At 39.0% G+C, this 69,207-nt stretch overlaps 1 protein-coding gene, 1 long non-coding RNA gene and 5 pseudogenes across 3 annotated transcripts; 1 reads left to right on the top strand and 6 right to left on the bottom strand.

The window, feature by feature from the left end:
• Positions 1-41: 41 nt before the first annotated feature.
• On the top strand, positions 42-568 carry LOC120104392. The gene is made up of 2 exons (XR_005506802.1): positions 42-155; positions 239-568. It is a non-coding gene; the product is annotated as an uncharacterized LOC120104392 (long non-coding RNA).
• A 1,672-nt stretch (positions 569-2,240) lies between these two features.
• On the bottom strand, positions 2,241-5,538 carry LOC120104389 (annotated as a pseudogene).
• Positions 5,539-9,444: 3,906 nt separating this feature from the next.
• LOC120104390 lies at positions 9,445-11,720 on the bottom strand (annotated as a pseudogene).
• A 3,336-nt stretch (positions 11,721-15,056) lies between these two features.
• On the bottom strand, positions 15,057-33,300 carry LOC120104391 (annotated as a pseudogene).
• Positions 33,301-36,994: 3,694 nt separating this feature from the next.
• Positions 36,995-45,178, bottom strand: LOC120104019 (annotated as a pseudogene).
• A 2,365-nt stretch (positions 45,179-47,543) lies between these two features.
• LOC103698606 (U-box domain-containing protein 33-like) lies at positions 47,544-55,696 on the bottom strand. 2 transcript variants are annotated; one of them, XM_008780636.4, is made up of 9 exons: positions 55,249-55,696; positions 54,436-54,557; positions 54,015-54,136; positions 53,402-53,506; positions 51,098-51,551; positions 50,582-50,722; positions 49,772-50,302; positions 48,827-49,594; positions 47,544-48,064 (listed from the first exon to the last, which is right to left on the bottom strand). In XM_008780636.4, the coding sequence occupies exons 1-9, from the start codon at positions 55,496-55,498 to the stop codon at positions 47,885-47,887; spliced, it is 2,673 nt and encodes an 890-aa protein (XP_008778858.2). In that variant the 5' UTR covers positions 55,499-55,696; the 3' UTR covers positions 47,544-47,884. The 2 variants fall into 2 exon arrangements, with proteins under 2 accessions (XP_008778858.2, XP_008778865.2); XM_008780643.4 differs by having other exon boundaries at positions 47,546-48,064; positions 54,436-54,531; positions 55,249-55,319.
• Positions 55,697-62,700: 7,004 nt separating this feature from the next.
• On the bottom strand, positions 62,701-67,933 carry LOC103699952 (annotated as a pseudogene).
• Between the last annotated feature and the right edge of the window lie 1,274 nt (positions 67,934-69,207).

Below are 69,207 nucleotides of genomic sequence, written 5' to 3' on the forward strand. Positions count from 1 at the left end.
TTAACCATCTAGCGCTTAGAAGTCAACGTCGCACTCTCTTGTTCTTTCCAGGGGTGAGCGAAGGAATTATCTCAGGATGGATCCAAATGGAGCCAAGTGAGGAAAGGGACTTGTTGTGTCTGCTGCGACAGTCCTATTGATTCCCTTCTGTACAGGTGTATTTCCTTGCTTGAGATGCATAACTAGGTTCACGTGTATTTTTGCTGGGATACTCATATATGCTCTTTTGCTGCCTCAGATGTGGGCACATGTGTACCTGTTCAAAATGTGCTAATGAGTTAGTTCGAGGTGGAGGCAAGTGCCCACTATGCCGCGCACCCATTGCCGAGGTGATCCGAGCCTATTCTATACTGTAAAATAATGCCAGACCCTCAAGTTTTCGGGGGAACTACCTAATGGGTTCTTGCATCTTGCCTATATAATTGTTCTTTTTTTTTTCATTGCCTCTGTTGTTCTTTAACGTTTTTGGAACGTTGACATGTTTCGAGTGGAGTAACAAATGGCACCTTATGTATGTCACAAACAAATATCTAATGAAATTCTTTCGTTTTATGTATTTGGAGGATGATATGCTGAAAGCCACCCTGTGATTCTGATTGATTATTTGACATCATTAATGTTTAAGCCAACTGCAGAGGTACAACCTACCATGCATGATCTATTGTTGCTCTAAGATGCATTTATCATTATTGGATTTCTGCTGATCCTTAATTCATTTATAATGCTACAGTTTAGTTGAGGCCTCATTTTGGGTGCGAGTGGTTCGGGTTGGTGCAGGTTCGACTCATCCCTAATCCAAGCTGATCCGTCTGTTTAACAGGTTTGTAGTCATGTTAGGTCCAGCTTTGTTCGAGTTGGTTGGTTTCCTTCACGATACCCATTTCGTCCGTGTATGGGAACTAAATAGATTTAGGACAAGACCATGGTATAGATTTCAAATCCAGGTAAATGTCGTTTAGATTGGGCTTTGTTCAGACCTGGTTTTACACACCCAGACGATCTGATGAGCGACCGCTGTTGTCATCATGGTAACAACCCGTCTTCCAAAGCTTGGCTAGGCTTCTTCCATTTGACTATTATATTGTGACAGCTAAGCCTGGTGAAGTAGAGACCCATTTGGTAGTCCTAAGTTAGCTGAAGCCAGATTCATCCTGGGAATCATGTGGTCTGTTGTTGCAGTCTCTATTACGGTAAAGATATCTGGCTGCTGGCTACCAGCTGGTTAAGGGCAGGTTATCAGTTTAACTAGTCAAAAAGTGAGGATTGATTATTCGGTCGAAGTCTCAGAGTCCCTTAATATGGTTAACTTTATTTCATGGCGAAGGATGGAATAAAGTAGTTACCGTCTAAAGCTCTCTGTTCTCTCTCTTTACCCTTTTTTTTTTAATATATAATCCATGGATGTCCCTGGCTGGTTGGCCTGGGTTGGTTGTAAGTAGTGTGGACCATCTGTTTATTAATGCGAGTACACAATGTGCATCTGGGAAGAATCTTGAGGAAACTACCGCTAGTGGCAGGCACATTATGACCTGTGGATCCTACTGGAGGAAATCTACTAATTAAAAAAAAACAAAGCTGGCATGGGATTGCTTCCATCCAGCTTCCCCGTCGTAACCGCTGATTTAGATTAAAATGCATCGAAGAATCCGGATTCGTAACCTGTGGGATCCACGTAGATAACTTTTCAGTCGTTTGGATTAGCATTTTCTTGGCTAACAAGATAGGTCACTCTGCTAAAGCCAATTGGCTAACGAAAGAATATATTACAAGGCCATGGAACCGCAAATATATTTTTGGCACGAACTTGTCAAGGCATGGGAAGGAATAAGGACGACAGGTTACGGAATTCCAAAAGCAGTACTATAGTGATAACCATTGGGACAATTAAAATATCCTCAGGACCTTTTGAAAGTAGAGTAAAATTCGAACGCAGGTAAAGTGAAACCCAGGGGAGCCGGTGGGTTTTTAGAAGGGAGAAATCTTGGTAAGGAGGACTGTTTGCCAGAACATTAACGCGTTGTTGCTTGAATAGGTGGACTCCATACATGGTAGGATGTGCTGGCATCCCTCTCTGCTACCAGGTAGCGTCTAATGCTCCTACTTCTGATAAGGTGGAGTAGTATAGGGCTCTATTAGGCCTTCTGATATAGGCACTTTTACCTGCAATTTGACTCCAGCAGTCGAGCTCAGCAAGTATGTACTTAAAATCCTGACAAAATCAGAGAACGACAGCAACAAGAAAATTGCATGCCCCCTCCGTCTCTCCTTTATTGAAAAAGGAAAAACAAAGGTCAAGCGATAGACAGCAAATATTTCTCCATTATTATCGAACCTTCAAGATATCGTACGTCCTATTTCATATACAAGAACATTAATATTGTCCAATACTTGGAAACTATCTAAGCACTAGAACAATCTGATTTCGTAAACACACAGAAATTAAGAAGCCATGCACCAAGTGGTAGAGTCCTCGAAAGAAACCACCATGCATCTCAACTACCTACCCAGACCCTTCTCTCTCCAACCTTGTATCTAACCATCAAGGTCCAACCTATCTCTCAAGATTCCTTGTTCAAGGACTTCATGGACTCCAGCTTGCCGTCATTGCCTCCAAGTTTTATGTACTTGTCCTTCCTCCGTGAGCGTGGTGCGCTCGAACCCTAGCGCTCCGGCAATCACTCCTGCACGTAGTTCGCCACCTCAATCGCGGTCTTGCCGCCCTTTGCAGGTCTGCTCCTCCCTCAGCGGCTCCAAGAACGTCACCTCGTATGCAGGCCTCGGATTCATGAAGAAGAAGTAGGCATCAAAGAACTTCCACCCCCCTCACCGTCGAGCCGTAGAAACACGTTCTGCTTGGTGTTGATCGCCACCGGCACGATGCGGTCGCTGAGCTCGGCGAAGAGCGCGGAGAAAGCGGAGGAGGGAAGGGCTCGCGGCAGGTGGTGCCCTCGGGGCAGATGACGAGGTCGCCGTGCTTGAGCAGCAGCGATGCGGGCGGCCGTCGGCGTCGCGGTCGCGGGAGAGGGCGATGGCCGGGGATGGGGAGATGGAGCAGACAGGCGGCTGACGCTGTAGGTGACGCAGGAAAGGGAGCGGCCCAGGGCGATGCTGACGAGATGGGTCGAGGGCTGTGCGGTGGTTGCAGACGAAGAGGACCCAGGAGAGCCGGCGAGGGTGGTGGAGGCGGGGAGCCGCGGATGGAGAGGCGGATGCCGGTGAGGGCGTAGGTGTAGCGGACGTAGGGGGCGGGACGGGGGAGGTTTGAAGAAGACACGGAAGACGGAGAGGGCGAAGCCCAACGGAGCCATAGAAGGGTGAGCAGGGCGGTGCCTGGTCCGGCCGCTTGGACCAGCGGCCGTCGTGGAAGATGGTCCGGCGTCCAGCTTCTCGGCGGGACCCGGGCGGCCTTCGGTTCTGGATGGACCATGTACGATTCCTTGCATGTATGACGCGATGATACATAGCACTTTCTGCGACATTTGCACATGGTTTTTGGGGCATTGCGTTGCCCGAAAGGAAAAACAAAAGAGAAAGAGACAGAAATTGTCGATCCAGTTCAATCACATATATTGCCGTACATTGCACCTGATTAAATTTTTTTTTGCTTGTTCTTGTTCTACTAATTATTGTTGAAGTATTAAGTAAACTTATTTACATAGTAAAATAGGCTGGTGTGCAGTTACAACCAACTTATTAAGCCAACGATCATGCTATATAAAGTGCAAGGCGCGTCGGTTGCATGCGATCTATTAAGTCAAAAGGAGTAATGTTGTGGCCCCATCTATCTATCACGATCTTTTGAAATAAAATTCAAAAGATACGCCACCGAATAAGTAGGTTAGTTTAACAACTTCCCTCTCACGTTGCATGGATGGATTTATTTCCAATAATAGTATGCCTCCAAATTAGAGGCCGCTCACCAGAAGGTCCAATCAATTAAAATATGCCACGATGCCAATATGTGGTGGATCAAGAGCGGCACTAGGCTGGCCCAACGCCATATCGCCCAGCTTGTATACCAAGAGTTTCCCACAGTTGGCTGTATCTTAACTAGAAGGCACAGTGATCATAGGAGATTCCACTGACATGACAGACAGAATATCACCGTGTGTGAAGTATTCACGTCCGATGTCTAGGCCGTACTCAAACTAGTCATTTTTGTCGACCCACAAAACTCAATTCTTTGATGGTAGGTACGCTCCTCCATCGGACATACATATACAAAAAAAGAAGTAAAGGAGGTAAGCAAAGAAGAACACCCTAACAACTAAAAGACAACCTTCTCCTCTTCTCTGATTACCGCACTTACTTAGGTATCGGAGAGTAATCCGTCGGATACATTCCGGCTAGAGAACTTCTTTGTTTTGTGGTGTTTCAGATCGAAGTGTTATCATTTGATGAGAATCTTAGCTATAACGATCGAGTACTGCTCGCTTTCTTCTATTTCGACCAGAGCAGCCGACCACCTGAGCTCACTAACAACGTCGCGCTTTTCATCACGATGCCTAGACTAGACACCAAATAATCCATTTGGACTCTACAAGAGTTTCATGGATGCCAAACACCATCTTGCCTTCACACGCATCCATTATGATAAATTTTGAGAACAACAAGATTATAGATTGGCATCAGACAGTGAGATATCCACGTTTGCTCTTGACGTTTAGTGCAAGAACAAGAAACTCCACTGGCTAGGCGTCGCATATCATGCTGTTTTTTTTTTTTAATAGTTCCTAATTAATAATTGGATTTAAGAATTAAAAAATAAATAAAGAAGCAATTCCGTCCACATAAATTAATATCAAGAAAAGCCAGAGGAGTACGGACCTTGCAGAGCGCCAAAAAGTCGTGATCGGACTCTCGATCCCCGAGCCCCAGCTCCGGCAGCGCCGCCCCGAATTCCCTCTCCACAGCCTCCCGCTTCCGCCGACCCACCAGCACCCCGGCGGCGCCACCTTTCCCGTCGCCCGCCCTGTCCTCCCGTCCACCTCCAGCTCCGTCCCCAGCACCGCGCTCGCCCCCAAATACTCCTTCGCAAACGCCTCCACCATCACCGTCGGGTTCGCCGTCACCACCACCCGTCGCCGCCCGCACGCGCGGAACGCTGCCCAGCTGTCCGCCCGCACGTCCGCCGCATAGAACCGCGGCAGCACCGCCCGCGCCGCCAGCTCCACGTCCCGCATCCGGAGTCCCGCCACCGCCACGTAGATCAAGATCTGGATCCCCGCCGCCTCCGAGACCAATTTATAGACGACAAGGATGAGCGGCGAGAGCACGAGGAGGGCGACGCCGCGGAGGAGGCTTCCAGCCTCGACAGCGAGGAGGAAGAAGTAAGGGAAGGAGCTCCGGGAGACGAGGAGGGTGCCGTCGAGGTCGGCGGCGGCTGAGTGGGACTCCCGGCCTGAAGGGTCGCACTCAGCGACGGACGGGAAGCTACGGTGCTCCGCCGGCGTGCCGGGAGCCATTTTTCTCTCCATTTGTCGATTCCCCTTTTGCCTCAGCCTTCTTGCGCTTTACCTTTCTTGAAGAGACTGGGACTTCTGTGCGCCGATGGAGAGGTTCGGCGACTTATAAATGAGGCACGAGTGTTTAGTCGTGAATAAACAAAATTACTTAATTGCCCTTGTACTAATTAATACTCTGCTATTCTATTCTCTGTTTTTAATTTAGTTTTTCATCCGATATTATGCATGCAGCCAATTATTGTGGGCCACGTAATAATGTGGCTACCAATATTAAATATAAGATTAAAAAGTTATTATATATATAGATATTATGTTGTTGGTTTTGGTTGGGATAATTGAATGCTTGGGAGGGTGAGTGAACATCACAAGTTTTTATTTGATGACTGCGCGAGCAGGAGAGATGGCGTGATGCGTGATATTATTTAATAAAGAGGTGGATATTCCAAGGAAATTAGTTGGAGTAGTTGAGTGGGTTTAATACCATTAGGTCCTGTTGGAAAGTGGTAGATGTGAAGGATCAACCGACGCTTGCTTCAGCTTATGCTTATCCTGCTTGCCGATCTCTAGTCCTTGCAGCCCCTTTTTTTTTTTTTTTTTTTGGTAAATAATCCTTGCAGCCCTTCAACTTGGTCTTTCTGTTCACCAACCTCCTTTGGGTCCCAAAGTACCTTATCTAAGGTTACTTGCTTCAATCACTCATATATATCTTATATCTAGTATGAATATATCCAAAAAAATCAAAAAATACTAAATTTCAAAATGCTTTAGACAGCTTTTTTTTTTCAACCTAAATCTCCAGCATGATCAGTCATGTACGAAGCCACCCAATCCACGGCTTTGTTGGTTTTTTTAAGACATACTTGACCTATGTTCTAACTCTTTAATTCTACTGGCACGCTTGATTTCATATTGTTATTTGGAATTTTGTATGCTACTAATATCCCCGCAAGGGGCCTTCCACTTCTTATTGATCCTTATTGAAATGTTGGGCTTGTTAGAGATAGTTGGTTGACCTAACTAGGTTTAAGACCAACAACCCAAGCCTCGGAATTTGATATCAGAAGAGGAATACGACATGCTGACTGGATTTTGGTTATAATCCATGCTTGTCGAGATCTCCACATCCTTGGTTATATCAGAAGAGGAATGCGACAGCCAATTAAGCCACTGTGGCACTCAAAAGAATAGAATTCGCACCTATCCTCTCTCTCTCTTTTTTTCCCTTGACCAACTCAATTTTCACATTGTAAGTCAAAATTAACCAAAATAATTAATCATGAAAAGCTACATGTTTCACCTATGTCAATATAAATCGCCTTTCATGATATGTTATAAGGATAGATATCTTGTATTTCAAGAAATAGGGCCTTGTCAATGTCTTATTGCCACTTGCATGGATTTCAAGAAAAATACTTTTCAGAGAAGAAATTGGTTTTGATAAGCACATATGTCCATGTTTTTAAGAAATTTCTTAAAAGGTATAATATGTCATGTTACAGTACTCCATGATTTATCAAATTTTTTCCAATGGAGCCAAAAAATCATTATTTATCTAACAAGAAATAAACATTTTGATATTCAGTGCTACCTGGGCATAACCAGTATGCGCCGAGGTCGGGCCGGCCCCTAAACCGGGAGAAATCTGTCGGGCAGGGCCCACTTCGGCCCAATTGCAGGCACCCACAGTTTGGGCGGGGCCCAGTTCTCCATGTGGACACGAACCGGCATCCAGCCCTTTACATGAGTTGAGTTGGGCCGTTACTCAATGGTGGCCGCCATCTAACAGCCCAGTTTGCGAGCAGACTGTTAGGTCACACGTGGAGGGCAATCCATAATTTGTTGGTTTGTTTCTGCCCATCTTCTCAAAAAACTATTTTTTTTGAAAGGAAAATGAATAATAAGAAAAATAAGCAACAATTAGTTATCGAATTCATTAATGACCTATCAATTTCATCCATGAATTAATAATTATATATAGCTCTTATCATCTACTGCATCGAATATTAGACATCTCTCTCATACATACAATTCCAATAAATGTTGGTTTTGATTGGAGACAGATTGGGAGGGTATGTTGCACACCATTATATATATGAAAGACTCCTAAGATCAATCAATTGCAGCTCTAGAATAAGAAGTATACTCGGGCAGTCATCTGAGGCATTGCCTCCACGCCATCATCTTGGCACCCTGGAACAATCTTTTCTTTAGCTTTCGAAGTTTTTTTAGCACCAAATATTGAAAGACACTCTTCTCCCTTAATGGCACCACTCCTCTCTTTTCTATTCCTAGAAAAATGAAAAACCCTCTTCTCAACCCGTAGGGCTTCGCCATGTAAGAGAAAGAGCTATAAAGAGGAGAACTAAGGCATCAGTCCCTAATGATTTAACTTGGAATATGAGTACAATTAGGTTTTACCGGGCGGATAAAAGTGTTAAAATATTTGCAGAAGGAAAGAAAAATAAAAGAAAAAGAGAGAAAAATAATTTTATTTCTCTATTCTATTATATTCAGTACATCTTAGGGGTTATATGACATTTAAGAAAAATAATATAGGTTGACATAGGATCACACTAACAATAGAAAATATTACTGATTGATACAAGTTGTTATGTGATCCCTAAAATCACTCTAAAAAAATTGTGCTAATAAAAAAATAATATATGTTGATATAGAACACGTTAGTAAAGAAAAATATTATGAGTGATATAAGTTGTCATGAGATTTTTAAAATTATGGTAATTAAAAAAAATCTTATGATTTTGTTCAAATATCTTTAGAAATAGATAACCTCATGGGACCAACCAATGGACCCATGTGTCCGTGTATTCCGCTTTGTGTTCCTTGAAGTCCTTAAATTCGGTTCCTTTAATCAAACATATATCCACTTTTATCTTTTTTTTTTTTTTTGATGAAAACAGTAATTCATATAGCTCTAACGTGAGTATATCCTGCCAAGTCAAGAGAAAGTAAAAAATACAAGGGTTGGGGTATACCCCCCGCCCTTTTCGTAGAAAAAATCATAATATATTATCTTTCACATAATATTCGTACCCGTAAGTGTTGATCCTGAGATACAAAACCAGAGAAATATGAAGCTATTCCAAATCCAGCAGGACCTGAAAGGCATGCAACAGTGATTTTCCCTCCTAGTTTGGCTCTCAGAGCTCAACCAAAGCTTCCGAGCGATCCTGGAATTAATGGCGGATTGCACAATATTGGAAGCGATGGATGAAATGTTTTCCAAGGTGAACTCATGCTAGAGAACTATGTATCGGCGGACGGAAATATTCCACTGGAGGAGCAATGATGCTGATGAAGTGTCATTTTCATTTCGTCGAGGCGACTTAACAAAATAAAACTTTTCTCAAGGAGATAACCATCCATCATCCAACAATCAGAAGCGATATCGTTCTCTGAAGTCATCCTCTTCAGAAGAACAGTAGAAAACTGGAATTATCTACAGGTGCCTTTGATGTGAAACTAAGCTCCACCTTCTCTTTTAACCAACCAAATTCACATTTGGCCGTATCTTAAGCCAAGTCGGCAAATTCTACCTTTCTCCTACTACCAACCTGCTCGTATCACCATCAGCCTTCTTAATTTACGTCCCTTTAGGCGAGAAGAACAGAAAAAAGGACGGCTAAATTCATGCACACATAGCTTGGAATAGAACCCATCGTACACAGAAGAGCTACAAAACAAGAACCAAACTTTCAAAGCACAACATAAGAAGTGCAAAGCCAGCCTGCCATGCATCAGTCTCCTCCATGGGTTCCCACCGCCAACCACCCCACCCGAAAGCTCTGCCATCATTGTCCTCCCACTGCACCACCAGCTGCCTCCATCATCACCTTAATTATAAATAATCTTGATCATTGTAGTTTATTATCTTTCTTCAAGCTTACTTCTAGTTTAGTTTATCTCTATTATAGGATGATGATGTAAGAGGTGGATATGTTAATATATTGGAAGAAGATAGACGTGAGACTGAGGCATATACTAGTCCAGAAGCCGCACAATAGTTGACCATATGATGGCAACGTAGCATTTACTTAATTTACACACTTAACAAACAGCCAAAGTGATGGAAAACATAAGACAGGAGGGGGAATTGGCCAGAGACAAGATGGAGAGGCAGAAACTGCAAGCCACACGAAGAGAACTGAAGGTTGTTGATGAAGGCTCAAGGCCTGCTCTTGAATGGAATTGCCCTGATGACTATCTGGTGGTAAAACGCAGCAAGTGCAGCTCCAATGAATGGTCCCACCCAGAAAATCCACTGAGAAGAGAGAAAAAGCTATGTTAGATACTGTTATTATTGGTCGTCAAAGCTACCACGAGAAGTATACGTTGACTTATCATCGCCACTTAAAAGAGGCTTTACCTGGTCATCCCAAGCATGGTCCTTGTTGTAGATGATGGCAGCCCCAAGGCTCCTGGCGGGGTTGATACCAGTTCCAGTGATGGGGATGGTGGCCAGGTGAACAAGGAAAACAGCAAACCCAATAGGCAAGGGAGCAAGGAGCTGCACAAATTTCACCAGAGTTTATTAGCTTAAATTCAAGATTATATATAATCGATTCGAAAGTGAGCAGGGTCAGAAGCTATTGATTTACTCAGGATTACTCCAGATGTATAATTCTAGAGTTTAACAAAATCAGCGAGCTATAAAATTAGAGGACAGAAAAAAAAAAACTTTTTGGAAGTTGAGGTAGAAATCCAACTATAAATCATTTATATTTATCAGAAACAGTCCCAAGGCTACAGAATCCCAGGAAACAAACAAGGAATACCACTTTTTAGCACTGTTCTGAGAAAGAATCAAAGTTTAAACACTGGATGGGGAAATACATATAAGCAAAATTTGTCTATAAAAGCATGAAGAATCCTACAAATTAAGCTGAAGCTAATGCATGGATAAATTGATAACACTTCAAAAAAAAAAAAAGGAAGGCCAATTCCATGTCTAGAGAAAGAATTACTTACAGGCACATGAGAGTCCCTGGCACTCCTCTTGGCATCGGTGGCAGAGAAGACAGTGTAGACAAGGACAAAGGTGCCAATGATCTCTGCACCCAAGCCATCACCCTTGGTGTAGCCAGGAGCCACAACATTGGCTCCTCCACCATTGCTCTCATAGATCCCCTTCTGAAACCCTTGACCACACCAGCACCGCAGATGGCTCCCAGGCACTGCATCACCATGTATAACAGAGCCCTGGTCAGGGAAAGCTTCCTCGCCAACAGCAGCCCAAAGGTGACAGCCGGGTTGATGTGGCCGCCTGCCCATTTAGAAAAAAAGGAAATAATTAGATCGAAACCAGCGTTCCAACAATGGTGGGAAAGAATAATTTAAAAAAAAAAAATCTTTGACAGAATAATAAATAATAGGAGTGAAAAGAAAAAAATAACTTAAAAATTAAGAAGCAGCTAGCGAGATGATTTTAGAGAAAAATTATCAAAGCCAAATATTTGCATTTTACATTTTATAAAAAATATTTTGCATTTGTTGCTTGTAAAATGAAAATAAGAACCAAGTAAGGTACAAAATTGATTTCATCCATCCGATACCTGCACCAACTGTAGTAAAACTAGATAAAACAACAGAACGGAAAGAAGCACACCAAAGAAAATATAACTAGGAACATGTGTAAGCTATAATGACGATACCAACTTAAAAATAGGCAGCAAGACATGAAGAGGCCAAGATGAGAGCAAGAAAGTAGAGAAATTGTTAGAAAAACAGAAGAAAAAAAAAAAACTAGTTTCTTCACCAGAGATCCCAGCAGTACAGTAGACCAGGGCAAAGATCATGCCACCAAAGGCCCAAGCAATCCCTTGGATGCCCACAGTGGAGCACTTGCTTTTGGCCTGGACCACACCCATGACAGTAAGGATGGTGATGTAGAGGAAGAGGAAGGTGGCCATGAACTCTGCTATCCCAGCCCTGTAGAAGGACCACGACCAGAGCTCCTCCAGCTCAAACAAGGGAGCTGGTGGGGGCTCCTTGTAGTCCTTGTCCTGGGTCTGGGCGGCCGTCCCTATTGGCTGCCTCTCTGCGAACTTGTTGGCTCCCACCCTAACATCCTCCTCTTTCCCTTCCATCTCCCTCTCTCTCTCCCTCTAAGAACTCTGTTATCTTGAGATGTGAACAATGAAGGATGGAAGCAGAAGGCTGTGACTTGAGTGGAGGCATTCAAGGATAGGTGGGAGCTTTTATAAAGGTGGAGATGGAAAAAGAAAATGGGCACAAACTTTGTGATGTAATATTATTCATATTTTTTCTTTATAAGGACTTTAATAGATAGGATTTTATGTTAATATAAAATGCATGCTAGTTTCTGCCGGTGGTTTAGAGAGGGTTCTGGAAAGCGGGTATAGACTATAACGTTGGTAAAGATGCGGACAGGGAGGTGGGTTGGCCTTATCTTTTCTCAGACCAGCTTGGGGTCCAGACTCCAGAGTTGCTTCCGATTCTTTCTTTCTTTCTTTCTTTCTTTCTTTTTATATATTTTTTTTTCTAAAACAGATATCTCATATAATACAACTACGGATACATCCAATAAAATCAGCAAACAGCAAACCACACAATACTCTAGATAAGCCTCCCTTTCTTACTCACAGGATGTCTTCTGAGCAGCTCGCCGCATACGCTGCCATTCAATTTACTGCTTCATTGGCTTATCGGTATATATGTTCGATCTGAAAAGTTACTCTATTATTCATCATCGTTCAGATATCTCAAAACAAGGAGTATACCTATCCATCTCTGTCCGTGCCCTGTTGGACCCAACTGCTTCCAATACTCTTTTTTAGGTATCTCATGTCTGCTAGCTTTCTTCCCTTTTTGTTTGTGTTTTTTTATTATAAACTCCTGATAACACTGTATTTACTGCATAAACTAAAAAGAGAGTAAGATAAAAAAAAAAACTTTTTTTGTTTCACTTGATGGCTCTCAGTTTTTGGATACGCATGCACATAGCACTTTCCATAGTGTACTTTCTTAGTGTACTAAACCCTTCCAACCCTAACGAAGAATTAATAAAAGACTTTACTCAGAAACTAGCTGTAACCTCAAACTTGTGCTTTTCAAATATGATCCGAATGATGCCGATTCGAAGGATAATGTATTACACAGGACCTCTATCGAATTTTATCCAGCTCCATGCTTTCATATGAAAATTAGTAAGCATGATGCCAGCCTTGTAAACCGGCTTCAGGGTTGTTGTGGACCAAATAACATGGATCCATAACCAAACCTTGCAGTCTGAGGGTTTTATTTTTCGTTCGCCTTCTTTTGTGTAAATTCACCTTAGATCGCACAATGATCACTTCAAGATACTGTGCAAGCGGATGAATGGAGAAGTTTGAAGTACTCCAATGGTCAACACTACATAAGAATAGCAATCATTCCTTCGTAACAATAAACCCCCTCTTTAACAAATATATGTCAAATAAATGGATTTACTTTGTGCTAAGAATGGTTAGTGAAAAAGTATTGTTTTGGACATCATGAAGTTTGATACGGTCTTATCTTGGCATACATTTTATCTAAATCTATAAAACATGCATATTGAATCACAATAATTAGAACATTTGTTCATCAAAGTCCTAATAAGCTGGATCAAAGTGACTTAATCGAGTGATAGCATCCAAGCAATCCTATCCTTAACATTAGTTGGATTAGATTGATCAATAATTGGATCTCTAGCTCAAGAAATCCAGATCATTTGCGGGTCCAATCAGACAATATTTTTAGCAAGTTAGGTCGGCTACCGCACATTAATTGCAACCAGACAAACAATGCCAATTAGATGTAAATTAACATGCTAAAAATCTAATGTCACTATATAGATCCAACCTAATATCAATTCAAGCATATCCTATTAAAGTCATCGGCATATTGAACTTGTCCCAGTCCAAATCAAGTAGCTAAGTGCAGCCAATACATCTTAGGTGTTGGCGTAGTCCTCTTTTTATCTAATTAATTGTATGCCATTCTTGTGCATATTTTGATGGCCAATGGCAATGGTCCTGCATATATGACCATTTTTAATGGCTTAAAACTGATTGGAAGGTGGTGAAAGACGAAGCCACTCTCTATTTTTTCGGGCCGTCCGCCGATGCGCTACTCGCCACATGGCCAAGCCAACATCAGGTGACGAAGAAAGAGACCCCAAAAATTTCCACCGACCGGACCAAGACAGCTACGCTCCAACGCCTCATTCTTCGCCGCGTGTAACCACTACATGTCAATGTGGCCGATCGGCCAATCAGTAGCTGACGCGTATTGCATGCCACTTCTTCTTCCTTTTTTTTTTTTTTTTTTTAAGTACATGAGCTTATTCTGTCTGTGAATAATTCATGCACCCATTCTCGTGATACCCAAACGACACCCATCTCATTCGGACCGCGAGAATGCGAGGGAGTGCATGTTGTCGGTTTTACTATATGGGTTTAAGTATTTTGCTATATGTCATCTTTCGTGAGACATTGAAGATTTTTTTTATGCCGACAAGTTGCGTCTATGTTGTTTTTGATTTCTGCGAGAATAAATATTTGGAGACTACATCAAGATTAAATAGTGGCTTGTTTTGTTTCTTGGCACAGTATGCAATCGGCGCACTGTTCCACTTCCTTTCAACTAAACAATCATTTGAAGATTTTAATGAAATAGAGCACCTTTCAGAAAGATTAAATTAATATCTTAAAAATAATATATTAGAAATTCTTTAGTTTTTCTTCTTCTAGCTCATCCATCCCATTTATAAACTAGCTCCTATAGTCCTATAAAAAATTAAAATAATTTAACTCATTCTTCCCTCTCGAAATTACTTCATTTAATCCGACTTCTCTGAATACTTTACTCCTCTTCCGAATGCAACCCAACAAAGGTGCTATATAAAAGAATTCGCCTTTTTAAAAGAAAGGCTGATAGCTTTTTTTTTTAAACTAACATGAACGCCAGTTGGACAACAAATAAATTTAAGCATTGTGTACAAAATAGAAATATTCGGTGGCTTAAAAATGTACAGCTTAGATAGGACCATCTCCGATTTATCTTTAATTATCTAGTAACTACATTCCCTATATAAGAATATTTGCAGGTAACTTAGCTGAGGGTTCAGAATTGCGCCTCACACCACCTAAGCTACAATTATTGGGGCTATATAGTACTTATCGTCGCAGTGATGTTTTCAATTGCTTGTAGAATAAAAAAAGTTAAAGGATACAATACTCTCTCCACCTATCATTCAGATGTCATACAAACATGCATATCGATATTCCTTTCCTTTCATTTTGGGGAAGGGAGGCACTCACGCTATTAGCTACCAGGCAGAAATAATCAAATCCCCCAAAATGACCATCATGTCGAATTAAACCAATACAAATTTTCCAACTAAATTCTGGCACATCAAGTACCGGCCAACTTCGATTAACATCTGTTTTATATCTAAGCTATATTATGTGGCAATTGAAGCAACCAAATTCAGAGTCCAAAGAAAAACATGCTTTAAATATCAGCATGCATGCCAACAACTCCATTTTTCTTTTTCGTTTTCCTTTTCCTTTTTTCCTGGTCATAGAAAGTTAGAAACAACTCCACAACTTGTTAAATTTTGAAATTCGAGTCGTCGTAAAATACAACATTGAACAAAAGGTCAACACGAGAATCTTTGGAATACGAGAATCTTTTCCAAAGTCTCCACCAGTTCTGATCTATTACACATGTACCCTAATAGGTTGAACGCTATATATTCAGTGTTGCATATAAACAGAGAAATCTTTTTTTTTGCTGTCAAAATATAGATATCTATTGAACAGGTTGAATATGCGGACATATTCTCTTTGGTTCTCCTTTTGTCCATAAATTTCCGAGTTCACCTCTTTTTCGCCCCAGAGCCAAGAAGGTGCCTGCGAAGGATTAGGAAAGAAATCAACAGCCGATATCAGAAGCCAAAAGATGCATTCTGTAAGCAAAAGACTACTTCAACAAAATTTGCAAAGCTGCCATGGTTCAAATTCATGATAAACTCCGGTGCTAAATATGGGATAGGCTTATATGCTTGTGGACGATAAAAGCCATCTGCTCAGCCAAATTCTCTCCTTTTAAGGCAAGTTATTTACTCCTGTACAGTCTTTTTTTCTAATTTCCCCCCCATAGTCGTATATTCCTGTAAAGTCTTTCTCCCCTCCTCTTTTTGTGCATATGAGATCACCACTTACCCAGTGTGAAGGGGACGATGTAAAGAAGAGCTGGTTGGCCATGTCCATCCATTAGATTCAAAGCAACATATGTAATAAGAAGACCTGCAGAAACAAATTCAAGCACGATGCTAAGACATGATTGATAGCAGAAGAAAAATGTGAAGTTCTATTATCTATATATCCATCTTAGTGGTTGCATCATTCATGCTGGTGGATGAAAGTTGGGAAAGTTTTGATCATGGTAATCTGCACGAGATCTAGAAAGCATGTATGTTATGTCACTATAAAGTGTAGCTCTAGCTTTCAGAAGCCATACATTAAGTCATAATACTCTGTTAAAGTGAGCACTAACAACCATCCTTGCTGTTCTGTTGCACAAATGAATAATATGAAATTGTTATCTGCAAAGACCATCTCTCTTTATTCAAAGAGTTGAAGCAATAAAATCAGTTTATAAATGTGCAATGATTTTTATTATAGGTGCACATAGAAACAGAATGAATCAATAAATACCACTGCACAATTAAGCTACTGTTCCAACAATGAGATTCTTCTCTCGTTACTTCCATATTAGCTTTGACACTCCATGCTAATCTAAAGACCAGAATAAGATCTAATTTGTCTTACCAGAACCATAAGCCACCATGGCCCACAAGAAATAACCAGCTCGTAGAGTTTTCTTTGCAGCAAAGTCATATCTGCGAACATAGACAGTTTTATTAAACTATTTTGCACTTTTATGGAGCTTAACTTTCAACAAGAATCAAAAGGATATACTAAAATATGCATCAGCAGTAGCATAAATAGGGGAACAGATGGGATGACACCTAAATCCCACTTAAGCAGCAACCTGCTACTAGAGAACAACAGCATACAGGAACTGTTTGGATATGATTTTTACCAATGAGGTAGGAAAAGCCATGGAATCTCGATTATCATCCCATACAGTGAACCTGATACCTCATAGAGATGGTCCTATATAGTTGGACAACTAAACCAATAAATTAAAATATAATACTATAAAGGACTAATGAGAAGTTGCACTACATTTCGGAAGTCAAGATTAACATTAGAAACATATCTATCAGAATAGTACAAAAAAGAACTGAAGACCATGCAAGCCATGTTTGGATTAGAAGCTGATTATCCTTATAATGCCATATTAATAGAAATTGGCAGCATTACAAGGGAACAGCAACCCCGTATCCTTCTTTGCTATTTTAAAATGGGATAGAGGACCACTCATCCTATTTATACTGAGTGCTACCCTTGTACATATCAGCAGAAGAACCATCACCTATTCAATAGTAGAATAGCCCTTAAGAAGCAATATCCATTCTATATAACTTTTCTTTATTTAATATCCATCATCGGGGGTGGTTTGCCGGCACATGCACACGAGCATGACACCCCTTCCCCCCACCCCTCCCCAACCAAATACACACACACAGAGAGAGAGAGAGAGAGAGATGACGGGTCATAGGTGATGGAAGAGTCATTGAGAGGCAAAGCATGCACTAAAAGCCTGTTTGAACAAAGGCTTGGTTTCAATGGAATGAAAAAAACACTGCTGGAGACCACTTTTTAATTTCCTACAGATTTGCTGCATTTTATATTTTCATCCCAAGCAATACAAGCCCAAACAGCTATTACTATGTTATAAAATCCCACGGGTTTTTAGCTGATCCTATGGTTACCACACTGGTCCTTAATTGGCAAGAGACACCTTAAGACATATATAACACAGACTGATCCAGTTACATAAGCTGTAGCCTTTTGAATTAGATCACTAATGTCACACGATCACCCCTCTTCAAAGAACAGGTCTTCAAAGATAGGACAGCAAGCACGCCGAATCAGTGCTCTTTAAAAGAAAATTTTGTATCCTAGAAAACATGGTAATCTACACATGCACAAGCAGAAGTCTCAGAATCATTCCCAACAATCTGTGAAAACTATTTTGCTATGACAAGAAGACCTTTCAAATTGATATATGCAACAAAGCTGCTGGACTACCAGAGGTAAAACACTACATACTCTGTTGGAAAAAGAGGGATAAAATGCTGTCCTACGAATATGGCCTGATTGTGACATACCTATGACAAAAATCTCCAAGCAACATTGTTTTAACATATGCATCAGAATATCAGGAAACAATTACAGTCTAGGCACATAAGATCAATTTAATATAGTTGAGAATGTTAAGGTCAACATATGGTAAAACCAAGGTGGATAGGGAAAGAAATGAGCATTAATGGGAGGCTTGCGAATCAAATGTATTGCGACAGAGAAACAGCACCATGAGGGATGGTGTAGGCATTGTAATGCGAAAATAGGATGGAATTCCAATAAAGAAGAGCACTTTGGTTTGTACCAGAGAATCAGGAAAGAGGATGAATACCCAGAATTAGTGGGAAATTGCATCGAGGAATTTTTAAACACTTAGTTTGCAACAGGATTTAGCAATGAATGCCAATAAGAATTCAAAAGGCTAACATCAACACACTTGTGGTTATAATTCATCCAGAAATCAATTGTGATATTATCAATATTTCCAATTGACTCACGCCTCTTATATCTTTATCCAACTGCATCATTTTCATATTTTAATCAAAAGATTATGCTTAATGAAGATCTTTATCGTTGGTTAAAAATATTAGAGTTTTGATGATGCTATGCACTCACAACAGAAAAGTATACCTACCAAAAACCTGAATAGAAAGTATAAAAGATAACCAAAGTCAGAATATAGAGGTTCTGACCTTAATGAAAATACAATTAGCAGCCCAGGCAGGATAATGTCACCAAAACCAATAATGCTGTAACCCCCCCATGGATCAAACATGCGTGGGATCTTAAGTAACATGGGTACACCATCATCACCAGTCCTATCACCACGTGCAACCTACGAAATAGAGCATGTGCAGTATGTTACCCTTCAAGTTGTTGTCACTATCCAACAAATATAAGGCCTCTTAATAATAATACTTACCACAATCATCACACTCTCATGAAACCACCTCTTTGAAGCAAAAACCCAAAAGATGTCATACAGGAACGCACAGCTGAGAAGCACAGTACCCACCTGATGCATCCAAGAAGTTAAAAATGTGAATGTAATTCTTGGAGCATTGGGACACGAAAATCTTACCTTAAGATTGGGTATTCGAACGATTTGGAGAACTGTAATAATCAAAGCAATACCCTGATTGAAAAGGCATGAAACAAGAAGAAAAAAATTAATGGTTAGCAAAACAAATTATAATAGGTAAAACTTAATCTATAGAAAAACCAGGATACAAGAATTGCATGTGCGGTTGACAATACCAAGACCAACAGAAAGAATGGAGTAATATCCACTCCAGCATGCTAGTTTATTTATGATGTTAACTGAATCATACTCCAGCTTTTTCTAATTTTGTCAAAGCAAAAGGGTGAAACAGATAAGCCAACATTTAGCTCAACTGAATCACGCAGAATAATCCATAATGCTCAAATTGTCTGATAGAAAGAAGTGATTTATAAGGCAGATAACAATGTCTTGCTTTAAGGAGAACATGATGCTAACTCAAGGCTCTTCAAAGGATACAATAATTGCTTAATTGAAACTACTTCTTTTACAATGAGGGATTTATTGCGGTCATTATCGGACATGGGTATCTCAACCGGGTTCTGAATTTTCAGACAGTGTTCCCAATTTCAAGGGGGCTCACATGGATAAGTCATCATTTTATTGCTAACAAGTATCCAGTACGTTGCAGATTTTAAGATTTGACACTTATAGATTATTATTCACAAGCCACATAAGTTGTCACTTCACAATTGATAGCATTTATCTTAACTGTGCAATTGAAGACTGTTGTGACACCTCATCTTGTTTTAGTGGAAAGATAACTCTTACATTTCCTGGCATAGTACACAAACATTAGTTTGCTTGTTTGCATTTTAGATGCATTTCCCTAAACACCACATTCCAATTGTTTTTTTAGAAAAAGGTTGTGTTTTTGCACATGGATACCACATCCATCATATCCAATTTAAACATCACTTAAAATTGTCTTGGGGTGTCAAGACAAACTAATTTCTTATGTCTTACCAATAATAATTGGGAGAACTAAAGTATAGGCGCACGATAATTTTTGATTGAAAAAGTAAGATGTAATATATTCCAAGTTGAAGTGGACAATGATTTTTGATCAAGAAAGTAATACATAACTCCATGCTGCTTATCGAACCAAATTTTCAAAGATTTTTACTCAATTTAGTGGACTAAAATAACTCAAATATTGTCATTTACGTGCATAATTTTGGGGCTGAAAATTAGTTTCAAGTTTTCCTCTGCAAAAGTGATAGAGGACAATAGGTAGCATCTTCGCAACGCAGTTCAAGCACAATTTAGTTACAGCCCAAAAATATTTGTGCAAATTCTAAAAGGACATACCTAAAACATATGACGATTCTTGAATAGTATATAAAACAAAGAATATTATTTTTTCAGGACATATCCAGAACAAATAATGCTTCTTGAATAGTAGATAAAACATAAGAATATTATTTTTCTTACCAGGATATCTTGGCCAATCCAGGCATAGGACAAGGAGTGATAAACAGCCCATACAACAGCAAAAGCAATGCAGAATGGTGAGACTGCCAGTGTAAGGTATGAAACAGCTCCAAAGAAGGGAACTTTAATGAAAGATTCCCCAGCACGTTTAAACCATCTGCCAAAATTCATACATCAATAATTAGTAACAATCCAAAAGTATTATGCACCCTCAAGCTTTGTCAGATCAACTTTTTTCGGAGAGGAATGCATATAACAAGGAGGAAATTCATACACAATATAAATTGGAACATATTGAACTAACAGTTGTAATGATCTATTCAGTTTCAGCATGGATTGTCCATGAAAGGCAGCAAACAAGAAGCAAGCTCCAAAAAATAGAACCAGAGTTAAAGGGGTAACAGATATTTAGTGGTAGTTTAAACTATCGCCGAACTCAACAGAACAACCAGGGATCATGAAGTGAAAATATCAGAGCATAGAAGAAGGCCCTGGCTGCCCAAGAGTTTGCCTCCCAAGTTGGAATAAGCGGCAGGAAGCAAGTAAACATAACTAACATCCATTGTTGCAAAGGCTCAAAATCAAGCTGAAAAGTCATGGATTACAAAAATCACCAAGCAGGGTAGAAGAGCAGGGATGCACTAATTGAACACATGGAAATTAGTAGAAGAGCACAGAAGCAGTGATAGAAGACATGGAAATTAGCAGGACATGGATAACAGTATCGATGCTAATCCATAATGCATATGACCAAGATGAACATTATTTGAGAGCCTCCAAATTTTAGCAGAAATAACATACTCAAATAAATGGACAAAGGAAGCTTTTGCTGGGTTGTGTATTATCATAGTTATCAGTGTGTTATCATTGTTATTAGCATCTGAACCCAGTTCACCTTCATGTTAAGCAATATATCTTGAACTAGAGGTCAAAGATGGGATCAAACATTTAGCCAATGCTCCCATACATCTTAAAAAAGTCTTTTATGTTTGTCAAAATGTACATCTCATAAATGTGGAATATTTTTTATTTTTAACTTGAAAAGGAAGCAGGCACAGGAGTGAATAATCAGAGATTCAAAACTATGAATTCGAACACCAACAAAGCATCTAAATATGAACATTCAAAAAAACAATGGGAAAAAGTTGACATTGTATATCTTATTTATATCCCCTGACTGCACATAAAATTAAAAGAAGGGCTTCATTCAACAGATGACTGCAACTGTTTATCAAAGCAGGTGCAGATGTGGGTGAGGGGGATTTAGAGTTACTACCACTCACAGATTGTTGGATCAACAAGTTTGTAACTGATGCAATAACGATCGGATCTTACATGATGGTCTCAAACAGTGCGAACAATTATCTAGTTACTTCCATTTTCTAAATTAAATAATGCAATCAATAATATGCATAACAGTGGAAAAATGAAACACTCGCCATACCGTGATAACAAAGCTACCAAGCATGTTTGTAGGCCCTGAAGGACAAGAAGAATGCACAATTAATAAAATTACTGAAAGAATAACTGTAGTATGAGTAGTCTAAACATTTGCTGAATTATTCAATAGTTAAGCATCAAAGAAACGCATCGCTGCAAAATCTTTTATACCACAAGCTATGGTTTATTTAAGTATCACTTAATAGACTTTTTCCATGAAAAAAGTAATAAATTCTTGTAGAAGCAAAATGGTTCCAAAGATGAGATTTATGCAAAGACTTTGAGCCTCAGCAACCCAATAGAATTTTAAGAACATGTGACTTAGACTTGTATTTTAAGAATATAGCAATAGAAACAATAATACACCAAACTGACATCATTTGACCAAGTTTTATGCGATCATTAAAACAAGTAAACAAATTTTACATATATATACATAAAGATGTATATATTGATTTAAAGAAAAATTATCAATATCATGCAACTAAGGAGTAATCTTACCACCATCAGAAGTCATAATAATATGGAAACATTGTCCATGCTAAGAAAAAGATAAAGACACAAGATTTTAGACATCAGCTTTTTTACTTCCACTTTAAGAATATATATTGCTAAAACTATTGCTTGCTAATTCGTCTAGCAAACCATATCAGCAAAATAGCTTATATCAAGTTCTTAACCGCTAGTAGAATGACATGCTTCAGCACCACTGTAACATGAGCATGTAACAAGACTTCCTAAGCTTCTCCTTGGTCAAAATTATAGCTCATCGCAACACTTGTAGATCTGTTGATACAATTTATAATTCACATATAATTTGAAATTAAGTAGTGCAATGTCAAGTGCAGTCATCATGAGAAATAAAGGTTAAAACTAATGAATTTGCACCTCTACTCCACCAATGCAAAATAGAACCACCAAAAGCTCCACAAACCAGTGGGACATAAATTTGTAAAGTAGGATCAAGAAGCATGATGCAAGCACAACAAACAAAACAGCTGATGTTGTGTTTATGTCCACCACACCACCGGCGCCTGTGGTTTCCATGTTGAGTATCTCATCCGGGGCATCCTATGAGCATCAATCCATGTGTCAGTTACAATAAAAAAGTTTGGTAATATTCCAATACTGCAAAGACGATGAAATCCCTTTTGTGCAAACTGATAATAAGGACCTTTAGTAACTTTTCATATTCAATGGATGCTTCTCTAGCACTCCATGCTGACCAATAAGATGCACATAAGATGGTACCAACTGCCATAAGCCATAGAAACACCTCTGCAGTATCAACAAGAGGACGATCTGGAGAGTACAACTGCACCGCAACTGAAGTTGCGAACTATTAGAAAATTATTAAAATGAGCAATCAAATCATCTTATTCACCATTAAATAAACCATGAGACAAGCCTAAGCACAGAATGACATTTTGGCTAGAAGAGAAGGGGATAAGCAGGCAGGTGGGCAGGCTTGCGGCCATGCATGCAGGCATGTGTGTGTGCCTGCGTTCGCGTGCTCACATGTGTCTGTGTGTGTGAGAGAGAGAGAGGGAGAGGTCCTTCTTGTGGATTGAGTTAGGAGGTTAGTGGATGGATGCAGGTCTAAGAAATGCTATTGGTATGATTCTCCAGTTCTAAACTCCCCCTTTCTGTCTCAATAAGTCAGACAAAAAGGCAGCCCATCTACAAAGGAAGAAGAAACAGAGGGAGGCATCACTTGGGGAGATATCATGTCAGGTCTTGGGACCTCACCCATCCAAGAACCGAGTCGAGTCTAGGTCCAGGGAGATGAGATTTCAAAAGACCCATCAGTTTACAGGTTAGGTCTGGTATGTTGAGGATTAAGACTCATAATGTACCCACCATTTATTGGGTTTGGTCTGGAAAGACCAAATTCCTTCATGCCCTCAAACAATTAAGTATAACATATCTTCAAAACAAATTAATAAACATTATATGAATTGCGAACAAAATAAAGCTAAGCTTTACAAATATATTACAGTTATTGTTGTACATTTTGAGTAAACCATCAGGTCCTGGTTAGGCTCACAAAAGTCAGTCAAGTAACCTAATGTATGATATGATCAAGTGGGGTCGGTCCACGTCAAGTACACCTACAGTAAACTAGTGTGGGACCTAAAAATTTTACGGGTCTACCTTTTGTACCCATGCCCAATCCATAGGTCATGGGGTCCGCATAGAATCTAGGTCATGTCCATATCTGCATGTAAGTGTGATAGAGAAGCATTTTAAAGTCAAATTTCAACCCCCCTTGCCTAGGAAGAAGAATCTAGAGCAAACAGAAACATTTTGTTAATTTCTTTTGGAATAAAACTAATGAATTTTCCGAAAACCTGATTTGCACACGAGGTAGATCTTGGATTCACTAAATTTCATGTTGTGCATAGTAGATTTGTCGCAATGACATCATTTTGTAAGATAGATAAAAAATTAAATTACAAATTAAAAGTTCTACAGTAAAGGAACTTTAATGAAACTTTAATGCTCAAAGCTAAGGTGGCAAAAGGAGATATCGTGATTCATTCTTATCATCAAAATCCAATATAGCATTAGAACGCCATTGTAAGTACAAAATAACAGGAGCACAGAAAGACTATGTACATATGGAGTTAAACACTTCAAGCATATTCGAAAACATATGTTTGCTTGCATAGGGTAAGCTAGAATTCAATTAGACTTAAGCCAATTAAATATGACTATGTAGTTACCATTTGCGGTTAACAAAAACCTTTGACTAGGACACAAATCTAAAGCATGTTCAAAAGCCAAGGTTCTAGCATGACTGATACATTATTCATCCATTGTGTGTCTTAAAGCAATCACTAGTTGAAGGAAAGACCAAAGATCAAAAAGTTGACACACTAGTGTAAAGGCCACTGCTTCGTAGAATGCAAAGATATAAACCATCAACACTTATTCATCAATTGTTGCATCCTATTATAAATCTGTTATCTTATTGTCACTCATTACTATGGGTTAAATAATCAATCAACAAAAACTTTATATTGTTAATCCCTTTCTCAAATTTCCTTCCAAGATTTTTATCTCGCATGCCCTTCTTCTTCCCAATCTCCTAGGCTCCAAACCTTACTAGGTTGTCATCATGTCATCTCAACCAAATCTGAATCCCAAATCCATATCCCTTTGCTCCACATTGTTTCTACCTAGCGTACTCATTTTTAACTGCATAATTACCACTCTCTCACCTCAACACTTTCTTCCTGCTCTAACATGCATCATCTTTTGTGTTGCTTAGCATTCTGATCTGTCAATGCAGATAGCCATACACATCCACCAATGTACATACATCTTTGTGTGTGTGTGTATATATCTACACAGTTTTTCCATTCTTTCTCTTTTTTTCAGGTTTCTTTTTGTTTTTGCTTTTGTTTTTTTTTTTGTTTTTTTTTTTTGGGGGGGGGGGGGGGGAGTGGTTATCTTGTACAGAGTTTTCAGTTTTGCAGTTTTGGCAGTTCTGATAGCTTCACTCCAAGTTTTGGCGCTGTGGGCAACAAAATTAAGAAAAATCAGGAAAAATATTTTGCATCATTTCATTAATATTATGAGTAATTTAGAATCATAATTTGCGTAAATTGGGTAGGTTCAGGTAGAACCTAAACTGTTTTAAAGCTTAATATATTAAATATACTATACTTTTACTAATTTAAAGTTATCCTTCATTTTTCCCTAATTTTTATAATTCCCCCACTTTTCTCTATTTTTTATAATTTCCCATATTTGCTCTATTTTTTAAATTTAACTAAACCTTTTTCCTCTAAGCATATGTCATTTTATTTCATTTTAAAAACTCAACTAAGTAGATAAAAATGAGCATATTTTATTATATTCCACATTGACAGTCCATGTAAGAAAGAAAGATCCATCTAAATGAAAACCAGTTTGAATTCATTATTCCATTATAATATATCATTTTATTCGAACAGAAAATACTAAAGACCCATAAGAACCTATAATACTTTCTAACATGGTCGGCAAAACCGTCCCAAACCGTCCGGTTCGAGGCGTCCCGAGCCGTACCGGTGATGGACCGAGACGGTTTCGGCAACGAAACCGAAGACGGAGGAGAAGAAAGAGAAGAAAAAAGAGAAAAAGAGAGAGAGAACGGGGGCAAAGAGGGAGAGGGAGGCCAGCCGGAGCCGGCCGGCGGAAGCTGGGAGCCTCCGCACGGAGGAGGCAGAGGCCAGGGATTCGTGGAGGCGAGGTCCGCCTCTGGTCCCCTGTTTCGTAGAGGCCCATAGGGGGGTCCTTTTATTTTTGAGAATTTTAAGTGAAAGTCAGCAAACCCATTGCCAACTACTATAAACCATTGAGAATTTTGCAATGGGTTTGCCGACTTTAACTTAAATTCTCAAAAATAAAAAAGGCCCCTCCAAGCCCCTGTTTCGAATGAAATAGGGGATCGGAGGCAATGCCCTGCCTTCGCGAATCCCCAGCCTCCCTCTCCTCTGCCTCTACTGTGTCGATACAGGGCCGGCACGGCTCGAGGCCCGTACCGACCCATGCCGCCGGGCAACCGGTCTGGGGCCAATACCGGCACAGCGGACATTGCTTTCTAACTAGTAAAGATACACACCAAGATTACATCTTGCCCACTATAATAACAAAATTTAGCCAAAAATAACATAAATCCTATCATTGGAACCTTAGATTAATGTGATATTGAATAATATTATCAGATTCTAGAAAACATTAGAAAGTATTGTGAATTATACATGTTAAACAGCAAAATGGTCAACAATTATTACTTTCAGTTAGTTTCTGCCGAAACTGATGAAACTGACCAAAACCAAAAATTTCAGTCAGTTTTTAACCAGTCTTTAGCCAAAATGGACTGACTGGTTTCAGCCGAAACTTCAAACCTTGCTCTTTAACTTCTTTATTGCCTGCACTGTAGTCCATACCACACTGGCAGTCATGTTACTGTTTTGGACAATCCCTCCCCAGTAACCAGCATGAAAGAAATTCACGGAAGCACATGTAGTTCATCCACCCAACTTTTTTTCCCCAAAAGATGTTTTTACCTAAATCTTGGAGAGCATAAACCATATCTAATAAAATGATTCCTGGAAACCTCTAGCCAAGACCTGATTAGAACCTACTATATATATTCTTTCAAGATAGGTGTGGGGCAGGTGGAGAAGAGGGCAGGAAAAAGGTTAAGAGCCAACTGCAGAGATGACAGCAGGGTTAGAATGTATGTATAATGTTACAGTGAATTTTGTAAAGTTGCTTATATAATTTAAAAAGCAAGAGTTCTACAACTGTATAGCAAAAGACCAAGAAAAAATCTGGAACTGATTCAAATGATGCTAATCCTCATCAATTCTAGTAACGTTAAATAGCTTGTTTGTGAACAGTAGGCTCAGAAGGAGGCAACATCAGAGTGTTCCAAAATGTGCTTAGCACATAAGGACGGTTGTGAAGAACTTCATTTCACCAAGCGCTCCACAATTGCAAGTAACATATGGACTTCTTTACCATTATAGTCAACTTCACGCACCGGCAAGTATAAGAGATCCAAGAACTTGGCTCCCACAGTCTAACCTCAAATCAGATACTGACAACTGCTGGGGTGTCCAGCTATCAATGTCTCCAACTCACTTTGATCTGAGAACCTAAGAGGCAGCAATTTTCACTCAGATATTCCCTTCGCATCAACCACCAATTTGCACAATGACATGTTTACAACAAAGCAATGAATGCTGTCCTTTATTCAGTGTTTCTTATGTTTAAGAACTCTTCAAGGATATAGGACCTCAGCTAGAATGTTGTTGCTTTGATTTATTGAGGACAAGGTACGTCGTCCCGATACCAGGCCCTGTATTGGTGTCACCGTGTCGGTACGTCCAGTACGGAGGCCAGTTCAATGTACCGAGTGTCAGCACGCCCACCGCACCGTATACCGCTACCAAACCGGTATGGTACATCCCATGCCGCCTAGTTTCAGTACGGTATGTCATACCATAGTTGAAGACCACTTCCCTCACCTAAATTTGGGGGTGAACCAACACAGGAATGGCTTTTGCTCCTATATGGATGCATAGAAGAAGCAAATGCTTCCATCATTCACTCTTCATGACTTGTGATGTCTTAAATATATCAAGCCCATTATTTGCATATAGAGATCTTAAGTTATGCATTTAAAGTAACTCCGATATGAACCCCGTTCCTACTAATCACAAAGTTATACGAAATCCTTTAAATGGAGAATGAGGTCAAGTCAGCAAATCCATATAAACAGGGAATGTGAAGGGAGTAAAACGTCCAATTTTACTTTATCATAGTACATGTAACAAGAGAATCTTGCACTCTAGTATAATTATATTACAAAGTTCATAGTTGTAAAATAAAATATGCACTTTAAATACTATGAATGACATAGAAAACTCACCTGAGGCACCACTTGGTGATGCTGTTCTCTAAGCTTGCACCTGCATCCTGTGGCAGCATAACTGCTGATATGCTTATATTCAACTCTGTTTCATTGGGATCACAGACCATCTTGTATAATTCTGTTGGATAGAAACAGTTTAAAATAAAAAATAGTGGCAAAGTGAAGCAGAAAAACAACTCAAAGAATCAACATCCTACATGGGAAGATCAGAAATTGGGCCTCTATTAAGCAAGCTGGTTGAAACTACACTCACTACACAGAGACAAAGAATAAGAGGTTTATTAAATCCATGGAATACGTCGACAAGTTATTAGAAACAAAGAAAGAAGATGCTTAATTAGCTGAATTTGAATGACATATAAATGCAGAATTTGGGAAGTCTAGGATAGCAATAACTTCAAGCAGAACAACTAAGGCATATGAGATAAAACAATCTTCGATAAAATGAGACGAGGTTGTAAAGGTCACATGCAGTTAAAGAAGCAGAAAGCAAAACTTGTAATTGGAACCATGCAGTTCATAACCATCAGAAAGGATTAGCTAATCAATATTTTGACAGAATGGAGATTTCATATAGACAACCACATAGAAAATTATCCATATTTCAGAAAGGGGCAAGCATGGAGACATCTATGGACGCCCTGATGAAAAAACCATTATATAGTGAGAAAGATGAATCCTTCAAGAAAGTCCCAATTACCTTGTTCTCATGGAAGTTCTTTTTTTTGTTAACTTTTAAAAGATGTGTTCTGAAAGATGGGGAAAATAATGAAAATATTCGATCAGTTTGACAAAAAGGTTACATAGATCAAGACTTCATTAAAAATATAAATTTCAAGATTGAAATTCAAAACAAGGAAAGAAAATAATGGGATTATCTAATAAGGTTTATGATGGAATGCTAAGAAAGAAGACAAGTTAACTGGATACAAAGCTGGAGCCAGTTGCCTGAGAAAGATGACATTAAAGTGTGTGTACGTACTCTAAATTTTGTTAAAAAGAAATGATGGTCAGCCACTACATCAATTAAAAAATGATGACATAAATCTACTGACATGTGATGAGTTTTTTATCATATTTGCTAAAAACGTTCAGCAAACATAAGGGATCAAAAGGAAGATGGAAAATGAGAAGAATACATCTATTAAAGCTCAATGAAAAGACAGTAAAAATGCAAGACCAAGACAGACAAGAAGGGAATGAAAATAATTAATAGGACTATGACAGAAATCAAGGAATCATGACTGCTCGTGAGAAAAGGGTGACATAAGAAAGGATTTTGGGATTTAAGTCCTCTTGAAAGAAATGGGATACTGAATGTAGGATTGAAAGGGAATGGTAAAGAAAAAGAATGGCAGGAATCTAGTTGAAGATAATGCTTTAATCTGGCCATTCAAGAACTCCAATCCCATTTGAATTGTTGAGTAAAAAGAGCAAAAACATCACAAAAGAGAGAGAGATAACGGGTTTTGGATCAATATAACTTATTATCTTTGTAATTGACCATGTGAATAACACAATAAGTTAATGGCAAAATTTGCCTGATTACTGTAAGAGAACCAATTTTCCTTCAGCGTATGCCATATTATGTTAAAAAGAACAAAAATTAGTGGACAGAATTTACAGCTGAAACATTTGAAAATACAAGACCAAGACAGACAAAGAGGGAATGAAAATAATTAATAGGACTATGACAGAAATCAAGGAATCATGATTGCTCGTGAGAAAGGGATGAAATAAGAAGGGATTTTGGGATTGAAGTCCTCTTGAAAGAAAAGGGATACTGAATCTAGGATTAAAATGGGAAACATTTGAATCCCAACTTTTAGTACATACATTTATACATGTATGCTGTATGCCTGTATGCATAGAATTTATAGTTGAAACATTTGAATCCCAACTATTTAATATGTACATATATACTTATGTGCAAGCATGCATGTATGCCTGTATACATGTAAGCCTGTATGCATGCCTGCCTGTATGAACATATGCATGCCTGCCTGCATGCGTCCATGTAGGTAGATAGGTATATAGGTGGTTCAGTAACCAACTCTTACTCTAATATTGTTGGCCTAGCAGGTTTAAATTTCAAATAGGATCATATAACCACAAGCTACTGAGCAGGAAAAGTCCATACCTTTACGATTATTTATAATAAGGATGGCAGAAGCACCAGCTGCTTCTGCAAACCTTTGCCTTGTCGTAAATCTGCAGTTTCCTCGTTGCCACTAATAGGACATCTCCAGCAAGCTAACAAAAGGAACAAATTTCAAGTTTCAAACACCTGAAGTGCCCGTTAAAAAGTACTGAAAGAAAGGAGTATAGAAAATAACCTTTTTCTTAAGTGTAGTTACAGCAATCAAAAGGATCTGACGCAGAAAGCCGAGTTCGGTTAGCATGCTTTTCTTTTGATTCAATTGTAGTGCCAAATCGAGCACCAACCCCAACAAACTCAGCATCTTCTCTGTTGTTAACCCAGGTTTGCACTTTTACCTGACAAGAAGCATACATGATATGAAGCCTCATCAAAGAGAAAAAACACAAATGCTGCTAGAGTACCTCTGACTACAAAGACAAACATACTGCAGTTATGAAGATTTATTGCCATCTAACAAACTGGCAAGTATTTTGTAGCAGAATGATGGTGCTCAGGGTTTCAACAAAAATCTTGTGAGGGAAAAAGATGAATAAACCAGTTCCAAAGACAAAGTAACCTTAGAGAACATTTTATGACCTAACGGGTAGAAAGGAGGCAACAAACAAAGATGACCTCCCTGGATGCTAGTAATTCAGGAACCTTTTTGAAGCTTACTGCATTATGGCACAGGTTCTTGATATGCTAAACCTACATGGTATAATCGGTATTTCCCTTCAAAGCTGGACATGCTTTAAATGTGTTTGATATACAGAATATGTAACCAACCAACCTATTCAGACATCAGGAATCCATATGAAGCAGACCATGAATTGACACCACATTTGAAAGAAAAATGGATGGAATACTATTTTCTCTCAACTAATTACCATTAAAACCCTAGTTTGTGCAAATCTACTAGAACTACCCCAGGAACATTGGTTAACAGAGAAATAAATATTCCCTGCAAAGGGACTCAACTATAGATACACTTTAACATAATAACTTGGTACAAGAAACTATTATGAAATGAAAATGATGCCAAGGTTCATGTGGAGATCGATCTCCATCAACCCTATGAACCAAGCACTAAGGTCAAGACCATGAATAGAATCCTAGCAAATTTACACTTCAAATATTTACTATCCCCGTACCTTGAATATTCCAAAAATTCTAACAATGAAAAAGAAAATTGGGACTAGCCACAATTCACCATCATCAATAATGATGTGGAGTGAAAAAAACAACCATGAAACTCCCAGGTTTCTCTGATAAGATAAAACATGGAGCCAAGATCAGGAGTAACTAACAAACATTTATATGGGCCACTGCCGCTGCCACCACCACAAAATGAAGAAAGTTGACAAAGGGGAACAACATTAGGTTAAGCAGAGAAATGAATATACAAACTAGGACATTAAGATCATTCTCAAAACCACTCTGCTTCATGGCAAAGATGGTGATCAAAGAGGAACCAGTTCAAGATTCTAACAACCTAGTGATAAAGGATCCGCTAAAGATGTCAAAACGTATCATCCTGAGTTGAGGATGAGCAAAATCATTAAGCTGAACCAACGAGAAAATGAAGAAGGAAAATAAAACACAGACCCTCTCTGTTCCCGTCCTTTTATTTGCTCGAGGGACTTCTCACCAAACATGCAAATTACTTAAACTGATTAACAAGATTAAAAGGCCTCAGAATGAAAAAAATTTCCATGATTACTTGTATACGGATGATTACCAATTGATGGAATTTTCTACCAAATTTTGCTTTGAACTGAAAGCCGCCATGAAAATCGCTTATCTTAGGAAAGTCCACGAATATGTCCGTGGAAGAAGTCCATAAGCATCCTAAAACTCCAGTCAAGCTAAAATTGTTCCTTGACTTACTCATGTTATTTGAAGGTTTTTTCATGTGAATCTCACCGAAATTCAATACCTCTGCAATAAAGTTGTCAGCTTGAAACTATACTTTCTATTAGCAAGCAGGCAACATGCTTCTCAACAATGAATAATTCAATAGTTCAAAGACATTCAGTACCTCTGGAGTTCCTCATTCACACACGATAGACTACACAATATTCAACAAAGGATATCTTTTAACTAGAAACATGCTCGTACCTAGATATGACTAATGGAGACAGAAAGCCTGAATTTCATACAATAACCTCATTTCATGGCCAAAAATCAAATATTCATGTCAAGCAAAATTTAAGAGGAAGAAAGAAATTGCAAATTAGCACAACTTTATGCATGTAGAATAACCGACCCAATCTAATCAAAGTCCCAAGAATCTTATGCTTCAAGTGAAGCAATTCATTTTTTTTTTCATTTTCCCATCAGGGACAGTGGCAGTTGTCATGCTAAATATGGTCAAGATTGTACATCGAATTCCAGAGTTCATCCCACCATAGCAATCAATCAGGCACCACTAAATCGGAAAAAAAAAGGAAACAAGGGTTAATTTTGTTCAACGCTAACCTCCAAAAAAGATTTAACGTTTCATACTAAAGATAACCCTCTCTCTCGATTTCCACGACTACCGTCCCCACCGACCTAAAAATAGAAACTTTTCAGGACAGAAATACCCAAGCGTCAAAAAGAATCAGAAACCCTTCACGCCTAGCGCAGTTCATAGCCCCTACGAGTCAAGAACTTCTCAGAGCAAACAAAAATCCAACCAGGGAAACTGAACGATTTCAAGAAACGAGGCGAATCGAAGAAGAAATTCACCAGAACGAAGTTGTTAGAGCATCCTGGCAGCTTCGGGGCCTTGTCGTCCTCGTGGACTATATCCCCTCCAAGAACCAAGCCGGGAAGAACCGATATCACGAGCAGCGCCCACAGCACCCCCCACCACCTTCCCAAATCCATCAAAAATCCAACTATTCCCAGCAGAATTAGAGTATAATAGGAAGAAGAACAAAAACTAGAAACTAGGAATTTCTGCTTTTTCTTCTTCACATAATAGAGGAAGAGGGAAAGGGGAAAGAGGGGGAGAGGGAGGGGAATGAAGAATAGGAATAGATCTGGCTGCTGCTATATAACTGGGTTCTTGAAGTCCCGTTCCCCACTTTTCTTCCCTCTCACTGTTTCGGTCGCTGCCGCCCGGATTTACTTATTTTATTTATTCATTTGTATACTTATCGATTTATCTCGCTTTCCCTCTCTTGGGTTGCTTGTTTGATTGGTTTTGTTTTTTTTATAGAGTTTTTTTTAACGTACATACCCACTTAAATATTAAAATTTATGGAAATATTTTTTAAAATTAATATTTACATATATATATATATATATATATATTCTCATCAAATATTTGTTTTGTATGCATATCCATGCGATCTACATCGTAAGGAGTTAACAATTTAAAATTAAAATAACAAAAATATCATTAATGGATAAACATGCAAAAGAAAACGTTTATAAAGTTATATATGAAAAATAGCAATTTTGAGAGCTATTCATGCAATTTCATATATTTAGGATGGTATGCATCAAAAAAATTCTTATATTTTGCATAAATACCCTTCTAAATGTTAAAATTTGAACGAATGCCCTCCAAATATTTCTTTTTATATCTACCTATTAAGAATATTTCAGTTATTTTTAATTTTAAACCGCTAATTTCTTAACGGCATTAAATGGGATGGGCATATATGCAAGAAAAAAGAATGGAGGGTATACACGCAAAACAAGTATTTTATAAGGATATACATGCAAATATCATTTTTAGAAGGATATTCATGCAAATTTTATTATTGAGAAGGATATGTACGTAAAAAACTCTTTTTTTATAAAATAGATGAATTATGAAATACTAACACGAATACATAAAAAAATCAAAAATAAAAAATCACAAAGTGTGACCGGAATATATGACATAGCATTCCACAAAAAAAAGCAACTCAATCTACTGTTACATTCACCTCATGATAAATATGCTTAGCTACGAAGAATGTGCACCTTTTTGAGCTCTTCTGAATGTTATACAAGAGGGGTGAGGGACCACTGCCCTTGTTTGGACCTGGAGCCAACTAATCACCATGGCCAAGTTACCCCTCAACTATAATGCCATCAACCCTCAAAACCCTCCTAGCATAGGTGATGCTTGCCCAAGCCTCTCTTACTTCTACCTAAGGGATCAACATATCAAAAACCATAGTTCCGCGAGCTACCAACAACCTTGAATCCGAGCCTCGGATCATAAAGCTGACTCCTCCTCTACTACCGCCATCGAATATGCTATCATCAAAGTTGACCTTAAGAAAATTCAGAGGTGGGGACTCCCGGGTAAATATAATTAACCAGGTCGCTGCATGAGTGGAGTAGGAGACCTAGGTATCCCGAGTTATTGCAATCACTCCAACAAAGACGAGATGAATGATGGTCGCCTGAGTCATAGTCCTCTCTAACACGAACTTCTTACTACCCTCAAAGATGCAGGCATTCCTGACAAGGCAAATGTGATAGGCAATGTAAGTAGCCCTAATACCCCAATGTCTGGACAGCTCATTGCTAACACTACCCTGTAGAGATTCAAGGGAAGCCAAGACTAGCATTATACCACCAGAGAAAATCCATAGGCTGGCTAGTGAGTCTTCACATATGTAGAGCCCTCTAACATCAGAAAAAGAACATGATCCGCAATCTCAACCTCCACCTCACAAAAAGGGCAGGTTGGAGGGATGTTCATCCCCCGGTCTCTCAACACCCCGTGGTGGGGAGGTGATTGCCAATTTCTTAGGCTCGTGGTCGGATAGTGGGACATGCAAAACAGTGAGTCTTGCTATATATCATCGAATCTTCACCACTCTAATTACCATCCAATGCGGCGATCAATGGCTGGTCCAACATAATTTTGCAAATTAATGATTTCCATGTAGGCATATGAAAGGAGACATATTGGGTAGATGATCTTTCGATGATTAGGTTGAAATCCTATAATATTCGTAGGTTAGGCCAATATAATTAGCAAAATCATAGGATTATAGGCTAGATTTGGCCTTTATTCATAAATACCCAAAAATAGCTTCGGAGTGAGCTGATCCGAATCCCATAATCTGAGCTAGATCTATATTTATAATACCTAGTTTTTTTTTCTCTTCCTATAAGATTCAGGTGACTCACTCTAAAATTATTCCTAAGTATCTATAAATATAGATCTAGGACAATCTATAATCCTATAATTTTAGTAATTATACTGGCTCAACCTACGAATTCTATAGACTTTTCAGCTCAACCATGCCACATAAGCCCTAGAATATTTTGTGATCGGTTGCAGAGGCTGGCCGAATGCATGCGGGAGCTTCAACATAGAGCCTTCAGAAAGATTAGAATGGATTGGACCAGAACAAATGGACTCAAAATACCATATTCGAGTATCATTTGGACGAATGGGCGTGCATTTTGGTGGCTGTAGATGTCCTTATCATTTCTCTGAACTGGATCACAGTTGTGCAAACGGTTATCACAAATGATACTCCATGATCCAATGTAATTGTCTGAAATTGGTTGCATCCGAATTTAAGAACTATCTATAAGATGGAGTTTGGATCCTGCTACTTTTTATCTGGTTCCTTGTGTGTCGGGTTTGAGTTTCTTGGAAAATTTAATCGCCCATGACAATTTCGTGTATTGGCAAGAAATGTTTATATACGCCCAAGTATTATACAAACTGGAGTTGCAACCTGACTACGAGGATTTGAACGCAAATCCTGTGAATAGAGAAGTTATGATGAATAATTTAAATTTAGAATATTATGTTGTTGCTTGCGTCTTATTACACCCAACAAGTCTGAAGATCAAATAATTCATATACGGAACTAGAGGTGTCAACTATTTGGGTTAGTAAAACCGGCCATCAAGCCAATCTTAAGTTATTAAAAAAGAAATCCATGTATGCAAGCATGCGAATATATGGGCGTGCCTCTGATAGAACAGCATGTATTCAGTAAACTACAGGGGATAAGCTGTCCTCCAGCAACCTCTAGTTCTCATAATCCTAATGGAGAGGTTAAATTTTCTTCATGTAATAATGTGATGCTATATCTTCAACAAACTCTGAGCATGTAATAAATTGAATTAACAAGTGAAATCACAAACCTAAACACGATCATCAATTTTCTGATATATAGAAATTAATCCAAGTCATATAAATGCAATAAATATTAATGATTGCATAGACAAATGCAGATTTAAGAAATTGATAGCGGTATCACTAAAGCTTCTCTTTCTCAAACGTGATGCTGAACACGAACTTGGAATCAAATTTCAGTAGTTCGCAAGTATTAGTTCAGGCCTCCACTGCGAAAAATACCATAGCCAGATTGGATGCAGCTTCTTTTCACCATAAAAATATAAGGGTCCTCCTGAGAGGGAGTGGAAGATTCAGGGATTTTAAATGGTGAGTTCAGATTATCCATAGCCTCCATTCTGGAAAATGACGATAGAGGTCCTTGTAAATGAAGATTGACATGCTAATTTGGCCTCAAGACAGCTTCCATGCAAATCCTCACAAAGTTCTGTGCTTCGTCTGGTATTATACATCCATACCTCATATCCAAATTTGTATAGCTGCAGAAACCAGTAAAGCTTGAAAAATGAACCCAAGACTGACCTTGTGACAAGGTCTAAGATTCTTTCAAGTCATGATAGCAGGAAAATCTCAAAAAAAAAAAGGAAGAAAGAAAAAAGCACCACAAACCAGAAAAAAAGGTATACACATAATTTCCAGGCCATGAGAGATGATAGAATTTCTGATAAAATAAGAGACAAAAGGGAGAAATGCATAAAAAGCAATAGCAATGACACCAGAAAACAAATTATTACAGATAAAATTTAAGGAGACTGCTTGCGAGGTCTAAGCAGGAAAAAAAGGAGAAATCAAATAAATTCTACCAAAAAAGGGCAGTTTTATGGTCACAGAAGACCTCTCAATAAAACTGGAACCTCTGCTGGAAACTCAAAAGCATTGAATCTACTCTCCTAAAGCATTATTCCTCTGCTTGGAACATACTGCAACTTGCAGTTCCTTTCTGGCTTTGGTCTGAATTTGGGCTTGGAAGCACCAAATGCCAGCTTGGTTGAGGCCCGTCGTGTTCTCTGCACGACAAGAATGCTCCATCCAATGGAATTGGTAGACTGCATTGGTGCCTCCGTGCAACTACCCTTGGGGTTTCTGAAATTATCCAATGCTTCAGTTTTAGGGGGTAGAACTAGCTGGACATGATCAGATGCAATGGCCTCCCTCCACCCTGCACAACATGAAAGTTCTGTCAGATTCGTATTTCACAGTTAGAGTATTAAGCTTTGAATGACATCATAACAGCTTGCAACTTCCTTTTTGGCCATCCAATCAACCGCGAACAACCTAGTCACCCACACAGGTTACACCATCCTTGTAGCACCTATTAATATCTCTATCAGTCTGAACCATATGATGTTTCAGCCACCTGATGAAACAGACGAGAGCTGAAAACCAATTGAACATGGTATCTGCAGTCATAAGAGTGCAAGTTAATGATTCCGACCGCTTCACTCACCAAGTTGGCATGATAATCCAATTAAACTGAGATATTCATGTTAGAGCTCTCATCAGGTGACCAACAGACCAAAGGGTTCAGATTGATAAGCCGTTACTGGTAGCGGCAATAGAACACCTAGGGGAAGAGTTACCACATACTTAAGAAAGGGAAACATCAATGAGAGAGATCCTTACTCTGAGCAAGGAAAGCCTCCGCATCTTTGACTGAGAATAGTAAAGGTCCTGACAAGTTTGCACTTCTGTGCAGTGCCAACAAATCCTTGCACCTCTCAGAACCAGCACCATCCATTCCACCAGAAGCAAGACAGCTCTGATCAGGTGAAATCTGGCTAGCAGTTCCAGTAGCGCGTCTGTCCATTTTGTTCTCTCTCTTATCACTTCTTATGATGGCATAATCACAGTTATCTTGACGAGCCACTGGTTTCCACAGCCCTGTTCCGGAGCAGTTGACATCGTTCATACCGGAATCAGGCTTAACCAACTTCTCTTGATAATGACTACAGCAGGGGGAGCTCGAGTCCTGGCAACAATCATTTGATTGTCCAAGTGTGACACTGATAGAACCTATCAAAACTTCAGAGTTATCAATGATAACTGGCTGATCTCTATGTTCTCTGTCTACTCTGTCAGACGAACCCGCTTCTTCACTATCAGGTTTGAATTTCCGTGTCCAAATTTTATTCCAATTGGCTGATGTAGCAGCCTTTGGATCCTTGTGAGTGCCATGTTTCATCGAAATGGAAGACTTTGCCACTGGAACCTGACCTGAGTAGAAACCACTCCGAAAATTTCTAGAAGGTTTTGATAGTAGATAGCAGGTCACAGTTGGCTGTCTTCTGCAATTCTCCATTTGCTTTAGGTGATCCATATTTTGATCAGCATCCTCAGTGTGCACGTGCAATCTGAAGTTTGAATCTGCAACGGGATCTGGTGATCCAGTGGGCTCTAAAGATTGTGGGTCTTGATCAATTGATGCCTCTTGAGCGTACAAGTCAGATTCGGATGGAGCCCTTGGACTTGGTGTTCCTGTGGAACCGGATGTATACTCCATGGTACCAGGTGAATGAACCCTATTGTCCGCATCAGTAAAAGTCCTTTGCCTTTTGCTCTTTCTGCCTAAGTTTCTTCGTCCTTTTCCTTTCCAGGAGACCAGCTTGTCTTCAATGACAGAGATCAAATTAAATACGATTTTGTATTAAACTCAGGGATTTGAAAAAAAAAAATCTAGGCCTATGTTCTTATATGCAAACCCACCCATCCTGCCCCCGCCCCCCAGAAAAAAGGAAAAGGGAAAAAAAACAAAAATTAAGATAATCTAGGTTCAATTGAAAGTACGACATAATAAGTCGAGATGCAACTCAGACGAAAATAGATGCCATAACAGATAGACACTGAACTAATCATTACTGAAAAATGTTAGAATCAACCTGAGGAGTCAGCATCATACTCGAACTCAACTTCACCAACCATCAACTGTTATCCCATCTAATCTGGATTTGTTCAAGCATCTAAAGGGAGGAAGAACACTAATATACATGAAATAAAGCTTAAGAAAACAAGAGGCACAATTTCACTCAAATCATAAAATAATCAAGGAACAAATTTTAGATAAGTAATTAAATATGATTTGGATATCATTAGAAGTATTTTGCATACAGAAACACCAATACTGAGATCATGTTCAAGCCAAACATTACATAAAATCATAAGTGATCTGGATCAGCTTTTCTTAAACTGCTACCAGCCGGTCAGAAATTTTGCTTGTATTACCTGAACTCTAGAAGTCAACGTCTTTACAGATAACCCAAGCCAAACTTGTTAAATCAAAAGTAAATTTAGTTTTCAAATATCAACCAACCATAAAATTCAAGGCTGGTTGATATTGAAGCTTGACTATCAAGGATATGTCAGAAGTATCAAAAGGAGGAGAGCATGTCTAGCATATGTGGAAAACTAATAATATAGAACATCAACCAAAATCATGTCAGTAACATCTCTGCTGTGTCTTCGAATTCGTCCATCATTAGTTGGAACAGCGCATATCAAATGAAAGAAGGTTTTATGATTAACAGAACCATTGAAATGCTGAGCATAAAGAACCAGGCATCAAGTGCAGAACAAGAAATGCAAGAAACCAGTCTCACAGGTTATTGGTTTAACAGTTTGTATGAGGTGCCATATGAAGGAGAGGGGTGCTTCGAGCCTCCAAACAGGATAGAACAGGTAGAATCCCCTTTTATTTGTAACATGAGCTAAAAAAATAATAAACAAAAGAAAGACATGCCTTTTTGAAAGGTCACCATTGCATGGTGAATTATAAAAAACAAGCTTGAAAGTTCTTGGAGAACTATTATTCTCCCCCATTGTCGGATCTCAAAATCTTCAAATTTATACAGAAACAACAGCTTAAAAAAGGCATCAACATGTTAGTGCATCCATTATAAATGTTCATTCTGATGAGAAACCAAAACAAAGTATGTTAGTCCAGAAAATGCAAGTAACTAATGTTCCCTTTATTGTTGAATTGATAGTTAATATAAATCAACTCTTCTGGTGTTTGTTAGACCATAAGAGTACCTTTTCCGAGCAGCTTCCTCTTCCTCCACAAGCAACTTCTGGCACCTCAAAGCTTCAGCATCCTTGTCAGCGAGCCATGCTTTGACCTATACATAAATTGTCATGGTGACATATCTTATCAACAACCAGATGATTTAGATCCAACATGCAACTAAGGAGAATTTTAACCATACCAGTTTCTGTTCAAGCAGAAAACTAGTGCATGCAACTAGATTTTTCATCTCCAGGGCAATCTTCCCAGCTTCTCCATTTAAGACAAACTTTGCAATGACATAGCTGTGCCAGCACACAAAAAGGTTTTTTCACTTGCATCATCAAGCACCTCAAATAGTTCCTTTGATGACATAAGGAACCTGGAAGGCTTAGATTGGACAACATCCTGCATTATAAAACAAAATTTTCATGATTCCTGTACTATATACATCAGGAAAGATTTAAAGTACCACAGTTATACATAAATGCCCCCTTACCAAAAGAGCGGCACCAGCCTTGACATACTTTTGTGGTAGATATGAAAACCCTGGCTTTCGAATCCATGATGACAACGCTCTTATGATTGCAGAACCAGCAACTTCCTGAAAAGGTGCTGCTTATAGTATCCACTTCCCAGACAGCAAATGCAATATAGTACTGTTTCTTTTTCCATTGTTTCACGTGTTTAGATTGACAGGATACTGAAATCAGTCAAAAGGTGGTACTTCCATGACAGTGCAACCCAACATTCAATAATTATGGGCTTTCAAAATCCCTTTGTTTCGCATGCTATTGAGCCTATGAAACCCATAACTTGGAAAGGTTAAAAAAATGTGGTTAACTTGGGAACTATATTTATAGATAATAAGGGTTTCACCAACACTTTTAGGAAAGCAGTAAAACTGCTCAACCAAAGAAATAAGGACCGGGGAACATTATGGCCTTGGCAAGATCAAAACTCATTTTATTCCTTTATCATTTTCTTTTACGGCACAATTACTACTACCACCAAAATGCCTTCAACCAATATAGACCTGGCACATATGTAGAAATTTCCAAGTTTAGATGCAAGATGTTTCTAGCATGTGTAATCTTGTTCCTTCCTACTTTAGCAGCAACAAATATCAAGAAAATAGTCTTAATTGATACAGTAGGATTTTCACTTCTACAAACACATAACTAGAAGAGATAACATACAAGGAGAAATTCAAAAGGCAACGTCTCTTGGAGATAACCATGAATACGTTAAAAGTCATTAACTAAAATGTGATTAAATCCACTTTTTGAAGACAAATGTAGACAGGATTCTATTCATCGATGAAAACGCGCTTTAAAACTCAATTTATTCTAGGAAAATAACAGCTGAAATATTAAAAAGAATAGCATCGACAACTAGCATCGATATTAAAGATTGCACAATTAAATGACTGGATCCAAAAGTTATAGAAGAATAGCATTTCAATTAATCCATCACCTCTATAGCCACATCTGTGAGGGACATGATTTCTTTTGCCTCATCCAAACATAGCTGAAATATTAAAAAAGGAAAACAAAAGTTAAGCTATTGTCTGATAAAAAGAAAAAATATATAACAGCTGCAAATGAGATGGGTTGAATCCAGTTTAGGAATGGCCCAAGCCTTGACCAACTTAGATCTTCGCAAGCAAATTCAACTGATGCCTAAATCCTGTCTAATAGGTCTATTATTTTTAAGCTTAGCTGATGTGTTGATTTTGCTGGGCTCAATACCAGTTTCAACCAAATACATCATTCATTACTTGTATTTTAGGCAAAGCATTACCTTGTCCCAAAATGCAGCCAAGAATTCCCGATTACTAGAAGAGTCCTACAAATTGTCAGCCAAGCATCAGCAATTTATGAAGAGCAGAACAACGTGTAACAGAAAAGGAGGAGAATTAAACAAAGTGTGATCTCAGAATAATGAATCATCAAATAATCAGGATTTAACAAATTTTCTATTAAAGAAAAGCCAATGCCCATCAGCTGTTCTAAACCATCTTAAACTCAAAACTGCATCTTTTTATCCAAGTAGTTAGAAACTCCAACAGAAAATGTATAAGTGAAATGTAGCTCTTTGCTGAAGGGGGAAAAAACAGCAAAGATAAAAAAGGAAAAGGAAACTCGCACAACAAATTAGGTAATCAGGACCACCACACACCTGCCAGGTTGTTTTGCCAGTTTCTTTAAACGAAAAAGCTCTAAGGTTAGATTTACATTTAGACAACCTAATACTCCTTAAAATGTGCACATTGTAATTTATTTCAAAAATTAGTGGAAAAAAAACCCATAAAACAAGCTGAATGAATTGTAAGTCAGCATTGTAAAATAATCATGAGTTCCATCTGATACACTGGTTAGGAAATATTAGATGCACGGAGTGATGATTGTATGGAATATTTAATAATACATCCGCTTTTCCTAAAAAGCAATTAAACATACCATCTCCTCATCAGAAAAAGCATACAATAAAGAATAAATCTACAAAAATAATACTTGTTAGCCCGTCAAACATGAAGAAAAGAAGGAATATAAAAAGACCTTGTCATTGTTCAGAGACCGGCGATGCACACGCACATGCCGTCGATAGTTTATTGACGAACAAAATTCTCGAGGGCACTTGTCACATTTAAGCAATTGCACCTTAGATGGTGACACCAAGGGCCATCTGGGGAGATCTGCCAAAAGATACAAGTTTGTTTATGAACCCAAACACCCCTTTTGTTTCAGCAACAATCAAAAACCTATCACTAGTTACGACCCAAACTACCTGCTTTTGACACTAGAAATATATTTTTCAGGCTCACCATTTGCCTTTGCAGCAGCCTGAGCAAAGGCAACAACAGCTTCAGGAAGTTTGAGTGTTTGCAATTGTTCAGATGTGCTCTTTTTCTCCTTTGAAGGGGCTCCAGCATCCTTTCGAGGGTGAACAAATTCCTTAACCCCGTTGATTTCAGAGCTCAAACAATTGCAAAGTTCAAGAGAGTGCTCCCTTCCTCCAACGCCATTGTCTGCCTTTGAACATTTAGAAACTTTGCTGCTTCCCTGCTGGTCCAGTGCGTGGAGCAGTTGTATCCATTGAACAGGGTTATCACCCACTCCAGAGAATGAAAGGAATGGCTCTTTTCCTATTGCCTGCTTGATGAAATTGTCAAGGGGATCTTGTCCAACCTTCTCTGGCTTCACAGTCTTCTGCTCGGGCATCATTGCATCAGGGCAGCTACAAGCTCTTACCTTAGCGACTGACATCTAAAATCTCTCAAATTTATGCTCCAACCCTGATTTTTTAAAAAGAAAATCATAGTAAAACTATTTAAGGAGATTTTTTCTGTGCCAAGCATTAAAGAAGTTTTGATACTCATATGCTAAGCCATTTGTCATGTTAAATGCAACATGATAAACCAGTTTAGGGCATGTAAGTTATTTTCCATCACTAATAAAAGAAAATCCATGCAGAGTGTCCTTACTTATCAACAATTTTCTTATCTGAATGTGAAAGTACAATCGATTTCTAATGGTGCCAATATTCTTAAACAAGAAAAGGTGACAAGTTGGAGAGAAGGAGAAGGATCATCTAGTGAAACTTTCCTTAAAAAAAAAAAAAAACATTTAGCAAGGGAAGCAAGTATCAGCACCAAATAACAAAAAAAAAAAAAAAACACTTTTGTAAGGGTCTAAATAGCAAGCAAAGAAAAGGAAAGTCTCCAATAAACAAATCCAGATGCGTCTATAAAAAAAATAAATGGCAACTAGATCAGTACCAGTATAAATAATCAGTGACGAGAAACCAAAGGATGATAATGACAGAAAATACCTTTTTAGTCTGTTTTCAGTACAAAGTTTCCTAAGAATTAAGATCGAGGCAAGTTAATAATCTCAACAAAATCAATATCTAGGTCCCGGGAGATCTTTCTTGATCCATTCACATCTCGTAATTTAGATCTATGACCATGAAGCTAATCAAATCCCTCAAACTTCTTTTGAGCGAAGGCTATTCAAATCCCTCAAACTTCTTTTGAGCGAAGGCTAATCAAATCCCTCAAACTTCTTTTGAGCGAAAGGATTGGACAAAGTCCAATACGTTTAAATCCCTCAAAGGTTATAGAGAGGAAATATAAGCTCTATTTTTTTATGATGGAAAAGAGGAAACATGAGCTAACATCAAGAGCCCGTCCAAACAAAGATTTTTCCATAGGAGATAAGAAATCATGACATAAAAGCCCTAACCCGCATGAAAATGAATGAATTTAAGATCAAAGAACACAACAACCATCAAGAAGTAAACTTTTTCACGTCCTACAACTGACTGACCGCTCTTGATTCAACTCCAATGCCGATTTCTCGAGAAAAAACCCACAACAAATAAAATTCCAATAAATACGAAAGCCGGAGAAATTCGAAAACAAATCAAAAACTAAAGGGCGGAGACTTACTGACCGCAGCCAAAACCGAACCAAATATGAGCGGAGAGGATCGAGAACGGCCCGGCGAGCAAGAGAATTCCTAGCGATATCCCACTCTCGGGATCTGGGATCGCCGCACGTGGGATCTATCGCGAGCGGAGGCCGGCGCGCCGAACTCCGCCGGCGACGGTACGGATTAAAGAGATCGTCCGCAGAAGACGAGACGTGCCGAAGGGGATCGCGACGACCGAGACGAATAGTCGAGGAGGGAAGACGGGAGGCAGCGGAAACCCTAGAAGCGTAGGAACCGAGAGAAACGTCGAAGGAGACGAATGAGAAAGCGGAAGCTGAAGCTTGCATACAACGGAGGCGAAAAGTTGCAGGACGAGGAGAAATAGAAGCTTCCACATACCGGGGACCGGGAAAAAAACTTATTGATTCACTTAATATTAATACAAATTTTAATGATAGCATCAGAGAAGATTAGTTATTTGACTAGATAACTCCATATATTATATTTATATATATTAAAGAAATTTTCATTTCGGACATTTTGTCTTTTATTTGGACAAAAATCCAATTCCTTTATTCCAAATTAAAAGACAATTCTCTTTTCACTTTTTTTTTTTCCTTTTTTTTTCCAACTTGGGTAAACCCAAGTTTCTCATTCCATAAACTTTTGGGATTCTTTTTCTCCCATTGGTCTTCCTTTTTTTTTTCTTTTATCTGCACAATTCCATCCTTGAATCCAAACAAATAGACTACTGTACAACTTTGTGGATATCCAAAGTCCAGACTTGCCATCATGCTGAGCTAGAGATACCATGTTTGCCCTGGTGAATTTCCACTACCTACTCGTCTAATTTCTCATCTATATTCAATAGCTGTCCTCCTGTTCATGTTTTATGCCTAGGATGAAAGTTTTTACCATGAAAGCACTCACTCACAAGGGACTAACAGTGTTCGATAAATTGTTGATATACATTCCCAAGGATAGCATTTCCATTTCTCCTATGTATTTATTCTTCATCTTGATCAGATGAATGCAATCTAGCCATCTTGTCTTCAGGATAATTTTGAGTTCTGACGGTTTGCATATTCAAAGATCCGACAGTATACAAGAAATAGTGATGTTTGTTTCTACACCAACCTGAAATCTAAGATTTCGAGTGGAAGATCCAAACTTGGTCACTCAAATGATGCTGTGTATCCCTGAGATTCAATTGATTCCGTCACCAAAGCTGATGGTGATCCTTGGCTTGCTTTGAGCTCTGCATTCATCTCACTATGCTGGGTAGGAGTTTCGCTGCAGCATGCATGCTTTGGTGTTGGTTTACCGTATGAATGAGAGGGTATCAAAATTTGAAGTTTAACATCATAACAAGGTTTTAATTAATAGTGTTAAAACCATAATAGTAACACCATGTATATATAATAACCAAGGAAAAAATAGCGATCGATTTTTTTTAGAATTACAATGGATTTTTACAATGTAAATTACGGCTGCCATTTTCAGTTGTACCTTGCATTAAATAAAATCATATTTTCATATTTTAAATGTTTTCATCAAATTTTCTTCCAAAAAGGAGTGTATCATCCTAAAAGTAATATTTCTATTCAATGAAAAGTAAACGAAAAAAATAATGATGTTTTTTTCTTGTCCACTGTCCATTATTCTCCATTATAATATCATGATAGCCAAGATGATAGGTGATATTTTTATATAAAAACTTAAATTATTATTTTCTAAGGTAAATAATGAAGGCTATAACTGTTATAAACTTATAATTACCAACTAGCTGAGATAAAATTAATTGGCTCAATAATACGAAAATGTGTAAAAGCTTTATTTACCTCTTTCATTCTACTGCATTTTTGCATATAGTACCACCTCTTTTTTTGACAGTATCTACTAATTTAGAACTTAACTTGAAAACCACATTTAGATCTGAATCTACGTCGAGGTATTGATAGTGATTCTCAAATATCGTAGGACAAAATGTGATATGATGAGATAGAATGCAATAGAAACAAAGATAGAGAATAGGTTGCCTACTCCTAATGGTTTATATGAGCCCTTTAATTCAATTTGTCATTCTTTAATTAAGCATTAATTAAATCTCTCCAAATAGGATTCAAACCTATGACTTGTCAACCAACAATCAACTAACTTTGAGCTACTGAGAAACAACCGAAGATTCAACCTCGTAAAGTTTAACTCTCGTTCTCAACCTAGGAGCAATATGAGTCCGAAACTTCCTCCGTAGCTCCCAAAAACTATTCTTTACAATTAAGACCTTGATCGGATGCCAGAAGGTTTTATTGATCTGATTAGATCTTCTAGCTTCCAGCGGGACATGACTATTGAATTTGCAAAAGAAAAAGGGTGTTAGAAGGTGATTGGGGCAGTTGGAGGAGTATCAAATGCTTGAAGGACATGGATACGTTACTAACTTCGGCAATCCAATCACTTTTTGCTACAGTTTCAGTGGTGTGTTTTCAGATAAGTATGCTTCGTTAGAAGATCATATCAAACAGACAAGATCTTCCAACATCCAAACAAACCCTAAATATTCGTAAACACCTCTAATGCTTCATCGAGGAGCAATGATGACCAGGAAGAATTGCATCAAAGAATTCTCTGTTAGAATTTCTCACGGTCCTCATATAACCCATACCTCTTGCTATGAATTCTCCACAGGCCATGGAGAAATACCTGCCAATTTGGAAGCAAACGTCATTATGTTGAAGGAATGCAAAATATCACAAATAATAGACATATTTTCAGAGAAGAGAATCTATTGCAGTTTATATGGAAGCGTACAAGGAAAAAAAAAAGAACTATTTTTTCTCACAAAAAAGAAAGAACTATTTTATGAACCTGAAACGCGAAATAAACTCATCCCATATCTTTTCAATATATAGACAACAACATGCAACCCTCTCTACTTTCACTAAAAAATGTTTTCGACAAACAGATGGGGAAAAAAAAGATGCTTGTGAGCACCAATTATATCACCAAAAAACATGACCGAAGAGCTTAGGACCTCTCTGATGTGGAGTGGGGTGCGAACAAGTATGGTTGGTTATGCAACCAAAGTAAGTGAAATGGAAATCATTTCACTGCTGCAACCATTGTTGAATCACAGAACGAAGGGCACGATTGGGAACAAGTCCGCGGTGAGGAAGCTTGAGGTTGGTCATGGGTGATGTCTCATGACCGCTATCAAGCCAACCTTTTATTGCCTCAGCCTCATATGAGAAGCCATCTGCTGCAACGTGTGGATCCTTCAAGATCTCCTGCAACATCATTCAAGAATATGAACAAGAAGTTTTGCTAAAGAGAAAGCCAGTAAGGAGAAAATAAGTTATACACAAATGTGTCGGATGCCCACGACTGTGAATAAATAAGATTAGGGTAGATGAACTGGGACCTTTGGGAAGTTGCATAATTGATACATGCCATTGAGTCTCAATGGAAAATTTTATAAAAAAAGCATAAGGCCTATGATTTTTATATGGCTAGCAATATAAACAAATGATGGACATGACAATACACAAACAATAAGGTGGACGTATGTTAAAACATGAAAGATGGAGCTAAGAATGAATATAACAGGGTGTTGGAGGGCTGAGAATGAAGTGGCAGAGAATCACTTGATATGGTATTGGCCTGTACCATGAAGTTGGAACAAGTCCTCGTTCTTATACTCAATTCATAACCTTCATGAAATCTGAGGTGACTTTCCCCACCGTTTCCTCCGAAAGATGATTGAAACAAGTCCAGGCAAGTAAAGGGGCTCCAGATTATTGTTAATTGTTGGGACAACAAGGACCTAACGTAATATATTCGGAGGCCATTAGAAGGATTTCAAAGAACTTGCAATAAGAATAGCTGGAGCCCTTCCAACAATTAGAGAAAAGGAGGATATAGAAAGCCAACACCATCTATTTGGACTATTCTTGTGGGTTAGTATGCATAAGAAATCAAGTAGTTCAAAACTGAAAGACTGGATTGTGAAGAACTAAAATCATGCACAGTAAATACCAAATAATTCTAACCTGAGATATTGGGCAGATAAAGAAGGATGGGATGCAGTTATTGTCCTCTAAAGCTGACCTCAGCGATAAACAAGACAGCCCCTTGGAAGAGACAGCCTTCATCATGGGCTCAAGCACCTTCCAAGCCTCCCCTGTGAGATCCGGACGTCTCTTTCTTTTAGCCTCACAGCATTTCAAACCTAGATGAGCCAACTGCTTGGCCTGCGCATAAGGCCAGCCCCCTGCAGAAGCATCGAGTATCTCATCCAAGCATCCTTTTCCCAATGCCTCCCGCACCTTATTGATAACACCCAATGCTGGTCTTCCTGTCAAAAGGCGTAGGATTATGACGCCAAAGGAATACACATCAGAGTGTGGTGTGAGCTCGCCAGAGGTAAGAAATTCGGGGTCCATGTAGGCAAAGGTGCCCTTAGGATGGGTGTGGCAGTAGAGGGTGGTGCTGGTGTTGGACTGGACAAGGAAGCGGCAGATGCCAAAATCACCAAGCTTGCTAGTGAAGTTTGCATCAAGGAGAATGTTGGCTGGCTTGAGATCACCATGGACCACACCGCGGGGTTTGTTGGAGTGGAGGAAGATCAGCGCAGAGCAGATCTCTGCAGTAATGCGGGTACGAATCTGCCAAGAGAGAGCCGGGGTGTTGTCTCTGCAAATCAGGCGGTCTTCCAAGCTTCCATTTGGAAGAAACTCATAAATGAGAGCCCCGGCTTCTGGGCATGCTCCTATGAGGGTGACAAGATTTGGATGCCTCACTCTACCCAGAACAGCCACCTGCAATGGTATCCAAAGAAGAAAAATTTCAGATCAATGTCAAAGCACATGGTTTTTAGAATCAAAAATATCTATAATCCGTCACCATCGTGTTAATAGCCAAATTCACATCAAGATAATCTCAAATGAAAGGTAAATAAAATAACCTTCTGAGATTTGATCTGTTATAGATTTTACCTCTTGATGAAATTCTGACTGTCCTTGCATGCTTTGAGGATTCAACATCTTTATAGCCACTGTTGTGTGGCGAAGGAAACCCTTATATACACTTCCATATCCGCCTTCTCCAATCTTTAACGAATCATCAAAGTCAAGAGTTGCTTGTTTCAATTCCGCGTAAGAGAACTCTGAGAAGTTTGTTGTTCCATGAGTGCTACTAGTCATCTCTGCTTTCGTTTGATGCTGCGTTTCAACTTCTCTAACTGTATTATCTCGCTCACTCCGCAACTTTTCATGTTCTAGTCGGAGTAAATTGAGGAGATCATGGGTTTCTGATAGTTTTTCTTCAAAATTCTTGACAGTGCAATCAGAATCAGTAATTTGGATTTCCAATGCCACTCTCTTCTCACAAGCCTTTTTGAGTTCTTCAAAGATATCATCTCGTTGTTTTTTGAGCTTCTCCAATTCCATCCTTTCTCTGGCCAATGTTTCCTCAATTTTTTTCCTCTCTTTCATCTCTTTGGTGTATAAATTCTCTGCTGCTTTGACCTGAAGAAGCGAGCTGGTAATGATAAGATGCAGGAATGAAGTGAAAAGATTGTTTTCCTGATATTTTTCTCCTTAATCTCAACTTAGATGACTGCAATATTTAATTAGATGAAAATTTGGCCAATGACATTGTAGTCCAATTCTAATGCATGGTTGTCATTTTTCCGGGAAATCGGAACTCCACATTTATCTAATGATCAGGGTAGGCATGATTGAATAAGGAAGACAAGTAACGAAATCATAAAGTCAAAACTACAAAAATTTACAATAGGATCTTACTCTTCGGGTAGCCTCAAATAAATCTCTTTCAGCTTTCTGACGCTTCCAATACTCTTCATAAGCTTCACATTTCAAATTCTCTGCTTCCATGAGGGCAAGCTGCAGTTTTTCATATGCTTCGTCATGTGTCCCAACATCATCCTGCAGATGACCATGAAGTTCATTGTATCTAAGTTTTCTTTTATCCCTTAAACATGAAAACAAGATAGGAATGTCATCTTGATTCATAGCTTACTAGGGCACTAGTGAGAAATTACATTTTCATCATGATTGTAATTAATCCCTAACAGCTATATGTGACTCATTTAACAATGCGATCCTGACACAGATTTGATCGTTTGAATTTTGGTGGACTTTTTTTTCTTTCTCTCAAAATATTGGACTGTTAGGGTAACTGTGATCCTGCATACTGAAGACTATAAAGAACTTTGACTAACAATTCTAAAATTAATAACAATGTTGTCTTCCTCATCATTGAATACCAGAGCATTTTTTTAACTGATAAAATGTACCCACCAAACCATGATGTAAAGATGAAAACTGAAGATCCTCAGACTCATAAACTGATGGTAAACTCAAAGATCCCTCTTCTCTCCCCTCGTCCTTAAGAGCTGGTGTCAATCCCACACTGCTGAGCCCTTCTTCACTCACAGAACACAATGAACGGTCTGAACACTGTAAGCTCCTTGTGATCCCCTCCCAGGGATCAGTAACACTCGGCTTACTGCTACCTGGACTAGTGAGGCCCTCATGAGGTAAAGCTGTGGACATTGCCCCTCCATGTGAATTGAAATCGACAGATCTTGATCTATGCCTGAAATCTTCGTGCCTAGGGTTGGCAAGCAAGTTCCATAACTCGGACTGCCCTTGAGGTAAGGATTCCGATCTCAGTTGTTCAGATTGGCTGGACATGGAACTTGAGCTGGCTGTTGGTGACTGCACCATTCCAGATCCATCTTGATCAGCATCCCTGTTGAAAATAAGAACCCAAAGCATACAGAAATGAGAGATAAGCAAGCATCTAAAAGCTTATCAAAGATCACAGTTACATGAGTAAAGTACGACCAAATCTAGTACTATCCATGCTGGCTCACTGTACAAAAGACACCAGATGCAGAATAGCACAATATTATGTAGGAGGACCATCCGATGCCTAGGATCCAAAAGAACAAGCACCAAACACAGAAGCAAACTTGCAAGAAGATATTATATGCAGAGAGAAATAAATTTCAAGAGAGAACTAAAAATTTTATTAATAATAACAAAACTCACAGCTAGAAGCCGAGTCAATTCTGTCCCATAAGAGGATGCCCAACCTCTCTCCATGATGCGACACTCCAATAGCAGAGCACAACCATATTATTCTATCTTGATGAGACTTCACAAGAATGCTATGATACTTGGTGCTCGCCACAACTGTCTCTTCCCAAGATACAAGGGATGAGGCACTAGATATGGTCCTTTGGCAAGTCCTTCCCGTACAAGAGCTATACTCCTCAAACTCAAAAAAGAACTCTTGGTATGAGGTGTTCTAATTTAATGAAATTTTAACTTCCTAACCATTGACTTAGGAACAATCAAGTAAAGCACCAATAATGCCACGCCCTCACTCGTGGACCAAAGTGGAATTCCTATACTAAAGACCAGCACCCATTGCTCTAGCAAGAGCAATCCCGAACAGCTCCTAATATTAATAGGACTCATCTAATACAAACTAGAACTCAAACAATAAATAAATAATAATCTATTTATAAAAATCCTCCTAGATGGTTATGGTGGTTTTGGCCTATCGGGATGACTGAAGCACTAGAAGCTTCACTTTTTTTTCTTCTAAGAATAGGAACCAGTCCCAACTGTTATTACAAATGCCCGGGGTGTCTTACTTAAGTCGAGATCTTGAAGAGATACCACCCAAGATTTGAACCCAGGACCTCCCATTTTTAAATGGAAGGGTATGACCGCTGAGGTAACACTCAGGTCATCACTACAAACTTCTGAATACAGTAGGATTTCTAGCTGAAAATAAATGAGTAGGTAAATATCCTACGTTTTGAAGAGACATAACTGAATGTTGCAGAATAAGCAAAATAGGCTTGGAATATAAATAACAAGTTTGCATCATATAATAAGGTAGGCAGTGGACATACGACAACAATTCCACAGCAGAAGTACCTACTTTTGAAGTCAGTGCACTAAATAACTCATCACTGACTTGCTATATTTTATACTTAAAGACTGTTAAACTCCTGGCAAAATATGGATTTCCACAAAATAATGCACATGATATTTCCACAAAATAATGCACATGATGAGGTTTATAATTGGCAATTAAGTTTGATCTCTCAATGACAAAAAATTTCCTTTGAGAGCCTCGCAGAGGTATCTGTGCTGGAAGAAAGAATATTGCAAAGTATACAAAAGAATTTACCCCTGAATGGACTAATTTCATCAGAATAAATCTGAAATACCAAAAAAAAATTAGTTATGGAATTCTAGGGTGTCTCTAATTCTCAGAAAAGAATCAATCAGCATCTAACTTCAGGGGTAAATTTATGAATATCATTAAAAGATATAGAGCAAATACTCAAAATAAGGATATACATTTAAGTGATATGTCCATTCAATGGGAAGTAGGATTACAGTAATGCAGGTAAAACAGTAATTTTGGGTCTTATTCACAAATTCAACCTACAAATGTCTCATGGAGAATAAACAAAATCAATGAACAAATAATGACTTCAGTAGCTGTATGTAAATCAAACGCAATGCATAACAATTTATTTTATGTATCTAGGTTGGATACGTAAAATAAAAGCATACCTCATGTAGATCAGGTTCCCTCTGCAAACAAACCAAATCTTGCATGATGGATCAGCCTGCTGCTGCACACTGAGCGCTGTCTTGGACCTCAGCTCCTTCATCTTCCTGTGTTCACAAGGCCTCGAATTAATTTTGGAAGCCAACAATAATAGTCACCTAACATTAAGAAAAAAGAAAGGCATTTTTTTATGTTTATTTATCCTCTGGTGATCAGCTGGGTGTTCATGGACAGCCTATCAAAGTCATAAAATATCTTATATGAACTGACATGAAAATTAGATTCATGCATGGAAAAAAGAAAAAAATCAGTTTGAACAAATTACGTAGTACAAGACATGCAAAAAATTCAATATTTAGTTTCCTCAAAAATTATAAAATAAACAACTGAATTTATGAAATTCAGCAAATAAGAGATGTAGCTGGGCTACAAATTTATGAAGAGTACAGATATTTTATGACTCTTCTCTTCCCCAAATTTTTACCTGAAAATGTAACACATACTATTATGCACTAAATTAACATGGTAGATAAGACAATTAGATCTTTGTAAGTACTGAAGAATCTGATATTTATGTTCACAATGAAATAACAAATGAGAGCATGCAATGCATACCTTGAATAATGTTTGTCTGCTGCTGCTCCCATGACCAGTTTGGTGATCCCATGCTGCGCTATGAGCTCCACCAGCCCTTTGCTAACATCATCTGTCTCAAACACCAGTTTCTCAGCTTGTACCTGTAGGACAAAAATTTTGTTTAAGGCATGACTTAAAACATCACTACTTTTTCTCCTCTCTCATTATTATTTTCTTTTTTTAATGAAATTCTCTCATTATTATTTTCAATCCTCAAACTTTTGGCTTAAGAGTGATTTTGCCTTTTATTTGTTAAGAACAGAAGCCTTGATAAAAAGAATATATCATTTGTTGCTCTTGCATTAAGTTGTTCAGAAGCTAGCAAACCCTGATGGCAGCAACATTCTACAGTGAGAAGGAAAACTGAGGGAAAGGGAATTCTGGGAAGTGGCAAATTCACCTTGAAACATGCACATATGTCCAGGTATTCATCTAAACTTTTGTTCATTTTCTCCCTCTCAAGCTGCCAATATGCTTCGACCTCACGTTCTTTTAGCTGGTTAACAGGGAACCAGGCTCCCACTGGAATCAAAATTGTAGCAAAAAAACGTAACGACAAAATAAAATACAGAGAAACATATGGAAGTCAAGTTCGTGAAAAATGGAAAAATAAATGCAAAAGATGCACGCGTGTTTCATATGAAATAATTTCTTTCTCAACTCTCTCAACTCTAAAGTTCACAAGGAATTAAGGAAACAAACATCTTTGACAACAACAAGGAAAATTATTGTTTATTTTAATATGTTTTGGGTAGGCCCAGTAACAAATTTCTAACTTATCTTCCAGAATTATCCTGGACGGTGACTTTTACCTTCATTTTTTCAGAATCTTAATTCCTCCACCTTCATTAAAAAGTCCAGGCCTCCATTAATCAGCACCATAACTTTTCAAGAAAATTAACGAAAAAAAAAGTTTTTTTTTTCTCCCTTCCCTGCCTAGCTCAACTCCGAATCATTACAGAACCACAAACTTAAACCAATTTTGGAACAAAGAAGGGAAAAACCCTAAGAAAAGGTTTCCTTTTTTGTATCAGCAATCAATAATTAAGTTCAACTGAATCGAGTGACAAGTGACGGTTCTCAGTTCCCACCAAATCAAATGGAAAATGAAAACGAAATCTAAGAGAACGAAGAAAAGAACAAAAAAGAAAAAACGAATTTTTCCCTTCTTTCCTAATCTCTGGAGTTGTTAGAAGACAAATGAGAAACTTACTCATTGGAATCTTTTGCGCTGGTCGATGGACATGGAGAATAACGATCTTCTTCTCCCAGGAGGTCTTCTCAAGAACCCAAAGAAGATTCGCCTTCCCTTCCTTCACCTCCTTCCCCAGTGCTACGTACACCTTCACATCTTCCGCCGCCTCCTCTGCCACCGCCGGCTCCTCCTCGATCTCCGTCAGCCCACTTCTCGCGCTCCCCGAGGACCGCACGCTCGCGGGGCTCCCATAGCCCCGCCTCTCCATCTGCGGCTCCTGCTGCCGGAGAAATCCCGACACCCACGAGCTCACCAACTCCTTCGCTTCCTTCGAGTAATCCAGTCCAAGGAGAAGCAGAAGGACCAAGAAGAATGAAGAGCTCTTCCGTTCCACTGCTACTCCCTTCTCAAAAACCGAGCTTACCTTCCCTAACTCTCCCACGTTCTTCCTTTTATAATCTCTCTTTCCCCGCTTTTGGAGTGTCTGAAAGGGGAATCTTGTCTCTCTTCACCTTTACTACTCTGGGGATCGTTGCGAGAAATTTCGGGGTACACCTAGAGTCAAATTATATTATTATAATCATATTATTATTTAATTATAACTTTAAAGTATAATAGACATATATTGTTATGCTTTATATTTATATTATAAAATTATTTAATATATTATTTCTATCTAACTTATTTTTCAAATCAGAATAAAATAATAATATATTATAAGCATAAATAAACATATTTTTATAGAATAAACTAATAGTCAATATATTGATAACTTATTATAATAGTTTATATAATTAATAATTATATTTTATGCAATATATTATGATATGATATGTCCGACCACTTTGAATTTTTATAACATACCAAACAAATTATTCATAAATATTTAAAATTATTTAATTATTAAAATATAGTATATCATAGTAATTTTAGTTCATCAGAAATCAGAATCAGATTATTGGTGGTTTAAGACCATCTTTATGATTTCATTTATATCACCAAACGTCATCTTAATCTATCATCTATCGTCAGCTCCACTGTCCCTTCCTTATTCTATCATACAACACTCATTAATGATGGACATTTAATAGGGTGCTGGTAGGAAGTAAGTTTCAACCAAGGTAGAGGTTTACTGAGTCGGATGAACCCTGTTGCTTTTTTTTAAGACTACCATTTTATTTTTACAGTTTTAGCATTTCTCAATTTATGATGTAGTATTTAAATACATTAAATAGCTTTTAAAACAAGGTCTAATTTGATGACTCTCCGATTCTCAGCTGAAACAGAATCCAGCTACTAATCTTTTTGGGTATAAATTTTTAATTTGTATTTGGTTTTGAATTTGGATCTCGCTTTTTGGAAGAAAAACTTATAGCATTAGAATTTAGAAAGGCGCGACATAGGGTTCAACCATATCACTATCTTCACCATATAAATAGACCCTGGTCTAGCTGACCAGCACATTCACATGCATTCCACGTGTTACATGCTGATGATAAATAAATGAAGTTAGTAATTTCTTTTCTGTTTGACCAATCAACCTTCCTCCTTTTTTTTTTTTTTTACAATTACTCTTATAGATGACAATTAAACCGAATTGAATACCGATTGGATCAAAAATTTATTAATTTAAATCCAATCTATCTACTAAATAGATCAAAATTTTAGATTAGAATCTCAACTATTTATTAAACAGATAACTGATCCAATGTACTAACTCATTTATTAAACAGGCTAAATCAGACTAAATGGATTGCATAGATTTTTAATGAATTTAAATAAATTTAACCAGGTTAAATATGTTAAGTGGATTGGATTAAATAGGTCAGAAACAGATTTTAAATAGATTAAATGGGTCAGTTATAATACAATTTAATTATTAAATGTGTTAAAAAAAATAAATGAATCAAAGATTTAATGAATAGATTTGAATGAGCTAATTGTTTATAATCAAAATTTGTTTATGTCAAATTAAAATCTAGTTAAAACAGATCCTGAACTGCGACTCTTAATTGCTAACCTTCTGCCCACCAATCACCGCGAGGACCTTGCAAACTAAACCACCATGCCGGACCTTTAATAGCCCCATGCTCCTTTCTCGCCATGGCCCCATGCAATGGCTCCTGAGGACGAGGGGTCGGATTCACCATTTTTAACAGCTGTTGTCGTACGTCTCCATTAGATGAATTCTAGTTCTACACGGAAGCTATCCCTGGCACACATCCTAAACATTACTTGTGAGAGCCATACTTGAGAAGATCTTGACAAATTAGAACCAGAAGAATGGTTTGCCAGATGATCAAAGGCATTGTAAGAGCCTTTGGGTCCCTTGCACCATACAATGACAGCATTTTCATATACAAATTGGTTGCTGTGAAATTTGCTACATGCAAAAGCAATATTACTTCTTTTGCCGAGCTTGGAGCAGTCTGGGAGAATATCTGCTATGCGAGGCAGGTACTGGATGCGGACTATATCATTCTTGATAGAGATTCGGTCACAGTGTTTGAATGGATCCAGGGTCGAAGATGCATAGCTGAGAACCGGCTGTTGATCTATGAGATTCACCGATTGATGAAGGAGTGCCACTTTTATTAGACTTCACACGTCTACAGGGAGACAAACGGGGCCACTGATTGGATTGCTTTTTTTGCAGCTCATCACGCTGGTGGGTTTGTTTGGTTGGACAGTAGATTCGCGTCAGAGCCTTTATGTAACCCAGGGCCGGCTCGGGCCTTAGGCGACTGAGGCAGTCGCCTAAGGCCCCCAGCTCATGGAAGGCCCCACTCTGCCCATGGACTCGTGGAGATTTTTTTTTTTTTTTTGCCTGCACGGCTGCACAGCTTTGAGCTTTCCCATCTAAAAGCTAGAAGGGTGATGGGCGACGGCTACGCAGCTACAGTGCGTCCCCATCTCCCCGACGACAGATAGCTGAGACAGGCTACGGCCTGGGCGACGGGCATGGCTACGACCTACGACAGCTGAGACAGGCAACGGGCATTTCCTCCCCGGCTCCCCTCTTCTCTCCCCCCTTCTCCACCGGTGCCTTTTTTTTTTGCTGAACGGCAGACTCGGCTTTTTTAGTTCTCCTCTCCGGCTGTCCCCCCAGTGCTTCTTCACTTCACTTTGCCGTCCTCGGCTCCTCCGACCTCCAGCCTCCGGCTTCGGGCTCCGGCCTCCGGCTCCTCGGCTCCGCTCTAGCCTCTAAACCTCTAAAGGCCCCCGTCCTCCTCGGCTCCTCCTCCAGCTCCAAGAAGGCAAGAACCCGTCGACGGCTTGAGGCTCGACCGCCCCTGCTCTGGACTCTGGAGTCCGGATCTCCTCTCCAACTCTGCTCGCCGTCCTCGGCTCCTCCGACCTCCAACCTCCAGCCTCCGGCCTCCAGCTCCCCGGCTCCGCTCTAGCCTCAACTTCTAAAGGCTACTGTCCTCCTCGGCTCCTCCTCCGGCTCCAAGAAGGCAAGAACCCGTCGACGGCTTGAGGCTCGACCGCCCCTGCTCTGGACTCTGGAGTCCGGATCTCCTCTCCAGCTCTCCTCCTCACCGTCCTCGGCTCCTCCGACCTCCGGGCTCCGCCGCTCCGCGGCTCTGGCCTCGTCAGCTCTGCTTCAAAGTCCACGGACCACCGTCCTCCGTTAGCATCCCAATTCCCAAGCAGGGCCACAGTGGTGAGCCTATCTATTGACTAATCACTAATGACTATTGAGTCTATTTCACATGTAGTTAAATGTTTTGGGCCGCCCCTGTTACATTGTATTCGTTATTTTATTTGTCAGAGGATTCTTGACTATTTACATGGCTTATCTTATGGAGTTTTTCTCTAAGTTGTTGTTATTGGCTTATTGCATTTAATGTTATACAATAATAGGAAAAGTTAAGGAAATAAATGGCCAACTGATTAATTTTTTGGTCCAATTGATTTTGATTTAGTCAAGTTAGAGACACTACAATTGATTTTTTTTTGTCCAATTATAGGTTGGTTGTGACTTCGGCGGTTCGGCCTCTTCTTGCCGTCGAGTTCGGCACTATTCGGTCTCTTCTCCCCATCAAGTTCGGCACTACTTATCGGGACCTGAGTTTGTTTTTTTTTTGACACAATCAAATTTTATCATTTTCAACTTTTTTATATTTTAATTTGTTTGTGGTGTTTTTTTAATTACTTTGTTTGATAATATTATTTTTAGATTAAAATATTTAATAGAAAATATGAATATGGGTATGAAAAACTCAAAAAGAAAAGAAAAATCGATAAACTCATTCAATCTCAAAAAGGAGCTCTAGATAGATTGTTGTCACAAACAAGGAAAAAACCACATCAAATTCAACTCAGGAATTAGCAACAGAGCATGCCACCCGAAATAGAGTTAGAAAATGACATAAAAGAATGAAACAAAATGAGATAGACAACCAAATTCTTAAATAAAATTTTAAAGTATTTTACACTTATTAAATTTTTTAATCATTTAAAAAAAAAAGGCCTCCCCTAGTGAGTTCGCCTTAGGCCTCCAAATGTTTTGGGCCGCCCCCTGATGTAGCCTTTTGTTTTCTGACTTTATTGTCCGCATCCACATCCGTAATGTCGTTGTATCAAAAAAAAAAAAAAAAAAAAAAAGCAGTATTACTTGAGAGAGGAAGAGCAAGAAAAGAAAAAAAAAGGCCTTGTATACGGTAATCTCTAAAACAATCTTATTCTGCGTTCTCAAAAAAGAGGCAAATAATATGTGGGAATAATATTAGTTAAAGTAAGTGATGGAGAGCAAATAATATTAAAACAATCTTGATCTTTGAACTTTGGTATATTGGATGATAATATATCAGCCATCAAGCAATGCCAACTGCTAGTGCCATTTGCATGTCATGACTTTTCATGCATCGATCCATGGCAAGGTTATTGATTCAGATATAAAAATTGGATTGTATATATATTTCTTTATGCCCTGTAAGCATCATCACAGCTTTGCAGGGCCCACCGAGGCATCTCAAGGACGGTGCTGTCGCCATAACGTAAGACTCTGCAAATGCGCAGTGGAAAATTTCTTGCATAACTCTGGACTGTCACCATTGCCCATTTGCCATCAGAAGAACAAGAAAAAAAAAAAATAGATTCTTCATAGTATCTATCACATTTCTTTAGTATTTTTTTTTATACTTGATGCTGCTCTGTGCTTTTTTTTCCATTTATCAGCAGAACATCCGTTCTTGAAAACAGGAGAAGATTCCTCTAATGATCATATTAGAAGCTTTTCCATAGGGCTCAGTAAACTTGATGATTCAGAGGCATTCAGAGCAAAAGGCTTCCTTTTCACCTTTTCGTATGTGCAATTGCTGTCATCAATTTGCAGTTATTTTAATTCGAGTTACCATCAAAAGGAACATCAGAAAGGATCAAAACAATGACATTCTCAAGACCTTGGTGTGCTTGTTCCAAAAGTCTTTAGATCATCGTGAAAGGCATGAGGTGGTTCGCTGACGTTACAGCTTTCGTTATGGCAAGTGCAGTCTCTTTCACGGTTGTTAATGACAAACCATGGCACAGCACCTTGTGACTTGTGTGAGAACCATATGGGCATATGTTTAGCCTCACATCGGTTGTTCGCCAAAGAGGTTTTGGATATTTATACATAATTACGGAACTCAAATAATACCTTCTGGCTAGCCATTCCGGATGAGATTTTGGGTTGTGAAAAATGGTATCAGAGTGAATTCGGTCCGTAGCCTATATGGACTAGGGAACACTGCAACCGGAAGGCTGACCACGGGCCTATCGTGGTATTTGTGATTAAATTTGAATAAATTTGAACTCTTAGCCTGACGAGAACATCAGGGCTTGAACGGGAGAGTATGTGAAGACCTGTGCGGGTGCGGGTGCGGGTGCGTTTGTTGAGTCTCACATCGGTTATTCGCCGAAGAAATCTTGGGTACTTATACAGGATTAAAAAACTCAAATAATACCTTCCGACTAGCCATTTTGAATGAAGTCTTAAGTCGTAACATCTTGTTCTTTTTTTTTTCAATTTATTTGTGTCCCGTAGCATTGAAAAAGAATAAAGGAAAAAGAAAAGACCAGGAAATTCTTTGACGGATCCAATTAAATGGCCCATCTCTCCCTAAGTATGAATCCTTTTTAGACCCGGCGAACATCTTACAATGCTAGTTGAAAACTTAAGGAAAAAGCCAAAAGGTTGGTCGGTTTCATCTAGAGAAGCATATGAGACATTCGTTTATGTCGGCCGAGACTGGTAATCAAAACCAACGAAGCTTGTGAAACTATCATCTAATTTTCTTTCTTTCTTTCTTTTCTTGTTTTGTTTTTTGTATGTGGGGATCAGTCTTGCTCTTCTATACAATTTTTTAGTCGTCCGTTGACTATTTTTTTTCCTAATTCTATTTTTTTTTCCCTTTGTTCTTTTTTAATGTGCGTGCAGATGACTCTTGGTCTTCAACGCAATTTTTTTAGTCTTGCTCAAACCAAAGTTACTGGCGTACACCATTTGCTTTCTCATTACTAATGCATAACACAATTCCTCGTGATCATGAATCACATCTAGACTCATGCTGTAGTGTCCTAGTCTGCGTAGGCTATGAGCCAGATTCATTTTGATACCATTTATAACAATTCAGGATCTTGCTCAAAAAAGATAATCATAAGATGTTATTTAATTTTTAAGTTCTGTAAAAGTACTCAAGATCTACGTAATACATAGCCAATGTGGGACTAAACAGACGCCCGCACGGATCCTCATAGTATGTAATGGGTCATCGCATGTATGCTTTTTGTGGTGTCATGCCGATGTAAAGGTGCATTGTACACCAGCAAGTTCACATGGTTTAGGCTTCCAAGTTCTATTAAACTCATTTCATGAGACTTTTGAGGCCTGAGGACCAACTCCTTTCAGCATCAATTGCTACAGCTGGGCCACTAATTTGTAGAAATTAAGAAGAATATATATCCATAACACGTGAGAACTGGGACTCTTGTCAAGTTTACCTAACATGACCAACCATACTTGGCCTTCAAGGCTGGATTTCCACTACTTCCATCCATGAGAAAACTCCTAGTACTTAATTTCACTGCTGTAAGATTATCAAGGAAACCTCCCAGTCTATGGTTCCAGGAAAATCACAGCATATGGACTTGTGGATGGTCTCTATATGTGGAAGGAGCATTCCAGTTGACAGGTATCTTATTAAGTTCGTTCTAAAAAGGATAGCCCTAAGATAGAAGATGGAAAGAGCTGTACAGGTTAACAAATATACTTGTATCATGTACCAGCAGGAGTTTGAATGGTATTTGATCCCAAGGGACAAAGATTACAATTGTGTTAGTATAGCTTGGAGTGCCGTCTTTCTTCATGAGCTTATCTCGAACCTGTTTCCAAGAATAGATTCTGTCTGAATGAAGGAAGCATTAGAAAAATAAAGACAAATTATAAAGACTACTGAATTCACTTTCATGGATCATATCCTCTTTTATCGACAATTTCTGACCAAATCCTTCATGAAGATTCAGAGTGACAGATTAGTTATGAGACAAAAATTGTTACAGAATCGACCTTCTGTCATCATTGTGATATGTAGACAAATATAGCATTTACAGAACAAAGACTAGTTGTTCACAGTAAGCATTGGCATTCACAGTGGACCAAGAAGAGCAGCATGCCGATCTAATCAGGCTCGATCTGCATAAGCTAACTGAAAATATAGAAAAAGAATCAAACCAACAGCAAGAGATAAATCAGATAACTGAACATAGAATTTGAGCCAAACCAACAGCAAGGGATAAAAGACTCAAGGAGAGTACTTTTCGGTTAAAAGTTCATGCATTTAGATAGCTTGCCCAAACTACTTCACAAGCATTGAAGAAAGAGAGATGAAAATATGCCAAAAAAGCTAAATATTTTAAGTCTAAAACTACAATTAAACAATTAAAGTTTGGCAAAATATGTCCTGTTTTTATTTCACATAAGCTTCGAAGCTGAAATGCCTAAGGTATCAAGATTAAAGTTGTTCTCAATAAGTATTTTGAATACACAGTAAACTTGACATGAAGTCTTTGTCAAGGTTCAAATGAGAAAATAGGCAATAATCTTAGCCATTGCAAGGAATCCTGAAAGCTCCAATCATTGGTCACCTCTCCTTTTTTTCATGCAGACCAGAGAAAGAAGCAGATGCAGATCAGCCTTACAGTATGATCTACAATAACTTCAGATGAGCTAATGGATCAGAGATGGCATCCAGGGCAACAAAACCAAAATGTTGGTCCTGGGAATTCCTTTGAAGCATGCAAATGAAACCGGACAATGTGTGGGACTTGTTTGAAGGCAATCGGGTAGCCTTGCCGGGGGCTAGTCAGGATGAGACTGAGCCTGATCATTGTCAGGGGTAGGGGATTAAGTTACTGCTAGGATTCGCAGTCATGAATTTGGTCCGAGCTAGAATGGTGGCAGACCAAGCCTTAAAATAAATGACTGATGGATCCCAATCTAAGAATTGGGTTAATGTTTGTCTAAACATTTGACCAAAAAAATTTAGTATTCATCTATAAGTTCACTTGCTGAGAAAATTAGGATTCGAGGTGAGTGGCAAACCTGGTAGTACTCCAGCATGGGAGCACAGTATGAACTTTATACAAAATACCAACTCTTTTGTTGCTTCTTAACATAACTTTTTGTTATTGTTTCTATCTTGATGGATGGTGGTATTTGTTCTTTATTGCAGCACAAACAGTGAGATACATGGCTTCCAAGTGTCACTCTGGATCTGTTAGTTTATACTGAGCTTCGATCTCTTTTGAAGAAAATATCAATGCTGCATGCCTCAGTAACCTGTTACAGATATGAGATGTAAAAGAGGAGGACCTGACATTATCAGCCAAAATTATAAACAGCTAACTCACAACAGTCATTTGCAACTAATTTTATCTTTATTTTAATTGATTTAAACCTGTGAAGATTTGTAACTTCTAGTATCATGGTTGTTTCGACAAACTATCATGAGGACATTTAAAGACTTCAAGTTGTTTGGGCTTGGGATCTTTAAAAAAGAATGCAAGGACAACATCTCCCATTGGTAGAGTTTGCAAAGATATCTATAAATAAATACTAGTGTTGGCAGAACTGAAGAGATATGCACAAATATCCAACATGACCAAATAATCTTCTCCTTACACCCATGGGAGTTCGCTGATGTCTATCCCTGCTTGATGCAGCTCATGTACATAATGCAATGCTTCTCTGCACTCTTCCCTATCATCAAAAAATTTCTTCTTATCACCTTCAATTTGATATGTTTCATGGCCTTTACCTGCAACAACCTACAGCAAACAAGATTACAAGATTTTTAGGTTAGCAAACAAGCAGCAGCAGCAACTATAAGAAATGGCATAGGTTAGGTATAGTGATTTCCTGTGATGCTTGGAAAGGAAAATGCTTCTGGGCACCAATCTTGTGCACATAAAAAATTCATCAATTTGGAAACTCCATATTCGACCAAACTTCAGTATTTCACAACAAATCTTGCGACTTGCACCAATTCTCTCTCGACACATGGCAAAAGAATTGTTTGTATGCACATAACAATAGTCATATAACAATACTCCTTGGAAAATATGGACACTCTTAACTTCATATAATATGTTCCCGAAAAAAGCGTGACAAATAATGATGAAGTAAAAACTCATACTGCAAGATGGTAAATGGAATGGCGATCTAAGAGGCCAAATATATTTGAACTTAATGCATGGCAAAGCACTTCAACTATCCTAGTTCTCAAATGTCTTTCACAAAGTTGAAAAACTGAAACAGTTTCCATGTCATGCTCAATCACTAAAACAAGCATGTGGCCAGCTTAAATATAACTAACAGCTTAAGTGTGAATAAGTGGCTGAACATAACTTAGCCATAAATAGGAACTTTCAGAATGAGGTATGCTAGAGTAAAAGATATGAAGAAAATTATGTAAAAAATGGCCAGAATAAGTAAGTTACAATGATATCTCCTTCCTCTCCCATGGCAGCTGCTGCTTGCAGAGCTACTCTTCTGATGTCATGAACGAAAAGCTTGTGACCATTTGGAAGCATTGGGTGGCCATTATTTCCACCATGTTGTAAATAATCTTGCATGGTCCATCCAACTCCCATCAACATGTCATCCAAGATATCCACTAATTAAATGCAAGGAGAGGAGGACCTTTACCAAGTTAGTAATTGCATTCTACTCAGTAGCCTAGTCAAAATTCAACTCAAAAAGTTTCAAATAATTCATCAATTTCAAAGAAGTAAGAAATAGTATGAAAGCTCAAGAGGATTCATACTGAAGATGAGGATACATACATGGATCTTCGTTCCTTGGATTATCGGATGTCAAGATAACCACATCGCTTTTGTCGCATGCAATTTTTGTCATCAAGGTCTCTTTCCCAGATCTCTTTCTCCACCGCATCCGAGACTGATACAAAACATTAGCAAGTAAACAAGTTTCTGTCCAGTTAGTGTTATTGGTTTCATTAAAAAGTTAGCCATGAAAGTTTAACCTAAATTAATGTTATTGGTTCCAGTCCTTTCACTACCAAAATTTATTTCAACATTCCTTTATTCCTTGGCCTTTGTCTTTGTTTTTGCTTAGTCTCCAACAGCACATGGACATGTGCAGGTGCAAAAGGTTCCATTAATTTCAGGCCCAGAGGGTAACTTAGACACCAAAAGTAGATATGCCAAAAAGGTGCATAGAGGAGCCAGAAGCAGAGCTGGATTCCAACAAAGAGGAGTTGTATGCAGTCAAGTAAGGTCAAATTATCTCAAACTTTTCTCTTTAGACTTCTAGCTGTAGCAATGAGCAGGGCTAATCTTCAAACGCATGGGAAATAGCTGATATAATCAAATGGTATAAAAAAGATGAGATAATTTCAAATTAATATGCTAATAGATCATAGTTCGGCTAGATTAGGAGTTCTAAAAGTCTCTTCACACACAAACACACCTTTTAAAGGACTAGGAGTTTCAAAAGTCAACATTGTGTCTTCTTCTCTTGTTCAAAATTTTAAGATCTAGTCGCCTAGTCCGGGCATCATTAAGTAACTGTATACAACCAATCTTTAAGGTTTCTTATCTTCTGTTTCAAAGTGAAGTTTGAAGATTGAATGCATCTTATAGCTCTGCAAACTAGGGAAGATACATTTTCGCTAATTATTATGTGTTTCTTTGGTATATAATGTGAGGACCTGTGCGAGGTTATTTGTTGGGTAAATCTTCGGTACTTATACAGGATCAAGGAACCTAATAATATCTTCTGACTAGCCATTTTGGATAAGATCCTGAATTATTGCATATAAATAAACCAAGTCAAAGTTTTTTCTCTGTCTACCCAGTACCCATAACTCTCCCCCTTAACCAAAAAGACAGTCGTCTGAAGATAATAAGATGGTTTAACAAATCTACCAAGGACTTCAATCAGACTTACTGCAAACTCCCATTCATTACCAAAAGCTGAAATATAGAAGCTAAATTTGAAAGAGCCGAGTAAAAACTACGCTGAGAAGCAGCACACATACCAGTGATAATTCTCCGTGGACCAAGCTCTCTCATGGCATCCAGAAGTCTGGACAAAGCATCCGGGGTGTGGAGCATAGTCCACTACCACCGCAAATGATTGCCCCTCGTCAATTAGCTCGGCACCTCCTGGAACGCCCTTCACCCCCTCAATGCCCTTCGCTATGTCCTCCAATGGCGCTCCCACCGCAATCCGACGGAAACAGCTGCAAGAATGTTGTAGACATTGTACCTCCCACCATCCCAGAACCCAATCTCCAGCATCCCCTGCGGCGTGCCGATCATGGCCCGTGTCGCGGAACAGCGAAAGCTCCAACTCCAAAGGCTTCCACATCGGCATTCTCGTCCTCCATGGCAAAGGTGACAACAGGGACATCTGCATTCCCTTGCGCTATGAAGTAAGAAGCACTTGGATCATCGATGTTCGCAACTTTCCGATGCCTCCTGGGATCGACGCATCCTCGCAAACAGCTTCCCCTTGCTCTTCATGTACTCCTCCTCAGTCCCATGGAAGTCAGGTGGTCTCTTGTCAAGTTCGTAAAGACTGCGACGTCGAAGTCTATTTCATCACACCTTCCCATCTCCAGCCCATGAGAGGAAGCCTCCATAACGAGCGCGTCAGTCCCATTGCCCACCATCTCAGCCATCAGTCTCTGTACTGGTTGCAGCACAGGGGGTTGTGTTGGGAGCTTCCAATTTGTTGTCGCCATGATGTAGTACGCCAGGGTGCCAACATCCCAGTCCCTCGACCCAGCTGCCTCGAGGACGGACTTGACCAAACTGGCCGTCCGTCGTCCTTGCCATTCGTTCTCCTGTGATCCCAACTACAGAGAGGCTCCTCGAAGGATGCCCCGTAGAAGGATGCAGCAAGAACAGGAAGCAACGAATTGGTGTCCTCACTACGACAAGAGCCTCGCAATAACCAAGATCTCGTCTTTACCGATTTCTTTGTCCGCCAACACCGCCCGCAGCTCCTCGGTCGCGAGCCTCGGAAAGATACAGGTGGCCGTCGGTCTTCGACCCGGCACAGCAGACAAAGAGGTCTCGACCAGTTGATCTCCCTCGAATCATGCTGAATTCCGGCGACGGTACATCCCAAATTGCCGTAAACGGACACGGGCAGGACTCCGCTCCTGTCCAAGAGTTCGGCGAGGGTCATTCGGTGCTTGTGTTCTGTTTTATAAGCAGAGGACCTCTCAGAGCAAAGGGGCTGGGCTTGAATTCTCGGCTCTGCTCTTTTATGGAGCAATGTGGTTGGAGTCTCTTCATGGGTCCGGTCGTCGGAGGTCAGGGCGAGGCCGTGAGGCCGGGAAGGCTGGAACTTGGTGTGTTTTCTCGGAGAAGCGGGTGGAAGTTGGAGTCTCGTGTGGTGGCAGAGGGAGTGGGAGGCTTCGGCGAAGGGAGAGGACGGAATGGGAGAGTTTGGAGAGGGAAGGCGGGAGGAGAGAAGGAGAGCAGAAGAGAAGAGGTGGGAGGGAGAGCACTGAGGGAAGGAGAAGGGAGCAACGAAAGCCCCATTGATTAGGAGATTGGATGTCAGCCTGAAGCCGTGGCCACCGTTCCCCTCCGCGTATTCATTTATAGACAGAGAACGGAACTGGGTGGGACGCCCTGCGTCCAACCGTTCGAAGCTTCTTTTTATTTCAGTGGGCCGCAGAGGTAAGAGATCCAGATAACAGAACAGAGCTTAAATACAAAAAATCGAGAGCCACCTCTTGGTTTGACATGAGGATTGCCCCTGTAATAATTTTAATTCCATCCCTTGATTTCTATGACAACTTATTTTTGATCTATAATCCATTTGCAGCGTTGTATATAAGGAGGCATCAATGTGTCAAAATAAAACAGAACTTTGCATAAAAGATTGGTTGCTAAATTATAAGCAATCAATGGCTAAATATAAAACGGCAGCATAATAAATAGCTTGAATGCAGCACAAAATCTAATTCAGATTGTATCTTTTTATAAAAAAAATAATAATTATTTTTTTACGATATCAACCATAGATCATTTTTCGCAACACACTTCGAACTCTCTTTCATCTATCTATATAGATCTCTGCAAAGAGCAAGTTGCAAGATGATTCTTTTTTTCGCATCAAAGATGCAATCCGACCTTTATCTTGAGAGTTTATGTTGTTCGGGCTAAGATAACCATCATGTAGTAATATAATAGAAAGTTCGGTGAAATGGCCATCGTCTTCTCTTTCACTGTCAAAGAAGTCCGGGCGTTCTTCCTTTCTCGTGATAGAAATTTCTTTTCCTCGATTAGAATAAAAATAGCAAGAAAATGTAGCACGTGTTGGAGTGCGACTTCACACGTGTGGGCCAAGTGGGTGGTACCAGGAACCGGGCTGGAGAGTATATATCACTCACCGGACACAAACTGATAAATGCTACGGCTAGTTCCCGTTTAGAGAACTAAGTTTACCAC

This window comes from Phoenix dactylifera, chromosome 18, assembly GCF_009389715.1.
Source record: "Phoenix dactylifera cultivar Barhee BC4 chromosome 18, palm_55x_up_171113_PBpolish2nd_filt_p, whole genome shotgun sequence".
Lineage (NCBI taxonomy): Eukaryota > Viridiplantae > Streptophyta > Magnoliopsida > Arecales > Arecaceae > Phoenix > Phoenix dactylifera.

What these genes read in the sequence shown, in the direction of transcription:
- LOC103698606 (XM_008780636.4), bottom strand. Translation starts at nt 55,498, where the DNA reads ATGGAGAGGCGGGGCTATGGGAGCCCCGCGAGCGTGCGGTCCTCGGGG. An exon ending in AGCGCAAAAGATTCCAATGA is followed by an intron (nt 54,558 to 55,248) that starts GTAAGTTTCTCA and finishes TTTTGATTCCAG; the next exon opens with TGGGAGCCTGGTTCCCTGTT. An exon ending in TATTTGAGGCTACCCGAAGA is followed by an intron (nt 50,303 to 50,581) that starts GTAAGATCCTAT and finishes TCGCTTCTTCAG; the next exon opens with GTCAAAGCAGCAGAGAATTT.